The following is a 72,089-nucleotide window of genomic DNA, read 5'->3' as shown; positions in this document are numbered from 1 at the left end:
GCCTGGGCCTCCAGGATGGTATTTTTGAACAGCGTCCATGCCTGTTGTACAGTTTTACCCTCTCAGTTGCCCCCCTAAGTTTTTAACCGTTCTTCTCATTTTATCAGTCTCTTTTTTTAAAGTTAAACACTAACGTATTTGACTTCCTGTATATAGTTACTTCAAGGTTGATATAAAAACATCATATTATAATCACTTATCAAGCGGCCCCAGTACCATAACGTCCCTCAGCAGATCATGCGCTCCACTAAGGACCAAGTCTAGAATTTTTCCTTCTCTCGTCGGTTCCTGCACCAGCTGCTCCATAAAGCTGTCCTTGATTTCATCAAGGAATTGTACCTCTCTAGCGTGCCCCGATGTTACATTTACTCAGTCTATATTTGGATAATTGAAGTCACCCATTATTATCACATTGCCCATTTTGTTTGCGTCTCTGATTTCTTTTATCATTTCTGTGTCTACCTGCTCATCCTGGCGAGGTGGACGGTAGTACACTCCTATCATCGTCCTTTTCCCTTTTATACATGGAATTTCAACCCACGATTCAAAAGGTGTGATTTGTGTCCTGCTGAATTTGTAATCTATCTGAGTCAAGGCTCTCGTTAATATACAATGCTACCCCTCCACCGGTCGGGTCCACCCTATCACTATGATATACTTTGTACCCCGGTATGTCAGTGTCCTACTGGTTATCCTCCTTCCACCAGGTCTCAGTAATGCCTATTATATCCAATTTTTCAATCAGTGCAATATATTCCAACTCTCCCCTTAGACTCCTAGCATTTGCATATAGACATTTCAAACTATGTTTGTTGTTCCTATTTGCATGATGCTTAGTACTTATTGATTTGCCATCTTTTGTCTGATCTTTAGTTGCATTTAGGGGCACCTGGCCTACCACGGTCTGTTGTGCAAACTCACTATCCAGAAACCCTATCTTCCCTGTTTGTGAGGTATCCTTGCAAGATACCTTATCCCGAACCATGCGCTTTTGAGCGACTGTCGGCCTTCCCCCCATTTCTAGTTTAAAAGCTGCTCTATCTTCTTTTTAAATGCCGATGCCAGCAGCCTGGTCGCACCCTGGTTAAGATGGAGTCCATCCTTTCGGAATAGGCTCCCCCCTTCCCCAGAATGTTGCCCAGTTCCTAACAAATCTAAAACCCTCCTCCCTGCACCATTGTCTCATCCACGCATTGAGACTCCGGAGCTCTGCCTGTCTCTTTGGCCCTGCGCGTGGAACAGGTAGCATTTCAGAAAATGCTATCCTAGAGGATCTGGACTTGAACTTTCTACCTAAGAGCCTAAATTTGGCTTCCAGAACCTCTCTCCCACATTTTCCTATGTCATTGGTACCCACATGTACCAAGACAGCCGACTCCTCCCCAGCACTATCTAAAATCCTATCTGGGTGACGCGTGAGGTCCACCACCTTCGCACCAGGCAGGCAAGTCACCAGGCGATCCTCACGTCCACCAGTCACCCAGCTATCTATATGCCTAATGATCAAATCACCAACTACAACGACTGTCCTAACCTTTCCCTCCCGGGCAGCACTCGGAGACATATACTCGGTGCGAGAGGATAGTACATCCCCTGGTGGGCAGGTCCTGGCTACAGGACTACTTCCTACTTCACCAGGGTGATGCTCTCCTTCTAGAAAACCTCCCTCCTCAAAGGCAGCACAAGGGTTACCAGACTGGAGGTGGGACTTCTCTACAACATCCCTGTAGGTCTCCTCTATGTACCTGTCTCCCTCAGCTCCACCAAGTCTGCTACTCTAGCCTCAAGAGAATGGACATATTCTCTAAGAGCTAGGAGCTCTTTGCATCGGGCACACTCATATGACATCTCACCAACTGGAAGATAATCATACATGTGACACTCAAAGCAAAAGATTGGATAGCACCCCTCTCGCTGCTGGACTGCTGACTCCATCTTAGTGTTTTTGAGTTCTTCAATAATTTAAAACTTGCTACAGTATTAAGGATATTAGCCTAACATAAAAGTGTCTTTTAGTTTATATAGTATATTGTATGATTTATTTAGTGTTTCCTTCTTAGATGGTAATGAAATGTATTTAAAACTTTGTAAGAGCACTCCTTGCTTGTTACCCTAATTACAATAACTGACTATAAATGAAGAGTTGTCCTACGGGTGGGAAGACTAAACTAGATCCTGCAGTGCCTGTTAGATTCTGTTAATGCTGTGGTACAAGGCTTTTAAAACTAAGGCCCAGATGCGTCAACCAAACGTTAAAAAATAAGAATCGTAAAAGTGCTTAACGATTTTTAAAAAAACGAGGCATGCACTACAAAAACACTCCAGAAATGTTCGGATCGGTATTGCAAAGTAGGATGTATCACAGAATCGTTAAACCCGTCATTAATCAGCGCCTAAAGCATACGCAGAGCAGCCCAAGCGTTATGCTTGCTGCTCTGCGCATGCCACAAAGGCCCAGCTGTCAAAACAAAAAAAAAAACCCACAAACACGTGTGTTTCGGGAGGGGGCAAAGGCACTCGTCATGAGCGTCCTGTATGGACGCCTTGCCCCCCCCCCGCTGCTCCCCGCTTCCCCCCTGCACGAAAAATCTCCCAATTTTAGAAGCCCCGGGCTGGCCCTCCTCCCTTCCTGTATTCTCCCACACTAGCTCCGCCTCCTGCCATGCTCCGGTCCCGTGCCCCGCCCCCGCCGCCCCCCCCTTTGGTCGTGGCTGCCGCTCCCCCCGTCCAATGACCCCCCCCCTTTGCCTTACCGGCCCGTGCAGTGCCTCTCACCTCTGCTGCATGGGCAAGAACAGCTAATCGGCGAGTCAGAAGGCCTCCTCAGACGACCCTTCTTTCTTCCTGGGCTCGCCCTCCTCTGACATAGGTAAACTGATGCGTTTTGCCCCCCCCCCCCAGTTATTTTTTTTATTAGACTTTGTTAACTTCTAGCAGACAGACAGCCCTAACGAGAGGTACAGACTCTCGTTAGATTTCACGGTGTTCTCCTGCGTTAAACGAATCAGAAAAGGTTAGTGCATGTCATTTCAATGGGATTTGTAGAAGAATTGCTCATCTGCATTCAGTTTTCGTTAGCTGCTACTGTCGTCGGAAAATAGGCTTTAGTGCATGGAAAGGATAGGAAATTCTTCCTTGAGGGCTCAATTAACGATGAAAAACGTTTAGTGCATCTAGGCCTAAGTGGAAAAGACTAAGGAGGTTAGTTGTTAGTAACCTTAGCAACTATTCTACTTCCTCACACCTTAATTAACACCTAATTCAGGTCAACTACAGTGCTACCTCTCCAGCAGGCAAGAACAGAGAATAACATTCTTTTAGGACAGTTCAAGCCTTGCTTCTATCTTTTTTTTTTTTTTTAATTATCATCTCATCTTTTATTTATTTATTGCATTTATATCCCACATTTTCCCACCTATTTGCAGGCTCAATGTGGCTTACAATTTTCTGTCATGACTTATGCCATTTCAGAGTTCTCCTACATGTAGTACACTGCAGAATGTTTATGAACCCCCAACAAGCTGCTTCAGGTTGACAGAGTTCCACCTCCAAATAGCTCCAAGTTGGTGACAGATACCAACAGCAGTTGTTTTTTTTTTTCCTCCAGGTGCATTTTTGCAAATGAAAGATGAGCATTGATGTTATTCTGTGAAAAAAGCGTTTTCCACCTTGCTGTTCACCCATGAATCCCATTTTGGCCCAGTCTCTTCCCTTGTGGAATCATGAACAGCTAAAGACAGAAAGGCCTGCAGTTCTTTAGATGATTTTCTGGGATGTTTTATGACTTCCCAACTGTACCCTTAGAGTAATGTTGGTAGGCTGGCTATTTCTGGTAAGATTCACCACTGCTTGAAGTCTTCTCCATTTGGAGATAACTCTCAATGCGGTCCCAAAGCTTTAGAAATGGCTTTGTAGCCCTTTCCAGACTGATATATTTTAATAATTTTTTTTCCTCATCTCTTCTTCTCTTGATCACGACAGTGTTCTTGTAGATACTTTGTGGTGGCCACTGCACTCTGATGGCAGTTCAATAAATGTGACCCGATGAACGAAAAGGTACCTAAGTGGGGTATGCTATGGAATCAACACGAAATATTATGCAGCTCTAATAAAAGACCAGTTTTGCTGATCTCTTGTGGTACAATGAATTGTATATCTCAAACGTTATGTACATTCTACAGATACTACCTAGGACCTGCTGTTGAGAGGAAAACTATAGTGGTATTTACCTTCTGGGAAATTGTGTTCAAACTTGGGAAAAGGTAGAATTTGGAATAAATAGGCAATTTCAATGTCTTCTTATATTACTCGGCTTATTTAACAAAGGCAATTTACAGTATAATTTAGTATTTAAAGTCTCAGTTTAGTTTGAAATTAAAAGCAGAGCACAGCAGTTAAAAAATCTGCTTAGAGTTTGTTTACAAAAGTAGTTGGACATAAGGGAAAATTAGGTTCTTACCATGATAATTTTCTTTCCTTTAGTCATAGCAGATGAAGCCATTACGTATGGGTTGTGTCCATCAATCAGCAGGGGGAGATAGAGAGCACTCAACTTTTCTCAGTGCCTCATGGCCAGCTAGCTCCACTGCCTCTTCAGTATTTGAAGCTTCCAAAGCAGTATGGCAAACCGCAATGGGAATAACATGAACTTTCCTCACAGCGAACGATGGCCCCTTAACAATGGCATGAACTCAAAAAAGGAGGGAATGAACTCATCCTCCTGGAAGGAATAAACTCATCCTCCCAAAACATGAACTGGAAGGAATGAACTCATCCTCCTATAACTGTAACAAGAATCCTGAAGACTGTTTTCCGACTCCCCAAGGAAGGAATATAACTTCAGGAAACAAGAACAGCACCTAAAATCAGAATCACTGCAATACAGACAATCATACAGGGAGGGCTCATGGCTTCATCTGCTATGACTAAAGGAAAGAAAATTATCATGGTAAGAACCTAATTTTCCCTTCCTTGTCATCAAACAGATGAAGCCATTACGTATGGGATGTAACAAAGCAATCCCTAAATAGGGTGGGAACAAGCCACACCACATGATAGCACCTGAGCTCCAAAACGCGCATCCCTCCTGGCAGCCACATCCAGCCTGTAATGTCGGGCGAAAGAGTGCTTAGAAGCCCATGTTGCAGCACTGCAAATCTCATGAAGAGATAGTGCTCCAGTTTCCGCCCAGGAAGAGGAAATCGCTTTTGTGGAATGTGCCTTAAAGGCTTCAGGCGGAGACCGGCCAGACAGCAGATATGCTGAAAAGATAGCTTCTTTGAGCCAACGGGCAATAGTGGCTTTACACGCTGAAGACCCTCTGCGAGGACCTGCAAACAGCATAAAAAGATGATCAGAGGTCCTGAAAGAATTTGTAATTCGCAGATACTGCAACAGAGTCCTGCGCACATCCAAAAGGTGCAACTGCCCAAATGAACCTGGAAACTCCTCCTCAACAAAGGAGGGAAGAAAAACAGGCTGGTTTAGGTGAAATGCTGAAACCACCTTAGGCATGAAGGAAGGCACGGTCCGAACCCGTGACCCCTGACTCTGAGAATTGCAGAAAAGGGTCTCTACAGGACAGCGCCTGGAGCTCTGACACCCGTCTCGCCGAGGTAATGGCCACTAAAAAGACGGCCTGCAATGTCAAATCTTTCTCTGAAGCACGCCGAAGCGGTTCAAAGGGAGCACCCTGAAGGGCCTTCAATACTAACCCCAGGTTCCAAGCTGGACAAGGTGCCCGCATGGGAGGACAGAGCCGAAGCACCCCTCTAAGAAACCGTGCCACATCTGGATGAGCAGCTAAGGACACGCCTTCAACCTTGCCACGCAGGGAGGCCAATGCTGCCACTTGCACCCGCAGGGAATTATAGGCCAAGCCTTTGTGTACACCATCCTGCAAAAAAGTCCAGAATCAGCGAGACAGGAGCCCACAACGGAGAAAGCGCTCTTGAAACATACCAGACTTCAAACTGGCGCCAAATCCTGGCATAAGCCACGAAAGTGGAGCACTTAAGGGCCTGCAGGAGAATGGAAATTACCTTATTTGAGTAGCCTTTATCTCTCAATTGCGCCCTCTCAATCGCCATGCCATAAGACCAAAGCGGCAGGCGTCCTCCATGGCCACCGGACCCTTTGACAACAGGTGCAGAACCAGAGGTAATGGAAAGGGAGCCTCCAACAGCATCTGTCGGAGGTCCGCATACCAAGGCCTCCTGGGCCAATCCGAGGATGAGCACCACTTCTCCTGGATGCAGCCAAATCTGCAGGAGCACTCACCCTATCAAGGGCCACGGAGGGAAGACATACAGCAAGCCCAGGGGCCAGGGTTGAGCCAAGGCATCCAACCCGGCACAGCGAGGATCCCTCCGTCTGCTGAAGAAACACGGGACTTTGGCATTGGAACTGGTCGCCATAAGATCCATCACTGGCTTGCCCCATTTGGCATATATCTGCAGGAATACATCATCTGCTAGTTCCCACTCCGCTGGATCGATCTGATGCCTGCTTAGATAGTCGGCTGCACGTTGCTCTGACCTGCAATGTGAGCTGCTGACAGGGACTGTAGATGCAGCTCGGCCCAGTGGCAAATTTGTTTGGCCTGCGCGGCTAGAGCTCTGCACTGAGTGCCACCTTGTCGATTTATGTAGGCCACTGCTGTCGTGTTGTTCGACATCACTCGGACAGCCAATCCTTCCAGGGTCCCTTGAAAGGCCAGAAGAGCCAGAAACACCGCTTTCAACTCCAGGCGGTTGATAGACCACTCCGACTCGTCGGGCGTCCACAGACTCTGGGCATGCTTCCCCTGGCAATGTGTGCCCCAGCCCTTCAGGCTGGCATCTGTCACCACTAGACACCAATCGGGGAGCACCAGCGGCATTCCCCGCCGCAACATGCTGTCCGAGAGCCACCACTCCATACTGAGGCGGGCCACAGGGAGCCAAGAAAGTCTGCACTGATAATCCTGAGATACTGGAGACCATCGTTGAAGTAGAGAATACTGAAGAGGTCTCAGGTGCGCCCTCGCCCATGGCACCACTTCCAAGGTGGCCGTCATCGATCCCAACAGCTGGATAATGTCCCAAGCTCGCGGGCGGGGCATCCTCAGGAGCAGACGGACCTGATTCTGAAGCTTGCACCGCTTTTGCTCAGGAAGAAACACATAGCCCGAGGCTGTGTCGAACCTGGCCCCCAAATATTCTAGAGATTGCGAGGGGGTCAGGTAACTTTTGGCCATATTGACGACCCAGTCCAGAGATTAAAGGACTGAAACCACTCGGCTGTAGCTAGATGACTCTCTTTTTCTGAGTCTGCTCTGATGAGCCAGTCGTCTAGGTACGGGTGAACCCACTCGCCTGAGAAAGGCAGCTACTACCATTACCTTGGAGAAGGTTCGGGGAGCTGTGGCGAGGCCAAAAGGCAAGGCCCGAAACTGGAAATGTTTTCCCAACACTGCAAACCGCAGAAACGTCTGGTGCGGGGGCCAAATTGGTATGTGCAAGTAAGCTTCTTTCAGGTCCAGAGACGTGAGAAACTCTCCTGGCTGTACCGCCGCAATGACGAAGCGCAGGGTTTCCTTGTGAAAATGCCGCACTCTTAAGGACTTGTTTAGCTCTTTTAAGTCCAGGATCGGGCGAAAAGACCCGCCTTTTCGTGGCACCACAAAGTAAATGGAGTAGCGGCCTAGACCTTGTTTGGCGGGAGGCACTGGGGTCACAGTCCCTATCTGGCACAGACTGTGCAGAGTCTCCTCTACCGCCGCCCGTTTGGTGGCAGAACCGCATCGGGACTCCACAAACACGTCTCTCACCGGGGCATCGAATTCTATTCGGTATCCATCTCTGATCCAAGACCCACTGATCTGCGGAGATTTTGGCCCACTCCTCGAAAAAGAGGGAAAGTCTTCCTCCGATGACAGGAAACGAGGAGGGGGCTGGCGCACCATCATTGAGAGGGTCGCCCCTGAACTCCAGGCCTTGAACCGGCAGCTGCGGAACGTATGTCCGAGCGAAAGGAGTTTCTCTGCTGAAAGCGGGTACGTGAAGTGAACCCAGCAGCACGCCCCGGGCGGTACCTTCTAGCTTCACGGAAGCGAGGTCTGTAAGAGGAGCGGACCGCCTGACCCTTAGAGGAAGGCTTCGGCCTATCTTCGGGCAAGCGCTGAGGTTTGGAATCCCCCAGGCCTTTAACAATGTTTTCCAGCTCCTCACCAAACAGGAGAAGGCCTTGAAAGGGCAACTTCACCAACCTTTGCTTAGAGGCCATGTCCGCCGCCCAATGTTGTAGCCAAAGAGTGTGGCGAGCCGCCACTGCTACAGCCATTTGCTTAGCCGAAGCTCTGACCATATCATAAAGGGCGTCAGCCAAAAAGGACAAGGCCGACTCCATCCGCGGAGCCACTTCAGATAAGGTCTCCGCTACATCACCGGGCTGGTCCACTGCCTGCTGTAACCAAGCCAGGCAGGCTCTAGCAGCATAACAACTGCATCCAGATGCCCGAACAGTGAGACCTGCCAAATCAAAGGACCGCCTCAGAGCTGAATCAAGCCTGCGGTCTTGAATATCCTTCAGAGCAACACCTCCTTCAACAGGGAGGGTAGTTCTCTTTGTCACAGCCGTGACCAGGGCATCCACTTTGGGCATTGCAAAGCGAGCCAAATGTTCCTCACTCAGAGGGTACAATTGCCGCATAGCCCTGGCAACCTTCAAAGGTCCCTCGGGGTCAGCCCATTGAGACGAAATAAGCTCTTGGATGGAGTCATGCAAAGGAAAGGCTCGAGCAGGCTTTCTGGTACTAGCCATCCTTGGATTAACCGAGGAGGCTGTGCCACTCCCAGGATCTTCAATCAAGAGGGCTTGTAAGGCATCTGAAATAAGCGCTGGCAGCTCCTCACGGTGGAAAATCCTCACCGCAGACGGATCATCAAGCTCCTGTGGCAATTCTGCACCCGACTCTGGCTCCTCAGCCCAAGAAGTTCTGCCAGACCCCTCAGAATCCTCATAGCCCGACCACGGGGGGGGGGGGGGGGGGTGCGCCACAATCAGAAGGGGAATTAGCCCTTCTGCGTTTATCAGGAGGATAAGTAACAGGCAAAGCCAACTCCAAAAGGCCAGGATCCACCGGCGGGGGGGGGGGGGGGGGCAGTCAGAGGGTCCGAAGATCCCTGTGGAAGAGCTCTTTTAAGCATGTATGCCCTATGCAGCATTAAAACAAAATCAGGAGAGAAAACCGCTCCCTGACCGCCTGGATCCTGCCCAGGGCTATCAGCTCTATTATTAGCCTCACTCAGAGGACCCCCCCCCCCCCCGATTCAGGGCTCTCCGTCGCAACGGAGGCCGCGCCATGTGTAAAATCCAAAATGGCGTCCGCTGCCAGCTCAGAGCGCGAAAGATTACCACTCGGCCATGCTCGGGCCGGCTCTACCATCTGTACAGCATGAATTACAGAGCCCCGCTGCTGATTTGCGCTTGCCACATTTAGAACAGCGCTTTACAGTCTCCTCAGCCATCGCCAAAAACAGTGGTAAAATTCAAAAATGGCGGTTCGCGCCAATAACATCCCGATCGCGGGCCCACCCCGGAGGAGTCAGAAAACACTCTTACCTCACTAGACCGAGTATCACAGCTCCGGTCCTGCAGAAGAATCTCAAGGGAAAAAAAAACCTCTTTTCCAAGATCGCTGCACTAAAGCGCGACGCAACTTTAATTATTTATTTATTTTTAACGCTGTGAGGAAAGCAGAGGCAAAAGAGGTAAATAAAAATACTCCGGAGGCTCAGAAAAGTGGGAAAGGCAGGGAAAGGCGAACCAATGTGCCTGCATCCACTGAGTGGGAAAGGACAGGGAAAAGCAAGCTAATATGTCCACATCCACGGGGGCATGGGTAAGGCAGGGAAAGGGCTGACCTTTGTGCCTTCAAAGTGAAGCTGCTATAGCCTCTAACACCCCGGCTAACAACTGGCAAGCCAGGAGCCACCCCCAGGCAGATTTTTGATGGAGCTCGAAGAAGCTGCAGCCACCCTGCTTGGGGAGACAGAGAATACTGAAGAGGCAGTGGAGCTAGATGGCCATGAGGCACTGAGAAAAGTTGAGTGCTCTCTATCTCCCCCTGCTGGTTGATGGACACAACCCATACTACTACTAATACTTAGCATTTCTATAGCGCTGCCAGGGTTACGCAGCGCTGTACATACGGAATGGCTTCATCTGCTTGATGACAAGGAATAAATGACTGCTTCATGGAGTAGCTGGCTCAATGAACAAGCAAAAGGGCGAGCAATTCTAGATTGGGAGGCAGGGTTGGTGGTTGGGTGGTGGGGATAGTGCTGGGCAGACTTAAACGGTCTGTGCCAGAGCCGGTGGTGGGAGGCGGGGCGGGGATAGTGCTGGGCAGACTTATACGGTCTGTGCCAGAGCCGGTGGTGGGAGGCGGGGCAGACTTATACGGTCTGTGCCCTGAAAAAGACAGGTACAAATCAAGGTAAGGTATAAACAAAAAATGGCACATGTGAGTTTATCTTGTTGGGCAGACTGGATGGACCGTGCAGGTCTTTTTCTGCCGTCATCTACTATGTTACTATGTTAGATGTGGTCCTTAGTGAATATATGATTTAGTTCCAACAGTAACGGGGCCACTTGGCAATAGTGATCATAATCAAATTTAGTTTGATAACATACATAGAATCTGCTACCATAGCTACACAATGCAAGGCCCTACATTAGGCGTCACTACCCAGCAAATGAATTTAGGTGTCATTGATGATATGTTGAAATCCTATGCTTAGTGTGCAGCAGCAGCTAAGTAAATAAAATGTTAGGCATCATTAGAAAGGAATAGAGAATAAAACAGAGAACATAATGCCTTTGTTATCACTCCATGGTGCAACCACATCTCAAATATTGTGTCCAATTCTAATCATCACATCTCAAAAGATGTAACAGAATTAGAAAATGTACAGAAAGAGGCAACCAAAATGATAAAGAGAATGGATTTACTCCTATGAGGAAAGGCTAAAGAGGTTAGAGCTCTTCAATACAAGTATTACAAGCCAGCCAGGTTTTCAGGATATCCATGATGAATTTGCATGATACATTTGCATACAATGGAGACAGCACATATACATGCATATTCACTGTGGAAATCTTGAAAATCTAACTGTCTTGTGGGATTAGAGAGCAACTGTCAATACTAAAGGTTTAAAATTGCAATGAAATGTTAGGAATCTTTGCTGCTTTTAAAAGGGGTAAGAAGGAGGTCCTCCACACTGTGCAACAGTGACTGTCTGTTCAGGACTGGAGCAACAGAGGAAGGCTTTCATAATCAGCTCTGTCTAGCCTTCTGTGGAGGATGATATCAGCAAGCACAATGAGAAAAACCCCAACATGGCAGCCCTTTGATTATTATCACAGCTCTGAGAAATGGAAGCTGTGATAAGTATCTGCATTCAGCCTATTGTTGAAGAACAAGGAAAAACTTCATTTAACTGAACTGTAGTGGGCTCAATGACTCCAAAAAGATCAAAAGAGGTATATTTCTTTTATTACATTTGCTTTATTTATGTAAAAATTTTAGTTCTATAAAAATTTGATGCAATTCACAGATATACAGATAAAGTTGCAAACATGAGCAACTGTACATCAGTATTACATGCAGTTGCTTCCATAGCATAGCAGGTACTGGCTCCATAAAGAGGCATCTGAAGAATGTTTATATTAAAGCAGCTAAATAATCTTATTCAATTCCACTGTAGGAACAGTACCTCTATGTAGCTTTAAGTTCAGAAAGGCAAATATACAGTTTGCAGTTTCTGGATGCCACTAAGACAGTAACATACACAAAGCACAAAAGTAAAATTGCAAAACACTAAGGGACCCTTTTACTAAAGAAATGGTAAGCTTTTGCACTTGTCATGCTTTAATGGCAAAAATTAACACATAATGGAATAGATTACAAAAAAAAAAATTAGTGCCAAAACAAAATATGCCCAGGCATATTCTATAAAGTACACCTAAATTTAGGTATACTTTATAGAATAAGCCAAAACTTCCAAGTAGTTCAAAGAATACACCACACGCCCTTCTACACAGCTAAATTTAGTGGTGGGCAGTTACGCCAAGTAAAACTTGGTATAAATGCAGACACCTAAATTACGCACAGACCAGGTGTACTCTATAACCATGCACATAGATTTTTAGAAACGCTCACGACCCCATTCCATGCCCCCTTTTCAACTATGCGACTTAGAATTTACGCACATCACATTATAGAATACGTTAGTTCTGCACGTAAATTCTAATTAATGCCACTTAGTGTCAATAATTGCTTAACTTGCAATTATCAGTGCTGATTGGCTTGTTAACTAATTAAGTTGCGCACACAACTTATGTCACACTAAATAGATTTCCAAAACAATTATCAGTGCTAATTGGCATGTTAACTAATTAAGTTGTGCACGCAACTTAAGTCGTGCTATATAGATTTCCAAAAATAAGTGTAAAGGCTGTGCAGTAACTTTTGGGGGCATGTCCAGCAATTCTTATGCAGTTACTGCACAGAAAAGTTATTTATAGTGCATTAAGCTTATATACAATTAGCCCAAGTGCACTCACTGTCTCCTTCTGAGTAAGGCTTAAATCTGCGCAAGTGATGGTTAGTATGCGGTAAGTACTGTGCACTAACTGCAATATGCAATTCATGCTCATTCTCTGCCCAGTTCCTACCCCCTAACATGGCATGCAATTAACATGTGAATTAGTGTGAGCTGACATACCGGCACAATAACTTACTGCTCTCATGCATTAACAGTGCGCATTCATGTACTATTTAACGCACTCTAAAGAGCCCCTAAGTCTCACTTGAGGAGTTTCAGTATAACAAAATATTTAGCATACAACTTTTTCAAATCATGTAACTGAAGCTCTAAAGATTTTATTAATGATTTCAAAGTGAATCAGTAGGATTTAACTTTCCATACCTTCACAAATTTGGGCTAACCCTAAAGGTGGCAGATTTGGGTTTAAAGAAAGATATATATTTTTTTCTGCTTAATCATTTCTGTAACAATAGATACATGGGATGAATTCTATAAATTGCGCCAACCCCCCCCCCCCCCCCCCCCACACACACACTTAAGTCCTAGGATTGCTCGTCCATTTGCATCAATGAAAACATGGTGCAAATGCCTCCGCCTAAATTTATGTGCAGAACCCACTTATTCTATAACTGTGCATGTAACCCAAACGCCCACGATCCCCCCCAAACTGCCTAGGACCCTCCCATTTCTGCACCCCCCTTTTCAGGACGCGCATAAAAGTTAGGCCCAGATCATGCACCTAAATTTATGCGTGTACATCTTGATTCCAATTAGCGCCAATTGCTTGTTAAAAAGTGAGTTACTGCCACCAACTGGCTCATTATTCAATTCAATTTTGTGCACAATTTTTGGTGACTTACAGAATTAGGGGGATAATGCCTACATCCTGTAGCCTACAAATAGTCACAGATGCAGAGCGATTCTTTAATTGACTTGAGATGCACAGTTGTACTGGCAGCTCTGGGTTTGACATGGTTCCAACTGAGCTAATTCCAAATCTTTATCCAGTGTTATGCTCTTCAGCTATGTGAACAGGTACCCGTCTTATACCAGTAGCTCACCTTATTATATTTTGCTCACGAACACCAATTCAATGGAAATAAATGCCATTAATTGGTAGCACTGGCTATGCATTTTTACATTGAAATTATTATTATAAAACACAATAAGTGCATTCACATTTTATCCTTTTTGGATGTTCTCAGGTTATGCCCTTAATGAGCAGAACATTTCTGAGAGGAAGCTGCTCTCTTACCAGGACTTTAGAGTGGTCTTGGAAAAGAAACAAATACAAAGACACAATATTTTACAGTTCTATTCTTTTCCAAAAGATTTTCATTGAAAAAGCTTTATGGCACTACACACACAGTCAATTATTTTCATATCCCCAAAACTGAACTGTAATCAGTACTGCTTTAAATCCTAAGCAAGGTAAGATCTAAGTAACTCTACTCACTCAGAATAAGAGAACAAGTTTAGAATGGCTATCGAGTTACCTAGATTTGACTAAAAATTATATGCCTTAAAAAAACAAAAACCCCAAGATACAACTAGGAAAAATACTCCCCCTGCTTAAAACTGTTTGCTAAAAAATAAGTCACTGTACCTATTAAAGAAGACCAGTGACTGGCATTTATCAGATTCCATGCCGACATGAACATACAAGTGGCCAAGAGTTATTTTGCTCATATTAACTCCTACCCTTGTAAAGAAAAAAAAAATAATGCTAACACACATTTCACTTCAGAACATTTGTGATCACATTTTGAAAGAAGGAGGAAAAAAAAAAAAAACCTCCAAGTGAGCACACATCTCCCCCGTTTACTAAAGCTTAGCTCGAGTTATCTGCAGCAGGGCCCATTTTGGAACCTGCTGCAGATAACTCGAGCTAGCGTTAGTAAACAACCCCCATAATGTATACTGCTACATAATCCTATCATAAGTTTAGAAGTTGCATCTTAGTGCTTTTTGTGATGTTTGTGCTAATATAGTATATGGGAAGTCTTGACATTACTATATTTGTTTTAATATCATGTCAACAGTTTATCAAAAACAGAACACAATTCTGCTGTACAGATACTTTATTAATGAGTGACTGACTACGGGGCATGATTTGTTAAAATAAGAGCTTAAGTCATACAATGAAATTGACACAAAAACCTCTCGAAAAACTTAAGAACTGAGGTAAAGACTTAAAAAGAAAGGATACACCATGTACCACTTTGACTAAGATCAATGTTAAAAAAAAAAAAAAATACCACGGACAGTATAACCATTTGCAGAAATACCAGCTGCTGATAATGTTCATATTTATATAACTTATCACTGAATAAATTATACTGTTGGTGCTAGCCTGCTTATAAAGGCAATGCTGCTGAGACAGAGTCTTCTCACAAAGTCAGGGCATGCAGGCTTCATTATTAGATGTTCCACAATAATCCTCAGCTCTGTGAACAAAGTCCTAGAAGAAGAAAAAGAATACATTTAAAAGAAGTGTCCAAGCTTTCGTCACATGCCATTATGTAACCAAGATCAATTGCATGTACCTTTTTCAACTGTATTTGTAATTTTTCCTCGTTAGTAACCCTTACCACCCATCTATCCTCCTGTTAGTCTTAGGACTATATGTTCCACCTTTCTTTCTTTCTTTTGCTATTAAGACGTTTTAATGTGTATTGTATTGATGCTGTAAGTAGAATACTGTGCTATAATATGTATTGTTATTTGAATGTTTCTACAATTTATTGCCTATGTTGGGGTTATACTAGCTGTACACTGCTTTGAGTCCTTTTCAAAAACAGTAACATACTATGAAGCTCATTTTCAAAGCACTTAGACTTACAAAGTTCCATAGGTTACTATGGGGCTCATTTTTGAAAGAGAAATACATTTAAAAAGTGGCATAAAGTAGCATTTGGATGTTTTTCTCACCAAAATGGCCAAATCAGTATTTTGAAACCCATTTTCAGACGTTCTTCTATGCAGTTCGCCTGCAGTGTGTTCAAATCTCAAGGAGTCGTATAGGACATGTTAAGGGTGGGGTTTGGGTGTTCATAAGATTTGGACATTTTTCAGCCATAATGGAACAAAATGAGAACATCCAGAACTAAAACTAATGTCTAAGCCACAAAACAGTGCCCTAAATGACCAGATGACCACTGGAGGAATAAGGGAATGACCTTTCTTATTCCCCCAGTGGTCACTGACCCTCTTCCACCCTCCAAGATGTGAACGAAAAAGTACATACCAGCCTCTTTGACGGCCTCAGATGTTATAGCCAGTCCTATTAGAGCAGCAAGCAGATAGCCTTGTGGTCAGTGAGGCGCACCATGGAGAAGGGGACCCAAGCCAACAATCCACTCTGTTACACTTGTGGCAGAAAGTGTGAGCCCTGTACTGTACCCACATATAGGTGATACCTGCAGCCATAAGGGATATTGTAGTGTACAGTTCGGTACAGTAGGCTTTTGGTAGGTTCACTGTACAAAATAGCAAAGACCTGTAGCAGGTATTCTCCGAGGACAGATTGCTTTATAATCTCAAAAGTGGTGACGCCGATCTGTGTTGCCTGGTCCGGCATTTACCATAGCTAAAATGAGAGCTATTGTGGAGCGCGAGACGCACTCCACCATGAATGTGCGAGTGCCTTCCTGCCCACCGCAAGAACATGGTCTCCTCAGTTTAATACTATAGCAAAAAATAAAGTAAAAAGAACAAAGGAGACAACTCCAAGGGGAGGTGGGCGAGACTGTGAGAATATATAGCCTACTGTCATAGTTCATGAAATGACGGCAGATAAAGATCTGAATGGTCCATCCAGTCTGCCCAACAAGATAAACTCATTTTACATGGTATGTAATACTTTATATGTATACCTGAGTTTGATTTGCTCCTGCCTTTCTCAGGGCACAGACCGTAAAAGTCTGCCCAGCACTGTTCCTGTACTAAAAGTTCTGAAGCTAACGTCGAAGCCCCTTAAAATTTACACTCCAGCCCATCCATATCTATTCAGTCACGATCAGGGCACAGACCGTAAAAGTCCACCCTGCACCAGTTTTACTCTCCAAATACTGGTGTCGCCACCCAATCTCCACTAAGATTCCATAGATCCATTCCTTCTACGGAATCTTAGAGGAAAAACCTGCTACAGGTATATTCGCTTTCTCTGAGGACAAGCAGGCTTATAAAATTCTAACAAATGGGGAATTCCTAGCATCCAGGCTCACCAAAAATGGTCAACTGGGCCTCGCAATGGCGAAACTATAACACAGATTAACCTGAAACCATATACAATCTAAATGAGAGTGCAGCCTGGAACAGAATAAAATGGACCTAGGAGGGTGGAGTTGGATTCTAGACCCCAAATAGATTCTGCAACACTGTCGGCTCAAACTGACTGTCACATCAGGTATCCTACTCAAGGCAGTAGTATTATGTGAATGTGTGGACTGAAGACCACGTCGCAGCCTTGCAAATTTCTTCAATGGAGGCTGACCTCAAGTGGGCTACCAACACGGCCATGGCTCTGACATGAGCTGTGACATGACCCTCCAAGGCCCAGCCCAGCCTGGGCATAAGTGAAGGAAATGCAAACTGCCAGCCAAATAGAAATGGTATGTTTCCCCGATGGCAACCCCCATCCTGTTGGGATCAAAAGCTGGGCGGACTGTCTGTGGGGTCTTGTCCGCTCCATGTAATAGGCTAATGCTCTCTTGTAATCCAAGGTATGCAAGCTGCTTTTGCCAGGATGGGCATGAGGTCAGGGAAAGAACGTTAGCAAGATAATCGACTGGTTCAGATGGAACATCACTTTTGGAAGGAACTTAGGGTGCATGCGGAGCACTACTCTGTTGTGATGAAACTTAGTATATGGTGTATCTATCACTAAGGCCTGAAGCTCACTGACTCTATAAGTTGAAGTAACAGCCACCAAGAAAACACCTTCCAGGTCTTCAGATGACAGGTATTCAGTGGCTCAAAAGGAGCTTTTATCAGCAGGGTGAGAACAATGTTGAGATTACATGACACTGGTGGAGGTTTGACAGGGGGCTTTGACAAAAGCAAAACTCTCATGAAGCGAATAACTAGAGGCTGTCCAGAGATGGGTTGACCTTCTACATGTTGATGCAATTACTAATTGCACTAAGGTGAACCCTTACAGAGCTGGTTTTGAGACCATACTCTGATAAGTGGAGAAGGTATTCAAGCAGGGTCTGTGTAAGGCAAGTAAGGGGATCTATGGCCTTGCTCTCACACCAGATGGCAAACCTACTCCATTTAAAAGAGTAACACCTCTTAGTGGAATCTCTCCTGGCAGCCAGCAAGACCCAGGAGACACCCTACAAGAGACCCAAGGAAGCAAATTCTAGGCTCTCAACATCCAAGCTGTGACAGCCAGAGACTGGAGATTGGGATGTAGAAGTGACCCCTCGTTCTGAGTGATAAGGGTCGGAAAACACTCCAATCTACATGGTTCTTTGGAGGATAATTCCAGAAGAAGAGAGAACTATATCTGCTGCAGCCAGTACGGCGCGATCAGAATCATGGTTCCGCGGTCTTGCTCGAGTTTCAACCAAGTTTTTCTCACTAGAGGTATTGGAGGATACACATACAGAAGACCTGTCCCCCAATTGAAGAGGAAGGCATCTGACTCTAGTCTGTCGTGGGCCTGAACAAAACTGAGGGACCTTGTGATTGATCTGAGTGGCAAAAAGATCCACCGAGGGGGTGCCCCATGCTTGGAAGATCTTGTGGGCTATGCCCATATTGAGAGACCACTCGTGCAGTTGAAATAACCCACTCAGTCTGTTTGTGCCAGCCAGATAAGTGGCTTAAAGGAACATGCCATGTTGGCGAGCCCAAAGTCACATCCAGACGGCCTCCTGACAGAGAGGGCGTGATCTGGTGTCCCCCTGGCTTGTTGGTGTAATACAATGCAACCTAATTGTCTGTTTGGATGAGAACAATTTGGTGAGATAGCTGATCTCTGAAGGCGTTAGAGCTTCCAGATCGCCCGAAGCTCTAAGAGATTGATCTGAAGATTTGTTTCCTGGGAGGACCAAACTCCTTGAGTGTGAAGCCCATCTACATGAGTTCCCGATCCCAGGAGAGATGCATCCATATCCCAGGAGAGATGCATCCGTCGTCAGCACTTTTTGCAGCTGAAGAATTTGAAATGGAAGTCCCAGAGTCAAAATGGATCAAGTGGTGCACCACTGAAAGAGCGTACAAGCTCTGGAGACACTTGGATGACATCTTCTAGACTCCATGTGCCTTGATACCACTGAGAAGCTAGATTCCATTGAACTTATCTCACATGAACACATGTCATGGGTATAACGTACACTGTGGAAGCTATGTGGCTCAACAATCTCAACATCTGCCAAGCTACTATCTGCTGAGAGGCACGAACCTTGGATGCAAGTGAGACAAGATTGTCCGCTCTTGTCTCCGGGAGGTAGGCTCGAACCTTCTGTGTGTCGAGTTGGACTTAGATGTCATATCAAAAAATGCCCCTGTATGTAACTTTGCAAGTCTAAGTACTTTGAAAATATACCGCGATGTGTGCTGCACAGGTGAAGCAGTCATTAGGCTTTATATATGATAAATTCTCCAGAGGAGTAATGTCTCAAAATGGGTTAATTTTGTGTATATCATGAGGTTCATTATTCTTAATATTAAGCCAAGTATATGGAGTATGATCTCAATCTCTTGAATTTGCTGCTAAAGATCCCCTGTGGTGCCTAGCTCCATTGCCTGGGTCACACTCCAAGCAGCAGGTTTAAAAAACTCTCCACAATGAAGTGAAAACCTGTGCCGATTTGAGCATGGAAAAATTATTTCCACTTATCTCTATTATTAGTGGATCCCTTGGGCCTTACAAAGAAAACAGGGAGAGTATGACATGTACCAAGAAGGAGCAAGAGAAAGTTCTGTCCAGGTGTTTTGTTTTGTTTTTTAAACAAGCCACTGGAAAAGTTTGAGAGGTGTGAGCAAACATTTTTCACAAATGCACAAGGTCATTAGGTAAGTAGAGGGCTGATTTAGATTCACTACTTACCTGCAATATGGATTTCTACGGGAGGTGTAGCGCAGTGTCAGGAATCTATAATAAATAAAAGGCTGGAGCAAACTACCTTGTCCACTGTAGGAGGGGAAAAAAAGACAGTCAAAATATGCAAAGCATAAGCTGTTTAATTGGAGATAGGTTGAAAGAAAACAAGAAAATCACTGAAGCTAGAAATATTAACCACTGCAAAACTGAACAGCATGTGTGAAACAATCAATACCAAAACATTACAAGTTCTGTTGCTGAATGCATAAGCATGTCAAGGCCACAACTACCATGTCCATTTTTATTCTTTCCAACCCAACAAAATGTTTGGAGAAATTACACAAAAGGAGTTGAGAAACTGGCTGGAAGCAGCATAACTCTAAAAATTTAATGGAACGGGAACAATTTGGCATGGAGAAAGACTGGTGAAAGATATCAGACTGAGGGGTCCAGAGAAATTAAGCCTCCTCTAAGCCTATTTAAAGGCAATAATATGGAGGAAATGAAACAAATCTCAGCAAACCTGGAAGATTTAATAGGTCAAAATTGACAAGCTGAAAAACAGCAAATCACCAGGACCAGAAGATATGCACTCTAGAATACTGAAAGAATTAAAAAATGAAATCACAAATCTACCATTATTAAAACTGTCAATGGTACATGAAGCTTGGAAAGCAGCCAACACAGGTCTTCACAATTTTTTAAATTAAATCTAGGAACCAGCCCATAAACTAAGTCAAGACCTCTCTAGCTTCTTCTTCCTCAATCTTCCCAAACTGTCCACCGTAATTTTTTTTTTTTTTTTTTTGGGGGGGGGGGGGGGGGGGGGGGGGGGTGGGAATCCCCTCCCAGATCAGAAGCAGTTCTTTTTTTTTAAGGCTGTTTTCTTATTCTGTGTCTGTGGGCAAAGAAACTTTAGTAAATCAGTTCCTCAAGTTGCCTCTGCAAACCACTAGCAGAAGGCAGCAGTTTCCCTTCCCAAATCAAACACCACCTTGAAAGGTGAAGCAAAGAGGCAATTGCTTCTCTGGTTCACAAATCACCATAGCCTGGGCTCCCACTCGTCTCTCTCTCTCTCTCAAGTACCCCCCAGCCTTTATCCAATTTTTCTCAGAGACTGCCATCTATTCCCTCACCTGTAGAAAAAAAATCTCATATTTCCTGCTTCCCCGCTGTGACTCAGCTTGAGCCACACTGTTAACATAAGAATAGCCATATTGGGTCAGAGAAATGGTCCATCTGGCCTAGTATCCTGCTTCCAACAGTAGCCAATCCAGGTCACAAGTACCTGGCAGAAACCACAATAGTAGCAACATTCTATGCTACCAATCCCAGGGAAAGAAGTGGCTTCTCCCATGTCCATCTCAACAACAGACTACAGACTTTTCCTCCGGTAACTTGTCCAAACCTTTTTTTAAACCCAGATACGCTAACTGCTGTTCAGGAAGTTTGGGTTGGTCCCGTAAGACTTGAAAACAGAGCGAGGTCTCACACTTTCTGAAAAGCGCAACTCAAGCTTACAGAGAGCCAAGTTGCAACAGGAAAGCAGGAAATATTAGATCTGTTTTCTACAGCACCACAACCACAAAATCCCAGATGCCAAGAGTGCAATTTTTAAGCACCATGGCGACCTGGAACTTATTGAGCCCTGAGCCAACATCATTTTTTTTTTTTACAGCTTCCTGGGTGATCTGAGAAACTACACAACAGAGAGCCTGAGGTCAGTGCCTGGCAAAATGGTAGAGACTATTATGAAAAACAAAATTACTAAACACAAATATGGCTTACTAGGACAGTCAACGTGGATATAGCCAGGGGAAGTCTTGCCTCGCCAATCTGTTACATGTTTAGTCACAGAAGAAAGGGAAAACAGCATACAAATACAACCAGGCAAACAAAAAAAAGCAAACACTGGGCCTTCAGTATTGAGAAAAATGTAGTCCTTTAATATAACAAAGACCCGACACGGGCAGTGTTTCGGCGTACAACCGCCTGCATCAGGGGTCAATAAAATCCTATTGGTCAACTTGCGGACTATTGCGCAAGAGGTAAGTAAAACAATCGGAGTGGAACTCCCGTTGTGTTAACAGCTCGTCTGTATTCGAAAAGACGCCTCCAATAATGAAAACCGCGGTTCTCATTATTGGAGGCGTCTTTTCGAATACAGACGCGCTGTTAACACAACGGGAGTTCCACCCCGATTGTTTTACTTACCTCTTGCGCAATAGTCCGCAAGTTGACCAATAGGATTTTATTGACCTCTGATGCAGGCGGTTGTACGCCGAAACACGGCCCGTGTCGGGTCTTTGTTATATTAAAGGACTACATTTTTCTCAATCCTGAAGGCCCAGTGTTTGCTTTTTTTGTTTACATGCTTTTTGAAGGCAGAGATAAAGGTGAGCTGGTTGATAAATGTATCTGGATTTTCAGAAAGCTTTTGACAAGTCCCTCATGAGAAACTCCTGAGAAAATTAAAAATAGGCAACATTCTGTTGTGGATTGGGTTAAAAGACAGAAAATAATTAAATGAACAATTCTGGGGGGAAAAGTGAATAGTGATCTGTACTGGGACCAGTGCTTTTCAACATGTTTATAAATGATTTGGAAATGCGAACAAGTGAAGTGATCAAATTTTCAGTTGACACAAAATTAATTTGTAGTAATTCAATAGCATACAGACTGAGAAATTACAGAACCTCGAGAAATGGAAGACTGTCCATCCAAATGGCAGATGAAATTAGTTCTCAGTGTGCAGAGGTGGTCAAAACAGCAAAGTTAAGAAAGGAATAGACAATAAATCAAAGAATATCATAATGACTCTATTCTCCATGGTGTCGGCTCCCAGGGTCTTTAATAGACGAAGCGTTGCTAATCAGACTCCATGTGTTCCCCTATCTGGGCGATTGGCTGGTGAAGAGCACGTCGAAGGATGGTGCTTGGGACCCCATGCAGAAAACTATCTGGGTGTTAGAGCTACTAGGGTTCATTTTAAACTACCCCAAGTCCCATCTGCACCCTGTCCAGCAATTGGAGTTCATTGGAGCCGTGCTAGATACACAGCGGCTCAAGCTTTTCTCTCTGTGTTGAGGGAAGCTGAACCATCACAGCTGCTCTAGGAGGAGGTTCAAAGTCCAGGACCATGAACAATTTAGCCCTGGGCTTGTCCTCCACTTCCAAAGGAATAGGAATGGCAGCTGACATTTCCTTAACAAAAAATGGGAAGGAAAGGTTCTATAGTGGAGATTTTTTCTTTCCTGTGGAGAAGAGGGATCAGATAGGATACCATAGGACTCCTTTGATGAGAAGTACCCTGGATCTTCAGACTCCCATGCGCACTACTCATTGGTGTCAGCAAGAAACTCATCATGGAAAGGCTAAGACCGAGCCCAACTCAACAAGGAGGAACAAGGTCCCCGAAGCTTTCTCCGCCAACAACAAGGGAGAGCAGACATGGGTGACACTGGAGTCTGAGACCTCGCCGAAGGCAGAGGGCCATGCGGGGCAGCAGCAAGAGGCACAGCTGATGCAAGCTCCCCAGAAGCCAATGCACTCTGGTGTATTAGCCCCAGTAAAAGCTCAGGGAGCAAGGCCTGGAGGCGCTCATTGAGTGTCGACATCGGGAAAGGCTGGGGCATCAGTTCAGGCATAGGCTGCTGAACTGTCAGGGTTGGAGCGGGTGCCTGGTCCTGACTGCATGGCAACCCAAGCATCGGTGGCACCTATATAGAGGGGGATCGGCCCTCCCAGCACCAATGCTTCTTAGGTACCAGGTGTTTTCTCGGTGTCCCAGACCTCCTGGCTGCGTGCATAGAGGGCGATCGATGCTGACGCTTCTTGGGCTTCCCCCGATGCTTATCATCGACACTCCTCGGTGCCAACGAGGACAACGTTGAATCCTCACGTCAACTTGAGGTCAGGTTCTGTTCTGACCGGTCCCGGGGGGCCTGCACAACTGACGTTGAGGCAGGTGGAGACCCACTTAATGCACAGCCACTCTCAGTGTCTAAGGGTCTAGCAGCCATGCGGACCAATGCAACTCGATGCCAATACTGACTTCGAGGCTTTCGACCTGGCTCCAAAAAGTTTCTCGTTCAGCCTCTCTGGCCAATTGGGTTCTTTTCCTTATACGAAGACAAAGAACACAATTAGAAGGGGTATGTTCATGCTCCAAACACTGAAGACACCAAGAAAGAGTGTAGATGGTCCTACTGCACCGGCTGCAGTGCTTGAAGCCACTGGGAATTTTCAATGACATGGAAGGAAAAACAGTGTGGCTAAATCAAAAGACTTGATGGTACTGAAAAAAGGAGCAAAGCACCGAAATAAAATGAGGGAAGCCCAACTGAGGCTCAGGCCTAAGTGTGACCTACTGAGCATGGCAAAACGAAAGAAAACTTAAAAAGGGGACAAAATAACCTTAAACTGTAAGGGAATAAAAGTCCCACAAGAGAAAGCAAGACTAAAATGAAAAGAAAAAATATGGGCAGGCACAAACAGATGCTCTCAAAAATCTCTCTTGAACCGAGCTGTGGTTAGTGACAAATATGGCACCCTTTCTCTACCATGGGGGGGGGGGGGGGGGAAAAAAAAAAGAACTGGTGGTCCAGTGCTCTCGTGGCGGGAGGAAGGCACTTGCGCGTACACGGTGGGAGCTCCGCATACACTGTTAAAGCTATTCAAAGCCTTTTTCAATTTCTAAACCGGGTGACACAGGACACATCAACCACATGCGAGAATTACTGGCCTGCTTGTCCTCTGAGAACATATAATTATAGAACTACCAAGAGGAAGGACTGCAGGATAAAACTATTTAAAGAAACAAATTGCAGGAAAGGTATTAAATATTTAACACACTCTGATGTCGCTTTTATTTATTTATTTTCCCACTCATGGCAGGCTCAATGCAACTTATATGGGGCAATGGAGGGTTAAGTGACTTGCCCAGAGTCACAAGGAGCTGCCTGTGCCTGAAGTAGGAATCGAACTCAGTTCCTCAGGAACTCCTAACCCTAACCCTTACCCACTTGTTCAGCACCCATTTTATCATTTCCACCTTTGTAACTCCCTTACCCCTTATCTGTCCTGTTTGTCTGTCCCCTAGCAGGGACTGTCTCTTTATGTCCAGTGTACAGCACTGCGTACATCTAGTAGTGCTGTAGAAATGATAAGTAGTAGTAGTAGAAATAGTTTGACACCACTAAAAAATTGCCTGGATAAGTCCGTCCCTTTAAAGTCAGTAGTGTGCCTTAAAGAAACTACTGTGGAAGGTCACTGTGAAGACCAAGATTACTTTTAAAACAACTATGGAGGTGTCTGGGTAAGGAAGACCGGGGAAAAGGCTGACTGTTCAAAACTTTCAAGATTACTTCACAAACATGGCCTGTATGAGAGGGTGGCAAGAAGGAAGCCACTGCTGAAAAAAAAAAAAGCCATATTACATGTTCCATAACATCTTTAAAAAAACAAAACAAAAAAACCCAACCCACACTACCGCACTTAGGGGATACTACACACATTTGGAAGTAGGTTTTGTGGTCTGACAAGACTAAAGTGGGATTTTTGGGAGGTTTTAATGCTAAATGCTAACACCATTCCCACAGTAAGCATGGTGGTGGCAGCATCACATTATTGGCATATTTAGCAGCAGTGGGGAAATAGAGGTTCGAGAATATTGAGGGAAAGATTGTGCAAAATATAGATTTGGAGGAATATCTGTTCTACACTGTTATAGAACTGGGACTGGAGAAATGATTCACTTTGGCAAGAAAATGACCATAAACACAAAGCAAAAGCAACAATGAAGTGACTAGAGAATGACATGGGAGTGGGTAGCTGTGGTTATACCGTTGGTAAAACGAAAATGTTCCTGGTTACCTGCATTACGGGAGCAGACGTAATCCCTGTACCTGCGGTAAAACAGATGCCTACCTTTTACCTCTGTTTTACCGCTGGGCTGGGACATTCCTCCTCCTCTTGTTCTGTTCAGCTCTGCTTCTCCTCCCTGCCTGCACGTGCAGGCAGGCAGGCACGCATGCACACAGTCTTCCGAACGAACGCAGACTGGCACATCAGAGTTCCCTCCCCACCCACCATGTTGACATCACAAGAAGAGAAGACCCTGATTGGCCTCTTTCTTTTTGTCTCATCTCGTGCTGGCACCACAGCAGTCATTTTATGGGTTATTTTTCAGTATGTTGGTGATACAGTGCATCATCGTACAGTACAGGTTAAGGAGAAAGATCGGCTGTGGGCAGCAGGAAGCACAGCAGGATGGCTGACTGAGGACGGAGTCAAGACTCAGCCAGAGGGCTCATCCAGGCAGAAGAGCGTGAGCCCAGAGGAATACATGGTACACGATTGTGAAGACTACAGTAAGGTGCCCCCCCAGCCCTGCCCCCCCCCCCCCCCATTTCAGCTTGTTAGGCAGCATATGAATGCTATGTACACAGAGGAAGTATTATTGGTTTCATCTGTTAGAGTAGTAATTAGTTCATTTGGAGAGGCTGGTTATAAGGACTCCCTGCAGAGATGTTTTTCATCTAGTAAAGGGCTACCAAAAAACACAGATATGAACTTATGAGTTCAGATCAGGAGCTCAAGAATCATTACTATTTATAATGCAGTGGTATATTATAAAAATGCACTTGCCTTTTTATTATTACTATTTCACGGAGAAGTTCAGAGAGTCAGTCTAAATGTGGAGGTGACTAAGTGGGAGGCCAGCAAGAAGCAGATTGCAGTAGTCTAAACGAGAGGTGACAAGGGTGTGGATGAGGGTTTTGGTAGAGTGCTCGGAAAGAAAGGGGCGGATTTTACGGATGTTGTAAAGAAAGAAACGACAGGTCTTGGCGGTCTGCTGGATATGAGCAGAGAAGGAGAGAGAAGAGTCAAAGATGACCCCAAGGTTTCGAGCTGAGGAGACAGGGAGAATGAGAGAGCCATCAACAGAAATAGAAAACGGGGGGAGCGGGGAGGTGGGTTTGGGGGGGAAAATGAGAAGCTCGGTTTTGGTCATATTTAATTTCAGGTGGCGTTGAGACATCCAGGCAGCAATGTCAGACAAGCACGCTGAAACTTTGGTTTGGATGCAAGGTGAGATATCAGGGGTAGAAAGGTAGATTTGGGAGTCATCAGCATAGAGGTGGTAGGAAAAGCCATGGGATGAGATTAATGAACCAAGGGAAGAAGTGTAGATAGAAAAGAGGAGGGGACCAAGAACAGAACCCTGAGGTACACCGACAGGCAGAGGGATAGAAGTAGATAGATCCACCAGAGTGAACACTAAAGGTGCGGAGGGAGAGGTAGGAAGAGAACCAGGAAAGGACAGAGCCCTGGAATCCAAGTGAGGACAGGATATCAAGGAGTATGCTGTGATCGACAGTGTCAAAAGCAGCGGAAAGATCAAGAAGAATGAGGATGGAATAGAGACCTCTGGATTTAGCCAGTAATAGGTCATTGGAGACTTTAGTAAGAGCAGTTTCGGTTGAGTGGAGAGGGCGAAAACCAGATTGTAGTGGGTCAAGAATAGCATGTGAGGAGAGAAAATCAAGGCAGCGGCGGTGAACAGCACGCTCAAGTAATTTGGAGAGAAAAGGGAGGAGGGAGATGGGTCGGTAATTAGAGGGACAAGTAGGGTCGAGTGAAGGCTTCTTAAGGAGAGGTGTGACCACAGCATGTTTAAAGGCAGTAGGGACAGTTGCAGTGGAAAGTGAGAGGTTGAGAATGTGACAGATAAAAGGAATAAGAGCAGGTGAGATGGCATTAAGAAGGTGGGTGGGAATGGGATCAGAGGAACAGGTGGTACATTTTGAGGAAGAAAGGAGAAGTGTAGTTTCCTCTATAGTAACTTCAGGAAAGGAGGAAAAAGAATGAGGGGAAGGAGAGAGAGGGGAATGGACTAGTGGAGGGAGAGGTGGCGAGGTAGAGAAATCAAGGTTTATATTTTGAACCTTGTCGTGAAAGAATTCAGCAAGGGTCTGAGGAGATAATGAAGGGAGAGTTGGGGGAGGGGGCACCTTGAGGAGAGAGTTCAATGTGGTGAAGAGAAGTCGAGGGTTAGAGCCAAGAGAGTTGGTCAGTTGGATATAATAATCCTGTTTGGCGCGTAAAAGAGCAGATTGGAAGGAGGTCAGCATGAACTTAAAGTGTAAGAAATCAGCAAGGGCCCGAGATTTCCGCCAGAGGCGTTCGCGCGGAGCGGGTACAGGAACGTAGGTAGCGGATATTAGAAGTCAGCCAAGGTTGTCCTGCTTGTCTGTCCTAATTAGATTGTAAGCTCTGTTGAGCAGGGACTGTCTCTTCATGTTCAAGTGTACAGCGCTGCATACGTCTAGTAGCGCTATAGAAATGATAAGTAGTAGTAGTAGTTTGTAATGGTATATTAGATAGCAGAATGTAAAAATACAATGATTTTATTTTATTACAAGGCACTATATCAGCATACATATACTGTAACTTTCATACAGATAATACACCAGCAACACAGGCATGTTACCACAGCAGGATCTAATCATAATAATTCACATCTCATCTTTGATCCCACACTACAGCAGATGTTCCATAAATGCACTGCTCTTGTGCTAAGAGTGAAATGCCATAATTTTACCTCCACAGGTAGAAATAGCCTCAAGAACAGTGATACAGTACAAACAGTGCTATCCCAAGCTTATGTTGTCCTTGGTGATATACTTATTGACTGGTATGTTTCACGTGGCAATATTTCTCTAGTAATATGGGGCTTATGCTGTGTATTTGGATTGTTTAGCCTGTTTATTTATTGTGTTGATCATCAGCAGATGACATATTTTGTTTGATTCTTGAGGCAGGCACTTAGTGCCAAAATACAGGGCTGCGTCGAGTCCGCTTTAATAAACCTACTTGTTGGAAATACACTTTGTCTACCCCCTACTTTCTTCCTTTTTTTGCATTTTGTCTCAAGCCCCAACCTGTGAAACCTCCAGATCCACAGACTTTTAAATAAAAGCGAGATGGAATACAAAGATTTCACAATGAGTTTGGAAACAAGTGAAAACAATTGCCTGTGCAAAATGTTAGCATGTGTAAGGCCTCCATTCTACAAGTCTGGGGCACTCTCCATAACATTTAGGTCACTTTCATCAAATGAGTCTCCTTGCAGTTCTAGATCTGGGCTAGTTGGAGATACTCGGGTCATTACAAAAAAATCAGCTTTGTGTTCTATACTATGTATTTGAAAATATGAAATTTTTCTTGTAAAAACCTTAGATATAGGCAGTATATCAAACATGAAACTTCTCTATTAAAGGGGTTAATTAAAATTAAGAAACCACACAGCATACTGTAAAACAGATCTAATCCTATTTCCTTCTAGTACAGTGCTTCCTCCACTACATGCAAATCTTTCGCATGAATATTCATTGTGGATATCATAAAAACCTGACTGGCTGGGGTGCCTCTAGGGAACCACTGTTCTAGTTTGTGTTACCCTTTCTCAAAGAACAGCTCCATAGAACACCATTCTCCTCATGGATTCATTGCAGGTCAAGAAACACAAACATATTCACGTATTTTACATGTGAAACAGCAAACAAGAGAGGGAAAGCACTAGACAGCAAGCTGACAAAATTTTCATTTGATGATTAAAAAAATAATAAATTCAATTAAGTAATCAACATTCACAATTAAATTCTTACCTGAGAAGCATAAAAACTGTAGCTGGCATTAAAAATATTTCATTGCATGCAATGAATTTCAAAATATTCAGCTGATTGGCATTGAGTTTGTCCAAAATAGATCTCATGAAAATCATACTGTTGGAACCTTTGGCCTTAAATGAAAAAAAAAAAAAAATTTTTTTAAAAGGAGCCATTTAAAGTTATTCCTGAATTTATCCTCTTGATTTAAAACACTTTTCAAGTAGCAACAAGCCTAACTCAGTTGAGATAATACAAAAGCTTCATCTCACTAACATGCATATTTTGCATAGTACTGTCTGATAAAATTCATGGTGGGTGGGGTAGAGGTTTAATTCGGTGGACACAAGTGTATTATAATGTGAGAGGAAGAGACATTTTAAATCAAAATCAAAGCTTTCAGGTTTTACCTACAGAAAGAAACACCGAAAGATTCCATGTAATCATAAAAGCAAAGTACATAGATATAAACACACACATACGTTTATACTGCAGAAATGTACTCACATCAATAATCCTCTTCGTATATGTAGCTGCATGAAGCAAAGAAAACAAGAGTACTGGGAAAATGCTCACTGAAGTTAACTGTTAAGGAATATTAGGCCAAGAACAAAAATCTTATTACATTTACTTAGGATTCTACATCAATTAAAAATTGTAAATCATGATTAAAACTTTTAATTGCACAATTAATCACAAACCCCCTATAAAGCATGCCGAGAGATTCGCGCCAAAAATCAGGCGTATTCTATAAACGCGCGTAACTTAAATGGCTTAACAAGCTAATCAGCTTTGATAAAAGCACTTAAGTAATAAACACTAATTGGTAATAATTAGAATTTATACACAACTCGCTAAGGATATTCTATAACGAACTGTATCTAAATTCTAATGTGCGCAGTTCAAAAGGGGTGTGGCTATGGGCGTTCCAAAAATTTACACACAGAGGGGCATAATCAAACGTCGCCGTCAATCTATTTTGGCGGCGGCGCAACAGCTGGCTGGAACCGTATTATCAAAAAAGATAGCCGGCCGTCTTTTTTTTCGATAATACGGTTTAGCCCAGCCAAATGCCAGAGTCCGCCAGGTTTGAGATGGCCGGTTTTGTTTTTCAGCGATAATGGAAAAAAATGCCAGCGATCTGAAACCCGGCGAAATCCAAGGCATTTGGTCGTGGGAGGAGCCAGCATTTGTAGTGCACTGGTCTCCCTGACATGCCAGGACAGCAACCGGCCACCCTAGGGGGCACTTCTAAAAATTTTTAAAACTACACAAATACCTCCCAGGTGCATAGCTCCCTTACCTTGGGTGCTGAGCCCCCCAAAACCCACTCCCCATAATTTTTACACCACTACCAAAGTCCTTATGGGTGAAGGGGGGCACCTACATGTGGGTACAGTGGGTTTTGGAGGGCTCAACACTTACCACCACAAGTGTAACAGGTAGGGGGGAATGGGCCTGGGCCTGCCTGCCTGAAGTGCACTGCACCCATTAAAAACTGCTCCAGGGACTTGCATACTGCTGTCAGGGAGCTGGGTATGACATTTGAGGCTGGCATACAGACTGGCAAAAAAAGGTTTTTATTTTCTTTAGTGTGGGAGGGGGTTGGTGACCACTGGGGGAGTATGGGGAGGTCATTCCCCATTTCCTCCGGTGGTCATCTGTGAGTTGGGGCAGCTTTTTGAGGCTTGGTCGTGAAAATAAAAGGACCAAGTAAACCCGGCGAAATACTGCTTAATGCTGCTTTTTTCCCCCATTATCCACGAAAGCCAGCCATCTGATAGCCACGCCGACACACCCCCTTGAACTTTCGCTGGCTTGGCGACGGGAAAGCGGCGATGCTGTCAAAAAAGTAGCTTTCGATTATACGGATTTCACCGCTTTTGAGAGATTGCCGGAAATCTCCCAATTTATGTCGGAAGATGCCTAGCGATCACTTTCAAAAATAAGCCTGATCGTTATAGAATATGGCCCAGTGCACACATATCTGTGCACAGGGATTTACGCCGCATTTTTGTTGGTGTAAATGGAGGCACAAAGTTTTAGGCGCTGGGATATCAACTAAGCGTATTCTATATACCGCGCCTAAATCTAGGCGCCGCTTAAAGAATACACTTAGGCAGAAATGCTTACTGTGTGGATTTTTTAAATGCCTTATATAGGATCTGGCCCAGTGTCCCCCTCATATTTTCCTCTTGTACACTGCAAAATATGGCCACAGATTGAAATAGGTCAGTTTTGAAAATTTACATTACTAAACTAAAAAATCTTTTTTAAAATTTTCCTTTGTCCTCTGGTGATTTTATTTTTCTAATCATCTTGCTCCCTGGCTCTAATTTTGCTTTTCTCTCTCTGTGCTCTGAACCCTGTTTCCAAGGCCTCCTGGCCTTTCACTATTTCTTTTCTCTCCTCCTTTCTTCTTCATTTCATGTTCCATATCTTTCATGTTCAACTTTCTTCCATTTTTCTGCCTCCTTCTCAAATCTATCTAGTTTCCATCTCTCCCCTTCCTCTCTATCCATATGGGTAGCATCTCCTCCCTTCTCTCTTCCTTTCCCCTCCATCCATGGGCAGTAACTTCCTCTCTTCTTCTCCATTCATGGGCAACATCTCTTCTCTTCCCTGTGCATTTCACTTTCACCTCTCCTCCCTTCTGTTTGTGTCCAACATCTCCCTCTTTTCTCTTTCTTCCACCCCATATTACCAGTAACTGTCCCTCTCAAGCCCCCGTAGCTCTCTCTTCCTCCTCCTCTCACTGGTCCCAGCATCACTGCCTTCCTCTCCTTCAGCATCTCTCACTCTCCTCCCCACTCCCTGACCCTACAAACTTGCCTTTAAAGCCAGCGGTGCTAAAGACACACTGCTTCCATCCAGCCCAGAGCCCTCCCTCTGTAGTGTCCCACTCGCCAGAAACTGGAAGTTCCATCAGAGGAATCTAAAAAAACATCTAATGTTTTTTTTTCCATTATCTTTTATTATTTTTGTTGTTTTAGACGATACATTTACGATTAATTTACTATGACATTTTTTAATGATATTATACTGAACTGTAGCCTTCCCATGTTATTGTGTAAGCCACATTGAGCCTGCAACTAGTGAGAAAATGTGGGGTATAAATGTGTTAAATAAATAAATAAATAAAAGGAGGCAGGATGCTATAGAGGAAGGGTACTGGGCTGGATGGAAGTAGTGTACCTTTAGCACTGCTGGACTTAAAAGGCAAATTCAGAGGGCAATCGGGGGAGGGAGGAGAAAGAAATGAAGGGTGTAGCGAGGGGGGGCAGGAGACACAGAGAGAGAGAGATGGATGGATGTCAGGTCACATGGTCTAATGCATTAATCATGTTCATGCCTTTGAAAATTTTAATGCATTAATTGCGTAGTTCATTAAATGTGCAGTCCTACATTTTCTTCTGTCACCATGGCACATTCACCTTGCTGTGGCCCCCTTCCCACCCTGCCCATGGCACATTCAGCCGGCACCTGCTACTCTCCCCCACCCTACAGAGATTGTACAGCAGGAGGAAGTGAACCCCTAGCACACTGGGTCACTTCCTCCTCCTCTGCCAGCTTACACCTGACTGTGTATATGAATCGTGTAGTTCATATACACAATCGGGTCTAAGATGGCAGAGGAGGACCAAGTGACCCAGTGTGCAGGGGCTCCTCCTGACGCACGATCTCTGCAGGGGATGGGGACAGAGCAGCTGATGCCAGCAGTTTTGCAGAATTCTGTATGTTCTGCAGGGGTGGGGTATTCTGTGCTGTGCAATTGCACAGAATTCCCCCAGGAGTAAATGTTGGCATAGGCTGCACCAATGAGCACTGGTTTCCACTTAGTAGTTTTCTCAGTGCTCAACTTCAACTACTGCCTGAACCGACAACAATCAGACTTGCTGACTGTGGCCTCTGCTTCATGCAGACATTATGAGTCTAATAGGAACTAGCCCCTTTCTAGCCTTCTACAAGGCAGGATCCCAACTGCTCTCTTGCTTGTCTTTGCCACACCTCCTGGTCCTTCCCTCTGCTTGGCCAAGGGACTGGATCTTATCAGATTTCCTCATCTTGCTTCCAGGCAAGGATTTCAGTGAAGCCCCTCTCCCTGAAATTGCAGATGTTAATTTGCTTGAACAGAAAACTGCTAAGGTGTGTGTGTATGTGTAGGAACATGCTGGAATTCTTCCTTTGAGCCCACATACTAGATATTCATATAGGTAAGGATTATCCTCCTTGCAAGGAATGAGGAGCCTTCTCTTCTTTGGATTCATCCATGTGCCTTACATTTTCATTCTGGGCAGGGTTTACACTGAGTAGGGCAACCTGCCAGCATTTGCACAGCTTCAAGAGATTCACGAGAGCTATACGGCTCTCAAAAACTGTTGAGAATGTAAATAAGTAAAAAAAAAAAAAAAAAAAAAAGATTTCTTTGAATAAATCCCTATGATGTAATTCTTAACCAAAACTAAAACAGTACTGTGTTCTGGCTTAACATATCTCCCATTTATCAAGAGATAGTATATTGGACTTTTGCTACAGACTTAAAAACACATCCAAAATGTTAAATGGCTTCCATATTAAGAAATACACAGAAACTACTGTACATCTGGAAAGTTAGCTTAGTTTTGACAAAAATTTGGCTTTTTAGGGCAGTATAATCCTGAGGGCTCTGAATTGGGTAGAGCTAATTAAACACTTGCTTTCAATTTAGCGAACTGCCTTGCAAAAAAAAAAAAAATGCACTACCTTAGCTGTATGCAGGAAGGCGGAGAGGAAAGACTCAGCATCAGAAAAGGTAATACGCTCTTTTGTGCAGTCCACTAGGTGATAAGGGTCAGCTCATCCTAACCTAAATGTGGGATACAAATGCAGCAAATAAATAAATAAACCTGTGAGCTTTTCTTTGGCAAGGATCAACATATTTCCACTGCCTTTCCAGCAACGCCTAGTTTCCCTTCAGAAACTTTCCAGGCTTGATGGTGCAACTTAAGGCTCTAAAGCCTTCAGCCTTTCCAGGTCAGTGCTCCTTGACAGCTGAGACCGTACAATTAAAAATTCTTCTCTTTCCCTGGATTCCCACTTCTGTGACCTCTAGTGCCCTATCCAAGCTGTACTCACACTGAATTCTGTCCTAACGGTGTTGGGAGTTCCAATTTAAAATTTGATCATCAGAACAATGCTCTTATAAGAAGCTTCTGCAAGCTGCAACAATTACAGAATGTTAGAAAGTACATTTTTCCCCCAACACCCTTTAGGCTTCTGTTCCAGATGTTTGTTTTGCTACATTTAGAATATACTGCAATCTTTTATATGTAGGTACTTCTCAAATGATTCTGAAGGTATTATAGACCCTTCAAAATACAGCTGCCTGGTTTGTGATGACAGCAAAGTAGTATGACAATGTTTCTCCCATTCTGAGGGAGCTACACTGGCTCCCAGTCTACACCCAAGTTCATTTTATACTTTGTATGCCGAACCATAAAATTATTTTGGGATATGTCCCTCCACATGTGTTGTCAGTTGCTTTATATGCCTCATAAAGGGAGCTTAATACGACTGAAAAAGTCTAGACAACTGTCTTTTCCTTCAGTGGTGGGAGTAAAATTGAAAAGATTCTTTAATTCTTCTCTCTTACACCAAGCTGCATTGTGTTGAACTCCTTTCTTTACACATTAGGCTGAAACTTCATTAGAAGAATTTCAGAAGAAATTAAAAACTTTTCTTTTTCAGGAATGTAGAAGGTAACCATTATATTAATTTCTTTTCTACTGTACTTCCTAATTGGTCTAGCCTCTTATGCTCCACACTCCACTTATTTTAGAAGAGTAGTGGAATATAAATTGTTTTATTGTATTGTATAGACTCCAAGGACCTTTGTTGTAATCAGGGCTCCTTGTGCAAAGTCTTAGGCTGTAACTGCTGCACTAAGCCTGAATCCTCATCAAATTTAATTCTAGGGAAACTGCCCATCACAAGAAACAGCAGTGGAGGAGCTTCTCGTGTTCACGGCCCATCACTAGATAGCTCTGCATGTTGCTGAAGGGCTCAGCCATTTCACCAGGCACTGGTGCTCAGCTACAGCCTGTTATTTCTAAAAGCCTGCTACTGTATTTCCTCTTGGCAGGCAGCCACTGGTGCTAGCAAGTACTGCAGACAGAGCTCCAGAGTCCCTTGCTCTCTTGCAGAGGGGCTAACAGTGCTGCAGACGGAAACAGCCCTCACAACGTTGGTTTCCTGGGAGATCAACCACCATGACTATTGCATTTACTCTTCCCTTGGGCCCCAGCCTTTGGTTTCTGTGCAGAAGCATACCGCCAGAGCCTCTGCTATAGGAGTCATTCATTCTTCATTACTGCAGCAGCACATATATCCGTCCATCTGCTGGAGAACACCGATTAACTTCTTGACTGCACCAGGCTATATACAGAGGTTAAACAATTTAATCTGTGCCTCTCTGTTGAAAGGAAGGATATAACCATTGATCTGGTCTGCCCAGGGTTAAGAGGACTAATATTTTGAAGGAAGGACATCAACATTCACTTGTTATTACAAAGCTGTTTGAAAAAAAATAAGTGTTAAACAAGAAGTGTGGGGCTTAATTTCTATTTACTTGTTACTGATTAGCAGCCTACTCCCATTGGTCTGCCTTATTTTTGTTGATACTGAAATAAAGCTGTCATAAAATGAAGATGTCAAGGATACTTGTAACAGGGTAAGAGTTGACAAAGATGAGAGAATACAAGAGGTAGTGGCAGCTATCTTCTAACAAGGCCTGAGTCAGGAATGCTCTGCTTAACTGGAAATGAGGTAAACGCTGGTGGAGCCGAAGGGCGCTGGTGAGAGCGTTGGCCAACAAGGCACGCTGGTAAAAGGTTGCTGCTTCTTGCAATCTGTAAATTAACAAAGGACAGTTTATCATACAACAGCAACACAAAAACCAAGATATATTATTCACTAAGGGATTGCATCATTATTGTACAATTGCTTAAGCTCTTACCTAGCAATACTAATGATGGCTGTTTAAAAGCTGGGAACCATACTGTGACTGCTGATACTGTAAATGGTGATTAACAAGGAAAATAAGGCAGTGATCTCTATTTTTCACATGGTGGGCCATATTGTTAAAACGTCAGAACATCAGTACGAAAGCCAAGCAAGACAGCTACTGGACAGAGCAGGTGGTACTCTAAAGTGTGGGGGGTGGGGGGTGGGGAGGAAGGTATGGCTGGCCTATCCAATTATGTGAAAAAACGAACTCTGCAGAAAGCAAAGCTAGCAGCGGTCACCAAAAAGCTTTACTGAAGAGAGACCTGACTTGGCCAAGTTTCAGCTTACAGCCTGCATCAGGGATCTACAGAACATATATAAAAACATTGGAGACAGTATTGAAAAATACAAATGAATACAAAGGTAAAAAATAAAAAAAAGTTTAAAAAGATTTCTTACCATCCATCTAGCTCTCAATGTGATACTTCAAGTTCTATCGTTTCATATGCTGCCCTTTAAAGAATTCACATTGGGGCCCTTTTACTAAGCCGCAGTAAAATGTGGGCTGCAGTAATTTTGGCGTGTGAAATTGGCGTGCACTGGGCCATTTTATTTTACTGCGGTGGGAAAAAGGCCTTTTTAAAAATGGGGCAGTAAATGGCCATGTGCCAATATTAAAATTAGCGTGCAGCTATTTACTACCTGAGCCCTTACTGCCACCTATTTAGAATGTGGTAAGGGCTCATGTGCTACTTGTGCAGTAATCAAGCAGCATGCGGCAATGTAGCCGTGCTATTACTGCCAGGAATACCACCGTGATAGAAAATTATTTTCTATCACAGGAAACTGCGCCTGCCAACTCTGGAACTACTGCCGGGCACCTGCGCTACTCTAGCAGTAGGGTTGATTTGGCGCATGCTACCCATGTGGCTTATTAAAAGGGTCTCATTGTGCACTAAAAAAGTTATGTGCCCCTTTTTTGCAGTTTTATTGTTGTCATTCCAGGTGAGAGGCGCTGTCAGGTCAGTGCAGGGGGCCCGATAGGGAGGGGGGAGGTTGTTTTGCGCGATGTTCCTGTCCAGGCGGCGTCCAACAATTCGACTCCGTTTCCCTCTCTGTTCCGCCCTCTGACATCATGACGCGAGGGCGGGACAGAGACGAAAGTCTGTACTGCGCATTTGCGAGTACGGTCACTTGCCATTTATATGTTTGATAGATTACATACAGTGTTTTTGAGTTAGTATGTTTTTATAAAATGAATCAGTAGAAGTAGTTATTGATTTTGATTTGCCTTGTTTTGTTTTCTTAAATAAAAAATATATATTTTAGAATTGGAAATAACAATGTTAACTTATTAGATTATTTTATAAATTGCCAGTATTTTAGATATATGGGGCTAGATTCTATATGGCAGCTAAAAAATCTGTGCAGTAAAAAAAAAAAAAAATACGCCTAGGCGTATTCTCTAAAGTATGCCAAAATGTTATAGAATGGGCTTAAAGTTCCGTGTGGCATATTAATCAAATAAGCCAAGCGCCTCTCCACGCAACCAAATTTGGTTGCTTCCATTTAGGCCATGTTTTACTTGGCGTAAATCCTGATGCCTAAATTAGGTGCAGAACGGGTGTATTCTATCTCATTTGTCCTGTTTGTCTGTCCTAATTAGATTGTAAGCTCTGTCGAGCAGGTACTGTCTCTCTTCACGTTCAAGTGTACAGTGCTGCGTACATCTAGTAGCGCTATAGAAATGATTAGTATATTTTCAAAATGCCCACGATCCACCCATTCCACGCCCATAACCATGCCCTTTTTCAACTGTGTGACTTGGAATTTATGCGCACCATGTTACAGCATATGCTTAGCTAGTTCTGCATGTAAATTGCACTTAATGCCATTTAGCTAGTTAACCAATTAAATTATGTGCATTGCTACAGAATAAGCTTCGATTTCCACACGGAAATTAAGACACGATATGCAGAAGCCCCGGGTTGATGTTTTAATTTTTTGGAAGAAAACATTATTTGATGAATTTTTACCACGTTGATGTTGGGAGCCATCGACTAATAAGTAGCTGTACTGTCAAGATGTATTATATAGCACATGTATTCACATTGTCGTACATACATTTCATATTTTCTATTTTGTACCTAACTTCTTTATATATTTTTACTAATAGTGATTTATAGATATGAATGTTGATATTCATTTTTGTTTTTAGGAGCGACTACTCAATTGGTTACGTACATTTATCATTAAGAGCCGGATAGTAAAAATCTTATGCTGGGGTTTACTAAGCCGCTAGCATGGCTGGTTGTGCACTAGTATCGACACAACCAATTCACTGTCGGCAATACCACACGGCTTAGTAACTTTTAACCTGACCTTTTAATTTTTTGACATTTTGTATTCATTTATGTTTTTCAATACTCTTTCTTTTTTTTTCTTATATATGTTCTCTAGACTGCTGATGCAGGCTATAAGCCGCAACTTGGCAAATCAGGTCTCCTCTCAATAAAGCTTAAGGTCCGATTTTTTTGGTGACTCCTCCTTCCTTTGACCACCCCCACTGTCTTTACTGGCTGTCTAATGATGTGATCAGCACAGCATTCAGTTAAGCTCAGAGACAAAGTCTGTGAGCTTCCTACTCACTCCCCCCCCCCCCTCCAGTTTGTGAGATATTCTCCCCTATATGGCTGCTCCCATTCATATCCCACTAAGTCGCAAAACCCAACACCTCTATCGCATTCAGCCTTCATTGTTCTGTCTACACCCATACCCTATCTCAAATTATTTTCCCCCTCCACCTTAGTCAGCAGCTTGCTGTTCGTACTACCTCCAGAACAAACTGTTCTGGGTTTTTCCCCCTAACACTGCAGTTTCATGAGAAAAGCATAGAGGTTTGGCCACCACACAATTCAGTCAGTGAGGGCTACATGGTACAGGCAGAAAACAGACATTGTAAGACAACAAAGCCATAAGCCTCTAGAGAAGATGAAGGGATGAATGTGCATTAAGAAAGAGAGCGAAGGAGCTGTCACTGGCTCTTGCTTCTTTCAATTAAGAACACTGATAGAATGTAACTCTCTCTCTCCTTTCTTGTCAAAAGATTAATGAGAAACTGGAAGGCTAAATAGCTGTATCTTCATTCTCTCCAATCCCATGGATTTTTTTTGTTTTGTTTTGCTGCTTAAGTAAACAATTAAAATGCACGACATCCGATGTGAACCAGCCAAAAGGGACAAACCAAAACCGTAAACACTTACCCTAAAAGAGGAAGGATGAACAAAGCTGAGCAGTACACTGTGAACAACCGAGAAACCCACATTGCCGTATCCAATTTATTTGCCATCATAAATTGCTATTTAAAAAAAAAAAAAAAAAAGAAGCACATTACCAGAATGACAAGATGACTGCTCTGGCCTGTTAATAAGGCCATATAAAATGGGAAAAATTAAAAGTCTTTTCATACTTTCAACATTCTTTGCTGTAAACATTACTGACTGCCTAGACTAACAGGCTAAAAGGGAAAGAGTATAAAACAATAACCAAGCATGTTCTAGCTACTTACACCATTCCTTTTACTTGATACTCCTAAACCAGATATATTTCTACAATATAAGGTGCTACTCAGTATTTGCAAGCAAGCCTATCACAACTGACAAGTTCTTTATACTAGGATTTGATTGGTAGATCATAAATGAAATAAGGACGATACTGTCGAGGCAGAAACCAATTTCAGAGAAAAATAAGTTGTGGGCCCACTGAAGAAAGCATTCCTGTTCTGCTTTAGCACGAAAGTTCTTAAGAAACATGTTACCATTTCAGAGTGAAGAGACGTGAAGAAGAAAAAAAAAAAGGGTAGAACATGACACGCAGTGAGACCCCGTCTCTGGAAAACTTAAATTAAGGCTCTCTACTATAGGCTCTTCTTGGTAGCAATTGCCTCACCAAGAAAAAACTTCACTGCATTTCCCCCGTTCCATATGTGAGGCACCCAACATGGTCACAGCTTGCCCTGCTCCTGACACATGGCTCTGTCCTGGAAACTTTTTTTTAATTAAAAAAAAAACAAAACAAAAACACACAAATCTTTATCCAACATTATTTTGGGTAAGATACTTAGGGCTCCACCAAAGTCAGGGGAGTGGCCCAAATGGACAGGCTACTGCCTTCTGAAGTCCTCTGGGGCTCTAAGACCAAGCTTCCAGTAAGTATGGCTCCCTAACACATTTGTTTTCTTCCTCGTCACACAAGCCCCGTCTGTCCCTTCTGCTGAAGACTGAGCAAATACTGAAAGGGTTCTGAGAATCACCAGCCTATATGGAAAAAATTCCCAGTATTACTGTCTTCATCTGCTAGTAGGTTGACTTAACCTACTTATCTGAACTAGTCCGGCAACGAACACCACATGTTAATAAATGTAGCAGGTAAATAAAATACAGACCCTTCAAAATGCCAATTCTAAAAACTAAGAAAGTTCAGTAGATTACAATGCTGTTATAAAGCCTGTAGTTTTACAGGATAATCTATTAAACTAAAATAACTGTAATCATATCCAAGATGTTTAATACAATATTATGTTAATAGCCAATAAACAATAATTAGGGCTTTGGTGACCTGTATAGAGATACTACAGTTAGAATCCAAATTTCAATTAACATCCTAGATATTTTAAGAGCTCCCTTCTTAACCTTGGTGGCTATGGAAATTATTACAAAATCGAATAATAAGGTATAGGAGGCAGCTTGGGTATTGGAAATAAAATGGAAAGGCCTAAAATGGCTTACTAGTTAAAGTGGTGAAGGCCTTTTCTATAATAGATTTAAGGCATGCTTAGCTGAAGTTTTGCTATTCCACTGTTTTTTTTTCTGTTTTGAAGTTTCCTTTTTTAAAAAAAGATTAACTCATCTCGGAGACATCATCTGATCAGATGATGTCTCCGAGATGAGTTAATCTTTTTAAAAAAAAAGGAAACTTCAAAGCTTCAAAAACAGAAAAAAAACACAGTGCAAAACTTCAGCTAAGCTAAGTGCAAGTTTGTTTATAGTATATTGAAAAATCAAATTAATGGATGGAAGTTTAAAGATTGAGAATATTAAAATTGATGGATCAATGACAAATACATGCCCACCATAGAAAAGTGCCTCGCTCATAATATAGCCTGAATGGTGGTGACATGGTTATCTGATGGATCCAATGTCTAATACCCATTAAAGAATATATATGAGATAGGTTAAGAAATGCTTGGAGCTGGGTAGTAATTGGGAATTGTCTACGAGAAACCCCCTCCTATAAAATATAATATTGATACCGTTTAAATTGGATTGTTCATATATTCCTAAGGGCATCTCCAGCGTTTAGCAAGCACTAATCATTAGCATGCACTAAAAATGCTAGTACGCCTTTGTAAAAGGACCCCTTAATATACTACATCAGCCTGTTTTTAATCTTTTGTGCTTTTGAATATGTTTACTACATGAAAAAAAGTATAAAATAAAAGTGGAAATAAAAAGGTCTGCATTAAAAATCTAACAGCTTTTTCAAGTAGTTGACAGCCTGATTGTTACCAAATTATCAAACTATGGCACAAAATGACAGCTCAAAGTCAAAATAAAATGTGTAGTATTGTTTTATTTATTTGAAACATTTGTAAACCACACTATCAACAGTAAAATGAATATGAGCTTTTGGTTACCAAAAGTAATGTTGATCAGAAACTGAAAACTCTAAAACATCAGAGTAGTTGTCTACCTAAGAAGCCAAGCCATTTCATTTCAGGACATCATACTTCTAGGTAGATCTCCTTACTTTTGATTTTGACTACTCAGCTCAAATATGGATTGCAAAATACATACATTCTTCCAACTTTTTGAAAGTAATAAACTAAATCAAGCTTTTTTAATCTCACTGAAACCCCCTGGGAGCAAACACCAAAATTATAAACCCTAAGTAAAATAAGTTTGTCATAAACACTCAGACGTGCATACATGCTTGGCTGCATCTAACCATGTTTTGGCTGATATTCAGTGCTATTTAACCAGCCTGAAACGGCTCCTGGCTGGAAGTGCTAAGGGGCCCTTTTCAATGGCGCAGGAGGGCTAAAACGTGAACAGCATGCGCCCAAATTGCACTGCCGCCGGGGTAGCACGTGCACATGACGGTAATTCCGATTTTGGCACACACTGAATCTCGCAATAGAAAATTTACCGCAGGAGCGTTCCTGGTGGTAACCGGCAGTGTGCCCACGTTGGCACGCTATATGGTTACCATGTGGGCCTTTACCACTAGGTCAATAGGTGTCAGTAAGGGCTCAGGTCATAAATAGGTGAATGCTAGTTTTAATATTAGCATAGGCCCATTTCCCGGATGATTAAATAGCCTTTTCCCCAGCCACAGTAAAAAATGGCCCAGTGCGTGTCAAAAAGATGTGCCCACACTACCGCAGACCACTTTTTACTGCAGCTTAGTAAAAGGACCCCTAAGTGCTAATATTCAGTGTGAGATAGCCAGTTACCTATGCAGAATATTACCATTTAGTGCACAGCAGCTAACCGGCTATACTGTGTGATATAACCAGCTAGCCATGAAAAGTTAACATATCGCTAGCCAAGTTTGGTGGCCAAATTGGGCCACCCAAATAGCAGGCCTGTCTTTGGCCACTATAAACTTAACCAGCCAGCGCTGAATATTGACTTGGCCGGTTATGTTTAAACCGGCCAAACAAAAACCGGATATGCAAAGTTGGTCACCAGAAACAGCCCGACATTGAATATCCAGGCTCAGTGCCAATTGTGGGATTTAACCAGCCTGCCTCCCGGGGCTCAATATCAGCCAGGGTGTATTTTACAAGTCTTTATACCTGTGTACATTTTTCAGATTCTATGTCCCAAAACAACAACAGAAAAAAAAGCAGAAACCATTCAAGCAGCACTTCATTTCACCATTCTACACAACATATTGTAAAATTGCAGCAAAGACCAATTAAAGAATATAGAAATAAAAAAAAAAAAAAGCTGTAACTGCATTAACACCTTTTTGTCACTGCAAAAAAAAAAAAAAAAAAAAGTAGCTAAACTTCCAAAAACTGAAATAACAAGGTCCATACTAAGTTAAACACAGCCCATCTGTGTCCAAGTTCAGTAAGAAAGCCAATTCAAATATCTTGGATTAAAAAAAAAAAAAAAAAAAATCAAGCTGTTTCTGTTGTATGAAGTGAATTTGAAACAAAGGTCTAAATATACCAAATCCAGGCATGCTGAACAAACTCAGGGATAAATTACTCAGAAGGTACAGATTAGGGGGAGGCTATAAGTTTCAAATAGGGTACTGTTTCACCACCGTGAAATGTGGCACCACCAAGACAGGGCCTTGATCAGGTCCATCCGTACAAAGTCAGTAGTCATGGGTTAAGGAAAACCTCGAGTAAGTCACTGAGAGGACCAAGACTGTGGTTCTCTTAAAAAAGAAATCTCTAGCTGAGACTGGAGAAAAATCTGTTCAATAATAATGCCAATAAAATTTTACAGATATGAACTAAAAATATCAGTAGGGAACTGGTTCAATCTAATAAATCATAAATCCATATAACTACAGAACCTAGTTATTGCGTATAAGGTTACTCTATTCTAAAGAGGAGGAAAAACGCCTCAAGAAAAAGCTTTTCCCATAATTATAAATGGGATAAAAGCTATCGTTTCATCATCATGTCGCCCATGATGATGAAACGATAGCTTTTATCCCATTTATAATTATGGGAAAAGCTTTTTCTTGAGGCGTTTTTCCTCCTCTTTAGAATAGAGTAACCTTATACGCAATAACTAGGTTCTGTAGTTATATGGAAATAAAATTTTACAAACATATTGTATATGCAAAGGTGGAAAGAAAAGCCAAATGCCTCAATTCTATATATTATGCCGAAATTTCCATGTGAAAATTGAAGTGCATTCCATAACAATGCACATAACCTGATTGGTTAACTAATTAGAGCTGATAATTGTCAGCAAGCAATTGACACTAATTGGCATTAATTGGAATTTACATGTAGAATTGTTTAAGCGTATTCTATAATGTGCTGTGTGTAAATTCTAAGTAGGCCATGGCAGTGGAATGGGCAGGTCGTGGACATTCTAAAATTTATGCGCCACACGCAAGGGTGGAAAGAAAAGCCATATGCCCCGATCCTATATATTGTGCTGAAATTTCCATGTGAAAATTGACGTGCATTCCATAACAATGCACATAACCTGATTGGTTAACTAATTAGAGCTGATAATTGTCAGCAAGCAATTGACACTAATTGGCATTAATTGGAATTTACATGTAGAATTGTTTAAGCGTATTCTATAACGTGCTGTGTGTAAATTCTAAGTTGGACATGGCAGTGAAATGGGCAGGTCGTGGGCGTTAAAAAATCTATGCGCCACACACAATTTAGCCATCACCATCTACACCAGGTTTGGCGTAACTGCCCATGACTACATTTAGTCGTGCGGACCGCTGCTCAGTGTATTCTATAAACCATGCGGAAAATTAGACTTATTCTATAAAGTACACCTAATTAAGGCATACTTTATAGAATACGCTTAGGTGAATTTCATTTCGGTGCTGAATTTTTAGACGTGATATACAGAACCTTGTCCATTGTGCATTGTGTTTATAACCTTTGAAAGAAGGTTTTGTAGTCCGATGAGACCACAGTAGAATTTTTTGGTCTTCAATGCTAAGTGATGTGTGGAAACATAGAACATCACCCTGCTACCACCACCACTACAGCTTAGCATGGTGGTTGCAATGTTATATTGTGGGGATGCTTTGCAGCAGTAGAACAGAGAATAAGATAGAACTGCACTAACTTTTTGTGCTTAGCATGCCTCAACAGCAAAACCTTAAAGCATGCTAAATGCAAAGGCTATGTGGTAATTGCTAGAAGCATGCCCAGCACATTCTCTGCTATTACAGCACTAAAAACTGTACTGGTGCATGTAAAATTTGTTGCAATTAGCACGGATGCACTTCGCCTCCTGAGCTAATTAGTGTACATTGCGTACAGCACACTAACATTCTTCTTCTGTGACCTGTCTGGCTCCCACCTCCTAACAACATGGATTACTGCATGAATCACTGCATGCTAATCACCATGCTATCGCAGTAACAGCATGGGATAAGCAGTATAAAATGTTTTGTACATTTTTGGGATCTTGCCAGGTATCTGTGACCTGGATTGGCCACTGTTGGAAACAGGATGCTGGGCTCGATGGCAATACTTATGTACTTATATTAATGCTTCCACACAAGTATGCCAATTTGCATGTTAACTGTTCAGCAAACTTTAGTAAAAGATCCCTCCAAAAGAGTTATCATGATGCCTCTGTATTGCTCCATTGAGTAATATATGAAATTCTGGTTGCTGTATCCCAAAAAAATATATAATGGAATTAGAAAAAGTACAGACACTAGGGGACACACCATGAAGTTACAAAGTAGTACAGCACATTTAAAACAAATGAGTAATACTCAATATATAGTGGAGCTCTAAAACTTGCTGCTGGAGAATGTGGTAAAAGAAGTTAATCATGTTTAAAAAGGATCTGAACAAATTTCCGAAAGTGAAGTCGATAAATTGTTAAAGCAGACTGGTAAAAGCCATTGCTTATCCCTGGGATCAGTACCAACTTGCAACTTTTTGGTATTCTGCCAGGTATTTGTGACCTGGACTCACCACAGTTGGACACAGGACACTGGAATGGATGGACATTTGGTCCAATCCAGTATGCAATTCTTATGGTCTCACAACTGAAAGATGTGGATGGTGCAAATTACAGGCAGAGCCTATACTTTGTGCTATCCATTTCCTGAGGAAATCTGTTCCAAGGGAACTAGACAAAAGATGTCACCTTTCAGAAGGAAAATAGTCCTAAACACAAAGCAGAAGCAACAATGAAGTAACTCAGGGCGGGGGGGGGGGGGGGGGGGATAAATGTCCCCAAGTCCAATTAGAAAAAAAAAAATCTATAGCAAGACTTGAAGACTGCCACCCATATACTATCCCTGGGCCTCGCAACAGCAAGGACATGACTCAGATCAACCTGAAACTATATACAAACTGAGTAAGACTGCAGCCTGGAACAGAATAAAATGGGCCCGGGGGGGGGGGGGGGGGGGGGGTTGATTCTACACACCAAACAGATTCTGCAATACTGTCTGCCCGAACCAACTGTTGAATTGGGTATCCTGCTCAAAGCAGTAATGAGATGTGAATGTGTAGACTGAAGACCACGTCACAACCTCGCTGACTGCAAGTGGGCTATCGACGCAGTCACGGTTCTGACATTATGAGTCTTGACATGACCCTCCAGTGTCAACCCAGCCTGGGCATAAGTGAAAGAAACACAATCTGCCAGCCAATTAGAGATTGTGCATTTCCTGATGGCAAATCCCATCCTGTTGGGATCAAAAGAAACAAAAAACTGGGTGGACTGTCTGTGGAGCCTAGTCTGCTCCATGTAGTAGGCCAATGCTCACTTGCAGTCCAAGGTGTGCAAGGTGCTCTAGCCAGGATGAGCATGAGGTCAGGGGAAAAATGTTGGCAAGACAATCGACTGGTTCAGAAGGAACTCCGACACAACCTTTGGTAGGAACATAGGGTGCGCGCAGAGGACTACCCTGTTGTGATGAAACTTGGTATAAGGTGCATCCGCTACTAGAGACTGAAGCTCACTAACCCTACGAGCTGAAATAACAGCCACCAAGAAAACAAATTTCTAGGTCAAGTACTTCAGATGGCAGGAATTCAGTGGCTCAAAAGGAGCTTTCATTAGCTGGGTGAGAATGAAGTTCAGGTCCCATGCCACAGGTGGAAGTCTTTCATGAAGCAAACAATTAGAGGCTGTCCAGAGATAGGTTTACCCTCCACACGCTGATAAAAAGCACTGATTACACTGAGGTGAACCCTTACGGAGTTGGTCTTGAGACCAGACTCGGAAAGGTGAAGGTATTCAAGCAGGGACTGTGTAGGACAGTAAACAGGATCTAGGGACTTGCCCTCACACCAGATGCCAAACCTCCTCCATTTGAAAGAATATAACACCTCTTAGTGGAATCTTTCCTGGAAGCCAGCAAGACTCAGGAAACACCCTCTGACAGACGAAAAGAAGCAAATTCTGGGCTCTCACCATACAGGCCGTCATGGCCAGTCACTGAAGGTTGGGATGTAGAAGAGATCTATCGTTCTGCATGATAAGGGTCAGAAAACACTCCAACCTCCATGGTTCTTTGGAGGATAACTTCAGAAGAGGAGGGAACTAGAGCTGCCAAGGCCAGTAAGGCATGATTAATATCATGGTCCCGTGGTCTTGCTTGAGTTTCAGCAGTGTCTACCCCACAAGAGGAATGGCAGGATATGCACACAGCAAACCTGTCCCCCAATGCAGGACGAAGGCATCTGACGCTAGTCTGTTGTGGACCTGAAGCAGAACTGAGGAACTTTATGATTCATTTGAGTGGCATAGAGATGCACCGAAGGGGTGCCCCACTCTCTGAAGATCTCACGGGCAATGCCCATATTGAGACCCCACTTATGAGGTTGCATAACCCTGCTCAGTCTGTCAGCCAGGCTGTTTGTGCCAGCCAGATAAGTGGTCCGAAGGAACATGCTGTGTTAGCGAGCCCAGCGCCACATCCGGATGGCCTCCTGACACAGAGGGTGTGATCCGGTACCCCCCCCCCCCCCACACACACACACTTGTTGGTGTAATACATTGCAACCTGGTTGTCTACTTGAATGAGCATAATCTGGTTTAACAGCCAATCTCTGAAAGACTTTAGAGCATTCCAGATCGCCCGGAGCTCCAGAAGATTGATCTGAAGACCTCTTTCCTGGAGGGACCATGCTCCCCGAGTATGACACGCATTTACATGAGCTCCACAACCTAGGAGAGATGCATCAGTCATCATCAATTTTTGTGGCTGAGGAATTTGGAATGGAAGTCTGTCTTAGGGTCAAATTGGATTGAACAGTCCACCAGAGCAGAGAGTGAACAAGGTCTGGAGACACTCGGATGACATCTTCCGGGTCTCCTGCAGACTGGAACCACTGGGAGGCTAGGGTCCATTGGGCTGATCTCATGTGAAGGCATGTCATAGGTGTCACAAACTGTGGAAGCCATGTGGCCTAACAACTTCAACATCTGCCGAGCCGTGACCTACTGAGAGGCTCGAACCTGAGAGGCCAATGCAACTACAGTGTCCGTCCTTGGAACTGGGAGGAAGGCTCAAACCTTGTGTATCAAGCAGGGCTCCAATGAATTCCAATTGTTGTGCAGGGTGAAGATGGGACTTGGGGTAGTTTATAACAAACCCTAGTAGTTCTAGCACCCGAATAGTTCTCCGCATGGACTCCCCCGCACCATCCTCCAACGTGCTCTTTACCTGCCAATCATTGAGGTAAGAGAACATGTGGACTTCCAGTCTGCAAAGCGCCACTGCGACTACTGCTAGACATTTGGCAAATAGCATGGGAGATGACGCTAGGCCAAAAGGCAACACACGGTACTAGTAGTGATATGTTCCCTGCCAAAACCGAAGATACTTCCAGTGGGCTGGAAAAATTGGAATGTGAGTATATGCATCTTTTAAGTCCAGAGAGTACAGCCAATCATTTTCCAGAATCACGGGGAGAAGGGTGCCCAGGGAAACTATCCTGAACTTTTCTTTGACCAGGAATTTGTTCAGGGACCTTAGATCTAGGATGGAACGCATCCCCCCCCCCCCCCCCCCCCTGCACGAAGTACCTGGAATAGAATCCCCGCCCTTCCTCCCCTGGTGGAATGGGTTCGACCGCATGGGCCAGTAGAAGGGCACAGAGTTACTCTGCAAGCACTTGAGAGCTGAAGTAATGAGCCCACAGTGGGCAATTTGAAGGTTTTCAAAGTCAATTTAGTGAGTATCCAAGATGGATTATTTGTAGAACTCACCGGTCAGAGGTTATAGTGGGCCATCTTTCGTGGAAAAACTTGAGCCTCCCCGAACTTGCAGGTTGTTCAGTACACACTGACAGTGGTTATGCTCTGCTGGAGTCAGTCAAAAGCACACCCCCTGCTTAGACTGGGGAGCAGCAGGGGCTTTAGGCACATGCTGTTGATGAGAACGAGCGCGATAGGGTTCAGCCTGAGCAGGCTGGCAAGAGGCATGACAGGAACAGATAGAGGGGACTCCCAGTTCCTATCGATGATTTCCTTGTGTACCTTGTGGAGAGGGACAGTCACAGCCTCCCAAGGAGGAGACGTATAGTCTAGGACCTCGAGCATCTTAGCCCTGGGCTCATCCTCCACTTCCAAATGAAATGGAATAGCCTCAGCCACTTCCTTTACAAAAGAAGGGAACAAAATGCTCTCAGGAGGAAACTTTCTCCTTTGAAACAGAGGGGAGGGTTCAGATGAGATGCCATAGCGCTCAATCTCCGAAAAGTACCGTGGATCCTCCTCTGACTCCCAGGCGCATTCCTCATTGGTGTCAGTCAAAAACTCTTTGTGGGAGGGCTGAGAGCGAGCCTGTCCCTATGTTCCCAAGAGGGGTGTCGAGGAGTCAGCTCCCACCTCAACTCTGGCGAACCTCTACCAACGTTAAAGAGGTACTGGCTTGGGTGGCAGTCGACGAGGCCACACGCAGCACCGGAGGCCGCACTGCAGGCTGAGGGCCAAGTGGGGCCACAGCAGGCTAGACAGTATGCGCAAGCACCCCTGACACCAATGCAAGATGCCATCCAACAGCTCAGGGAGCAAGGCCCGCATACGATCACTAAGGCTTGACACCAGTAAAGACTGGGGCAATCGGCTCCAAGACAGGCTATAAAACTGATGGGGCCAAGATGGGAGTCGGGTCCTGGCTGCCTGGAGCAGGCACACCGGCATCTCCTGAACAGAGAGGGAGCGATCCTCCCAGAACCACTGCTTCTTGGGTACCGATCCGGGGGCCCTGTGCAGCAGTCAGCATCGAGACAGGTGGAGACCCACTCAACACACTATTGCTCCCAGCACCTCTGGACAGCAAGGCAGGCACAGAGACTGATGTTAATGCTGTCTTTGATGTCGAGGACCTGGACTTGGCTCCAAAAATCTCTCATTGAGCCTCTCTGGAAAGTTGAGTCCTTTTCTTCATATGAAGACAAAGGACACAATTAGCAAGGCTATGGTCGAGCCCTAGACACTGAAGACACCAAGAATGGGTGTCAGTACCAGAGATTGTCCGATTGCACCGGGTACAGCGCTTAAAGTCACTGGGAGCTTTAGAGGACATGGACAGAAAACCTTCCGACGGTAAAATCAAAAGACGCGATGGTGCCTGAAGAAAAGGGGCAAGGCATCAGGAAAAAAAAAAAAAAAAAAAGAACGGGAAAAACCCGACCGGAGACGATGCCTAAACGCGGCCTAGTGGGCGGAAAATAAAGGAAACTTAAAAATTGAACAAATTAAGCTAAAAAGATATAGGAAGAAAAGGGAAAACAAACACTTGAAAAAGCACAGTGAAAAAAAATGCTGAAAACACGCCAAAAGGCACAAAAAAAGAAGCTCTTCAGACTGGGCATAAAGAGAAGTCACAAACAGTCTTCTCACCGCGGTAAAAAAAAAAGAATAGCAGTAACTGCGCCCGAAAGGCGCTCGGGAAGGCACCTGCGCATGTGCGGTTGAGTATGTCTCGCATTCCACAAAAGCTCTTCTGGCTTGTCATAAAGCCCAGACCGGGCACCGTGGAACGTTATCCACTTGTGAGAATTAATGCCCTGCTTGTCCTCAGAGAAAGAAATCACCACGGATACGGGAACAAAATTTTTTACCACTACATGGGAACAATAAAAAGCCTTGTTCCCACAGTAAAATATAAATAAATAAATAAATAAATCCATTCTCTTCTCCCCTGTGGGTGGCCCTCAAAAGAGGTGGAGTCACTTACACTTTCCTGCGGCCAGCTAGCAGCGATTCACACAGACCAGCTCCATAGCCTTCCTCCTGCCAAGTCCCGCCCTCTCTACTGCAACTTCCTGTTTAGCGTCAAACAGGAAGCTGCAGTAGAGAGGGCAGGACTTGGCAGAAGGAAGACCACAGAGCCAGCCTGTTTGAATCGCTGCCAGCAAGTGTGACACCAAAACCTCCTAGAGTGACACCCGTGGGGGGGAAGAGGGGAAGGGACTGGACCAATGGGAAGAGAGGGGCTGGAGGGAAAGGAAAGAGATGCCGGACCAAGGGGAACATAGAACATAAGTACCTGGCAAAATCCCAGAACAGTAAGAGATTTTATGCTGCTTATCTTTGAAATAAGCAGTGGATTTTCCCCAAGTCTATCTTAATAAGGTCTTATAGACTTTTCTTTAAGGAAGTTATTCAAACCATTTTTAAACACTGCTAAGCTAACTGCTTTTACCACATTATCTGGCAACGAATTCCAGAGTTTAATTACAAGATGAGTGAAGAAATATCTTCTCCAATTTGTTTTAAAATTTACTACTTAACATCTTCATTGCATGTCCCCCTAGTCCTAGTATTTTTGGAAAAAGTAAACAAATGATTCACGTCCACCCGTTCCATTCCACTCATTATTTTATAGACCTCTATCGTATCTCCCCTCAGCCATCTCTTTTCTAAGCTGAAGAGTCCTAGCCACGTTAGACTTTCCTCATAAGGAAGTTGTCCCATCCCATTTATCATTTTCTTCGCCCTTCTCTGTACCTTTTCTAATTCCACTATATCTTTTTTGAGATGCGGTGACCAGAATTGCACACAGTAGTCAAGGTGCAGTCGCACCACAGAGTGAAACAAAGGTATTCTAACACTCATTTTTGATTTCCATTCCATTCCTAATAATACCTAAGGGTGACAAATTCTGAGCCCACAGCAAGAAGGAGAAAGTGAAAGGGGGCAGGCAGGTGAACCAGATGCTGGTGGGGAAAGAGGAGAGAATCTGGGTTGAGCTGGAGAGGAGAGAAATATATTGGTGTGGAAGAGGGAGAGAGAGAATAAGCTGGACACAGGGAGGAAACAGAAAGAGAAGGAATGATGTGCATGGTGGGGAGGGGGGGAAACAGGGACACAAAGGGGAGATGCAGTGTGGGGATGGTATATGGACACAGAGGGGCAATGCCAGACACAGAAGTGAGAAGATAGGGAGATAGAGGTGATGATGGATGTGGGGATATGAGCACAAGGGAAATGCTGAACATGGGGGATGATAGGGACATAGAAGTGGAAGATGGATGATGGAGATGATGGATGGAGAGAGAAGTCAAATGGACAAGAGAACCTGGGGAATGGGTTAAGAGAAGAGAAGCAGAAACCAGAGCCTGAGACCAACATGATTTTGAAAATACAATGGCCAGACAACAAATGGTAGAAAAATAATTTTATTTTGCATTTTGTGATTAGAGTATGTCAGATTTGAAATGTACATTTTACCAGAACTCGTGCTAGACATGGCTGGGGCCCAGGCATAAATCTGGGAGAGGACCCCAAAGCCCACTACCAGGCTGCACTTTCTTCAGCTTTCATCATCAGGCTTGGAGCTCTCTCTGATCAGGGGCTAAGTGTAGTTGCCCTAGTCACACTCCCCTAACACCATCCCTGGCACGTGCCATCTTTATATTTTGTACAATATAGGAGTACAATACAGACAGAGAGGGCACTACAGTATACAAGCAAACAAGTCCAAAGAAAAAAGCAACACTGGGCCTTCAGAACTAGGACAACAGGAGTATTTTATTGATCAATGACCCGACACGGGGCCGTGTTTCGGCGCTAACAAAGGCGCCTGCCTCAGGGGTCGATATGTTGCCGCAATAGCGTGCAGATAACAAGGCGCGATTGCCTTGAACCACTGGGTTTGTGATGGCGAAAAAAGCGCTGATAGCGCTCGCAATATCTCCTGTGTTCTGATCCGGAAAGCGCTAAAGGGCGCTAACTCTGATTGAAGATAAGTCCTCTATGGAAAAAAGGTTAAAAACCTTTTCGGTTTTTTAACCTTTTTTCCATAGAGGACTTATCTTCAATCAGAGTTAGCGCCCTTTAGCGCTTTCCGGATCAGAACACAGGAGATATTGCGAGCGCTATCAGCGCTTTTTTCGCCATCACAAACCCAGTGGTTCAAGGCAATCGCGCCTTGTTATCTGCACGCTATTGCGGCAACATATCGACCCCTGAGGCAGGCGCCTTTGTTAGCGCCGAAACACGGCCCCGTGTCGGGTCATTGATCAATAAAATACTCCTGTTGTCCTAGTTCTGAAGGCCCAGTGTTGCTTTTTTCTTTGTACAATATAGGAGTAAATGCATCTCTTTCTATATCTCTAGCATTGTACTAAACTGTTTGAGGCCTGTGCAGATGAAGGTCAGAGCTTGTGGGGATAGGGACAGGGCAGGGACAAACTTTGTCCCCGTGTCATTCTCTAACTGAAACACATTATGATGTTCTCAGTTTTATTTTTCATTCCTTTCTTAACGCCTAGCATTCTATTTGCTCTTTTAACCTTCAGAGCACACCAAGCCAAGATTTCAACATATTGCCAACAATAATGCCAAGATCCTAATATGGAATGCATCATTGTGAAAAAGTATTTTGGACTGTTCTCTCCCTGCAGGGCAGGCATAACAATATATTGGACACTAGGCAAACATGTGTGAGCCCCCTACCATGGACCCCTCCTTCTTTTCTCAAACCCTTTCTTCCCCCCACCTCCACCACATTTCACCCCTCAAAAGATAGCAGGAAAAAGGACAGTGCCTAGCTGTGGGTGCAGCAGCAGTACTAATAGTTTGAGTGTGTGCAAAGGGACTAGACAAGCAAATGCTTTGAATGGAGTTACTTAATGGTTAGAGCCAGAAAGTAGCAAGCTACTGAATTCCAGGAGGGAAATTCTGGGCCAGTCCTAGATTTCTAACAATCCTATCCTAATACATTATGGGACCTGAAGTGCTGATTTCAATTGGCAATATCGAGGACTACAAATAGCACACTGAACTGGGATGTATGTTAATAATAAGCACATTAGCCTTTGTCAAGCCTAATTTGCATAATTGGGTTTGACAGGTGCCACACCTACTTCTAGTTTGTCAGCCAATCAGAATTGAGGAACCGCCTTAGCCCAATCTGTCTCCCTCACCCCACCCCATCTGATGACATCACTGAAAGTGACAAAATTCCTCCCTAAGCCCCACCCCTTTTGGTCGTGTCACAGGAAGACATCATAACACCACCCTGGCTGTGCCCCCTTTTCCAAGATGGCAGCAACTATGGGTCTCACAATTCCAAGATGGCGTCAAGTAGTATAATAACAAACCAAAAAGTGGGAAATGAAAGAGGGCTAGGCAAACCACAGGTTCAACAAGTCACATTTATTCCGTTAAACATAAAATATCAAGATACGGCACAGTGTTTCGGCATATAAAATGCCTGCCTCAGGAGTCTTATGCTCATTGCAAGCAGACATACTATCAAGAATTAACTGGCGCACATTTTTCTACTTCATCTGAGGACACATCCAAAGCAAAGTAGTCCAGGAATAGTCACTGTGCTGTAAGTTTCATTAAACTTGATAGACCACTTTGATAATTCTAATGCACCGTCCCCTCAGATGCAACGCCCTGCTGCCGGCAAAGCGGGATGTATCTGAGGGAAAGATGTTGCATCTGAGGGGACAGTGCACTAGAGAAGGAAAAGTTGACCAATGGTGGGTGACCTCAGGTGGACTATCAAAGTGGTCTATCGTTTAATAAAACTTACAGCACAGTCTGTATTCTTCCAAACTCCAAAGAAAAGCCAATATAATTTAATATTGCATCGATTCATCTGCAAAATAATACTAGAATTAAATCATTTTAGATTTATACCCTGTACCGCCTGAAAAACCTCACTCTTTGGCATCTCTGCATCAAGCAAAGTTCTTGCATTTGTTGACAGTTCTTTTCCTCCGCCTGTGCAGACCCTTCACATTTCCACACATTTTTCTTAAATTGCTACTCCTTTTCAACAGTCCCCCTGCTCCTCCCTGGACACTCACTGGTTCCACAGCTCTCTCCCCAAAGCCCCATGCAGAACTTAGCCTTCACCTCTTCCCGTACTCCAGCATTTGCAGCTCAGTCCCTCCTCTCTGTAACAAAGCAGCCTTCTCACTGGCTGGATCCTATCAGTGTCTCTGCACTGGAAGGGGAGGACTGAAGAGCTACAGAGGGCTAAAATCTGAAAAATATCCACTTTAGCCGTCCTTCTGACTTTGACATAGATAGTAACATAGCAGATGATGGCAGATAAAGACCTGTACGGTCCATCCAGTCTGCCCAACAAGGTAAACTCATTACATATGGTATGATGTGATACATCATGATTCTATATATGAAGCCTAAAAATTCCACGCAGAAAACACTTTTGCCTAAGCATATTCTATAAGCTGCACCTAGATTTAGGTGCGGTATATAGAATACGCTTAATTGATATCCCAGCGCCTAAAACTACACACATCCATTTACACCAACAAAACCATGGCATAAATCCCAGTGAGTAGATTTAGGTGCAGAGGGCCATATTCTATAACTAAACACGTAAATTTCAGAATGCCCACGAAACGTCAATTTCCCTGCCCATAACCATGCCCCTTTTTGTATGCTTGCATTAGAAGTTAGGCACAGTGTGCGTTACAGAATACACTTAGTGAGTTGTGCACACATAATTGTTAAGTGCTATTATCAATGCTAGCTTTTTAAGCCAATTAAGTTACAGGCGTTGTTATAGAATCCACCTGGATTTCGGCACGGATCTCTAGACATGCTATATAGAATCCAGCGGCATATGTATATCTGATCTTGATTTATTATCGCCATTTTCAGGGCATAGACTGTAGAAGTCTGCCTGGAACTGGCCTGAAGTTGTTAATGCCCCTGATAATTTAGATTTGTAGGATCCTTAAAAAAATCCAGACAGTTGGCGATTCTAGGCTCCCGAGTCCTCAGCACATCTGACAAGGTCCCCCCTCCCCCCCCCCCCCCAATTTTTGGGCCCTAGGCACTTGCCTAGTTTGCCTACACCTTAAATCCTGCTCTGCTCCCTGCTGTGTACCACTTTGCACTTGTCCACGTTAAAAGTTTAATCTCCCATTTGGATGCACAAAGAACTTTTGCAACTGCGAACTGGCAAGTCCTCACAAGCCAACACTAGAGATGTATTATATTCTTCACTGTTTGATTTTAATTAATAAAGGAATGCAAAAAATCCAAATGCACAACAACTTTAAATACATTTTATGTTTATCTGCAAAAGGGTTCACCTTATTTTCTTTTCCAGATCCTTTATTAAACATTACAAAGCATCACTCCCAATTTGCCTTTCTTCCTTGAGAAAATTGACAGTTTACTACTGTTTCCTATTTACAGTGGGACATTACCTATCCCATAACTATTTCGGTTTCTTAGGAGTCTCTCATGAAGGACTGAACCACCGAAAACCGAAATACATAGTGTCAACCGGTCCCTTTCCCCACATACAATGTAGGCTACGTTTCTAAACAAAAAAGAAAAGGAGAAAGCTGTCTGGGGATCTTACCACGGCTCCTGCAGGCTGCGGCACGTTCTGGCTAGAATCCGCCATGACTCCTACTAGTCGGAGGGCTCTGCGTAGGGAGAGAGATAAGGTATTAATGGCTAGTAGGCCTCAGGCAGACCGCGCTTCCGAGCACAGTGCAGGCCTTTCTCAGCGAACAAGCACCGGGTGAATATTCCTGCAACACAAGACTCCAGGGCGTGGGCGACGGTAAAAAAAGAAAGCCCCAGGAACGTTACCTGCAGCGGCGACAGCGCCCTGAATGCGAGCTCAGCGGCGCAACAGCAGCAGCAAAATGGTGACAGTGGGCGTAGATGCTAGGACCCAGGAGACGCTCGGTGCAGGTCCCCGGCCTGTGACGTCACCTACCCCGGACACTTCCTGCCGGTCTGCAGTTACCTGGGTAACACCCCACCCGCTAGAATTAGTATCACGTGGTGCGACGCCACCAGGAAACTAGTAGTTAATGTGTTCTGAAAAGTAATTGTGTAAAGCAGGTGGAGAAGGCAGGAAGGGGTAAAAGGGTTGCAGGGTTAGTGTCAAGACGGTCAGCAAGGAGGTTGAATAGACAAGAGACCAAGTGACGTCAACACGTTGAAAACCAATTAGGTTAATCTCTATTTCCACTCCTCCGCTCCGCGCAGCGAGCCGTCATCCAGTACACTCAAAACAAAGCAAAGCAATGCAAACCTGTGCGTTGCTGCATGTATGTTGTCGTTCTTTATTGTTAGCAGTGCATTGTTTCTAGCGAAAAAAGTGCCGGTACTCAAATGACAGGTCACCATTCAGGGAGTGAGATGTTCATTGAGGGATCCACCCCACAATAACCAGACCCCTTACAACCAGTCACAGAATCTATGACATGGCAGAATTTGTGTGTAGAGCCTGAGCTCCTTCATTAAAACTTGAGGACCATGGGTCAATTTTAGCAGACTATGGAAAAGGTGCCGGTACTCAGTACCCCCTCAAAAAAAAAACCTTGATTGTTGGTATCATTTTTATTTTATCTCACTTAAATTTTCAAACATGCCAGCTTGTGTAGCGTACGGATGTACACAGAGGAAGCATAATCACCGAGAAACAGGTAGAGTAGTAATTTGGAGGGACTGGTTATAGGGACACCCTGTATTCATGAAGAGATATTTTCAGTGGTGTGCTGGAGCCGGCTCGCAAGAGCCGGTTGTTACATTTTGTATCGACTTGCGAGCCGGTTGTTTCCTACTGCGAGCCGGCTCTCCTCCCTCCCACCCGCCCGATCGATCAATCGCCTGCCCGATCCCTCACTGTAACCGACCGTCACCTGACTCTTTTAATTCTTCGGCGGGGCAGGCAGTCTTGCCTGCCCGCTACCAGCGCTGACGCTCCCCTGCCGGTTTGCGCTTTAAAAATGACTGCCGAGACTTCCAGAGGCGGCCTCGCGAGACTTCTACTGAAGTCTCGGCAGCCATTTTGAAGCGCGAACCGGCAGGGGAGAGTCAGCGCTGGTAGAGGGCAGGCAAGACTGCCTGCCCCGCCGAAGAATTAGAAGAGTCAGGTTGGCGAGGGACGGGATGGACCCGGAGGGAGAAGTCGCCTGTGAACATTTCGGGAGGGGTGGCAGGGGAGAGAAGGGAGTCCCTGGGCATGAGTGGATGGAGGGGAGAGAACTAAGGGTTGCGCTGGACATGGGTGGATGGAGGGCAGGGGAGAGGAGGGTCACTGGGTATGGGTGCATGCAGGGCAGGGGAGAGGAGGGTCACTGCTGGACATGGGTGGATGGAGGACAGGGGAGAGGAGGGTCACTGCTGGACATGGGTGGATGGAGGACAGGGGAAAGGAGGGTCACTGCTGGACATGGGTGGATGGAGGACAGGGGAGAGGAGGGTCACTGCTGGACATGGGTGCATCAAGCAGGGCAGGGGAGAGGAGGGTCACTGCTGGACATGGGTGCATGCAGGGCAGGGGAAAGGAGGGTCACTGCTGGACATGGGTGCATGCAGGGCAGAGGAGAGGAGGGGAGAGAGAAGAAATGCTGGACATGGATGGAGGTGAAGGGGTGGAACGCCGGATACTACTCGAATACTATGAATACTACTGACCACCAGAACAACCTCATGTTTTGTGCCTACTGATGGACTTATACTTATGGACTCTAACTCTGCTTTTGGTCTTTTTAGCCATACTTTACTGATGCTCTGGACCTTTTGTGCCTTACATATAATAAGCCTAGACTAAGACTAGAACCTGTGCAGTTTAGACTTTTACTAGTAGCATGTATTTGTTAACCAGCAGCTAGATAACAAATTGTAGTAGTCAGCAATTTAGGGCAGCTGGCTCTGCCAGCACAGTCTCGTGATCCCTGCATAGAGGCTGTATTGTGTAAATGTGCTGGAACACTGAAATAAGTTACTGTTTTGCTGCAGTTTATACTAGAAGTTAGATTTTGCAGAAACCAGCTGGAACTTGTGCTACTTATCAGTATATTGCCTTATATGGTATATGCAATGCCAAATAACTGTGAATAGACTAGAGACCAGTGTTGGAAATAGAGGGGTGTGAGCAAAGCCAAAGATAAGTTTCGTTTCCTGGGTTCTGTGTAAGATCCTCTGTCTGTAACTGCGCATGACTACTGATAAGAGTGTATAAGAACGAGTGTCAGGTGACGCTCAGGGAGCAGTATCCTGAGATTACTTAGTACTGTTCAATTGCTAGCAATAAAGCTGTCATGCCTTTGGAACCAAATTGGCCTTTCGTCTCCTGATTTCCGAGCCTGTTTCATTGGCGAGCCCAGCCAGGAGTACAAAAGGGAAATGGATTATATTCTTTCCCCTCCCCCACTGCACGGTTGTGCCAGGGAGGTCAGCTCCCCCGAACCGGCTGGTAAGTGGCCACCACTGAGTTCAGTGTCCAACCGGACGGAGGACTGACCGACACTGGCTGGCTGGCAGTGGGGCTGTGAGGTTCCGGCAAGACACCTTTTTCTTTTTTCCTCTCTGGAGAGGCGCGTACGACGGCGCGGCCTGCAACGACGACGACAGACAGGCGAGTATACTCAGCGTAGTGACCGGCCCAGTAAGGACCGAAGAAGAGGCGTGATCACCCTCTTTTAGCCAGTGACTAATACGGACTATTGGTATAAGACTAGGTCCCGAAACTCACTAGGCTCCGACGACGAAACCGAGCGGCGAACGGGAAGGTTTCTTGTGGCGTATGAAAATGTAGACTCTCAGGCTTCTCTGAACTGCAGATTCCATGACCTTGTGTACACGAGCTGCATGAGCCGTAGAATGGAATGTGTTTAGATAACGTGCTTGAGAACCAGATGAACTGTTCAGCAGCTGAGGAGTGCAGGTTTTTTTGTCTCAGGCTGCTATAGCGTAAAAGCAGTCCAGGGTTTGGGACCCACTCATAAGACCACAGCCGGTGGTGGGGGTGGGCTCGAGGAAATAATTACTCCGGGTGCATGTTAACAGAGTGATATGAGCCTTTGAACTTAACTGTTGCATCATGTTAGAAGTTATTATAAGATACTAGGAAAGAATGCCCGTTTCTGAGTGCAATGAAACGGACGCTAGCAAGGGGCCCCCTCCCTCCGTCCCTCGGAGCTACTTGCGTTACTTGTTCGGGGCTCGCGTTTGCCTCGTATTTCGGCCCTCGAGTGTTATAGCTCCGCCCTCGACGTCATGACGTCTTGACGTGTTGTTTTTTTACATAGAGAAATAAGATTTTGTTTCTCTGAAACAGGAGAACTATGTATTCTACAGCAGACGGTGCAAGCTTTGTATATGCAGCACCAGGATTTCGTTGCTGGGGATAATGTTGTTTATCTTTCTTGAATCTGGTTGTTAAAAAGGGTATGACAATTCATGCTTTTCTTTAAGTCTAATGGGTATAGTATTACGGAGGTTAAATATAAAGCCTCCCTTCAGGAATGCAGCCTTGATGTTCCTCCAGCTGTTTTTGTCACGCTATGTTAACTTTCAACTTTGTGATTTACTGAAAGGTGCATGATGGCATTTTCAGCTCCATGCTGCACTTGGGTTCAAAGCACGGTGCATCTGTTGTAATTTACTGTGAGATTTATGGTATTGTGTTCATTTACTGACCATAGTCCCTAAAGAATGTAAAGAAAACCACAGAAGGTATCCCACACCCCAAAAGCTAAAACATTGGATTTTAAAACTCAGATTTGTAGCTTATGTCAAAGTTACCGAGAGAGCTTGTGGCAGCTTGTTTACATTCAGTTTAAACAAACCCTGCATTTGGAAAAAAAAAAAAAAGGGGTCCAGTTTGTGCTTTTCTTCAGGGACATATCAGCTGCCTGTAGCCATGAGCAGTTGCCTTTTATGCAAACCTTATGAGTCTCGTAGGCAGTGCAAATCACAGCTGCTTAATTGTATTGCACTAAGTTTGTTTTCCTCCACTGCAGAGGAGGGATGCAAATTCCTAAGTTATTCATGAGACTTGCAGACTATTTCTTGCCTATGCTCTGTACATACCTCAGTAGGATTTGTACAATAAATGTTTGTCTGGTGAAATATCCCACGTGTATGTTCTGTACCCCAGGTAATTGAGATTTCAGAGATAAGTTTTAGGTTTCATGTGGATTTTCAGTGTTCGTTGTTTCAGTGTTCAGTTGTTTGCTTATGACGTCACTCTTCTTTCTTTTATTGATGACTTGCTCCCTCTGCTGATCTTTGTGTGTATTACATGCACAAGTTGCTTTGGGAAAGAAAGAAAGGAAAAAAAAAAAAAAAAAAGAAGACAGTCCCTGCCCAGAGGAGCTTGCGGTCTAGACTAGGGCAGATAGATAAGACTCACAATTACAGACTTTTGTTTTAATAATGTGATTTATGCAAAGAACCGTTTGTCTATTAAACTACTTAATGTGTTTAATTCATCATGCTTGTGATAAATATATCTGTGTTACTTTACCTTGGGCAATTGTGACTCCAGAGATATTGCCCCCTCTAGGGTAAAGGAATTTAGCTGAATGTTCAGATTAAGAAGTTGTTAATGTACCTTGAATGAGAATGCTTTGTGCTGCTATAGAACATTTCTAGGCACCTGCCTACGTGCTGACATCATCCTTGTTCTAACTTTTCTCCATAAATCATATGTCTCATGATTTTAGCTGGACGCTTAAACCAGGTTGTCCAGAGAGGTGAGGTGTACCATGATAAAGATCTAAATGTAAGTTTTAAATCATAGGGAATCACATTGTGAAGAAGATGGAAGCAAGTTCCCAGTCATTGAAAGGTTACTGAGATGTTTGAAGCTTGTAAAAGATATACTGCCAATGTGCAAGTTGTGTGAATAGTGTGAATAACCACATGGCAGGAGTACATGATTATGTGCTATGAAAGTACACTTGTAAGTTAGATAGAAGGGTTGTGGAAGTGGATATATGTGGGAGTGTTTCAACAGGACTATACTGTTTGGGGATAGGCCAGAATAGGAATTCATTTTATTCTGTATTACCTATCAAAAGAAGCATGAAATTTGAGTATAGAAGTAAGCTAATGGCATTTTGTTAAGGGTTTGACCAGATATTGAGTGAATTATTATCATTTATGCCCTGAGGCCTACATAGAGGCCCTGTATCGTTTGGAGTCCTCTTTCTTGTTTTTCAGGTTCATCAAATTGTCCTCTCACCTTAGTTGGCAGGCAGGACGTGACATCATTTGACTGTGATCACTGATGGCACCGGTCTGTGTTAAGGCCTGCTGTCCACCATTCCTGAAACAGACCTGGCCACCGCATTCTCCTCTGTTCTCAGGGTTGTTGCCTATTACTGCAATGAACTTTCTAGAATTGTAACCTTTATATCCCAAAACAACTCTGTTAAGGTTGCACCAATGCTGGAAGGGGATTTTGGTTGAACTCATTTTGTTAGATAGACTGCTAAACTCTAGGCCAGCATTTGAACTGGTGGTCCATATAGGAATATTGCTATACATTCTCAATTGTAATGATTTCTTTTTGCTTACTTGGTATAGGCATCATCACTAACGCCTCTGAAGCCACTGATTGTTTCCTGTATGATATTGTTTCAAGATCGCATGTATTGTCTCATGTTGCAAACACAAGATCCTAAAGTTCATCCAGTGCCACACACACAGTATACCCTATGTAGCTCGACATAGCAACCCGCCAGAGATCTGATGATGTGCCAGATCAAATATGAACCGGTTGTCCAGTACGTGGGTGACCTGTTGATTGTGTAGTGTTCGCCTGAAGGTTCTTGACAGCGGGCTGCAAATGCCCCTGAAATCTGCCCCTGAAATCTGTCACCTGCTTGAAGCTGTGTGGAAGCCAAGAAAAGTCGCTGTGATGCACTGTAGGGCCCACACAGGGAAGACAGATTCCATAGCCCGGGGCAACCGACGTGCGGACGAGGCAGCCAAGAAAGCCTGTCAAGAACCCTACCCTCCTGAACCTACTCCTCATCCATCTCCCTGAAGAAACCCCCGCATTTACAGAAACTCCCCCAACAGGGAGTCTTGAAATTTACCAGATGTCAGGAACCCCCGAGTACAGGCCCGTCCAAGACTTAAGGAAGGTCAACAACCAGGTGGCCGACATAGTTGCTCTCGTACCGAACCCTTACTCCATTTTAGCCCAAGTGCCAGCCCAGACCAAGTGGTACAGTGTCATTGATTTGAAGGACGCCTTCTTCTCCATCCCCCTCGCCGCCGACAGCCAGAAATTGTTTGCCTTCACGTGGGAAGACTTACAGACTGGTAATAAGCAGCAGTTTACCTGGACACGACTCCCCCAGGGATTCAAGAACTCCCCCACCCTCTTCGGCGACCAACTCGCTCAGGACCTGAAGACGTATCAGGACGAGTATGGGCCGGTCGTTCAATACGTGGACGACCTGTTGGTGGCCCGTGAAACGTTCACCGAATGTGCTGAAGCTACCTTCTACCTCTTGAAGACCCTGGAAGCCCAGGGGTACCGAGCCAGCCAAAAAAAGGCCCAGATATGCGAGATCGAAGTCGAGTATCTGGGGTTTCGCCTCCGAGAAGGAACCCGGAGTCTCGGTACCCCCTCGAACCCAAGCTATCCGCAACCAACCCACTCCTGCAAATAAGAAGGAACTGCGGGCACTCCTCGGAGCCGCTGGATATTGCCGCATTTGGATCATCAATTTTGCTATCCTGACCCACAGTTTGTATGCCAAACTGAAGGGGCCTGAACTAGAGGGCCAAGATCTCCGGTGGGAGAAAAGCGAACTGAAAGCCCTTCAGGACCTTAAGGATGCCCTTGCGGCCCCACCAGCGCTCGGACTACCAGATGTGACTAAGCCGTTCCACTTGTTCATCGACGAAAAGAAGGGATTGGCACTTGGAGTCCTCACCCAACTGGTCGGTACCTGGCAACGCCCTGTAGCATACCTCTCCAAGAGCATGGACAACGTGGCACGAGGATGGCCGGGCTGTCTCCGAAGCGTTGCGGCGGCCTGTCTGCTGATACACGAGGCCAATAAACTCACGTTTGGCCAAACACTTTTTGTGACTAAACCCCACACCATCCGCGGCCTACTCGAGAGCCACGGACCCAGATGGATGACCAACTCCCGATTGGTCAAATACCAAGCCCTCCTGTGCGAAAATCCGGAGGTGCGGATCCTGAACACGACCAACCTCAATCCTGCCACCCTCCTCCCGGCCCCTGAACCACCACTCCACGACTGTGAAGAGGTAATGGCCACTGTGCATTCCAGTATGGAAACCGAAGAAGGTAGCTGTAATGCACTGCAGGGCCCACACAGGCCGGATGGACCCTATCGCCTTACATTGTGCATGGAGACCCCAGAGCAGTGGAACAGTGGAGAGAGCTAACCGATCCCTCTTTAACCAACTGGCTACCGACCTCTGAGAGCCTCAAGAGTATCTTCGTCATGGGTGGCCTGTTCTTGTTGTCCTGCTTATTAATACCCTTGTCTCTCCCCTTAGTTTTCAGGTGTCTCCGCTCCACCATGGAAAGCATCGCTGACCGCCGTGCTGCTGCCCAACTTATGGCTCTCCAGATGTACTCCCCCATTCCCCAGTCTGATGAAGCTGACGATGAAGCACCTTGTGGCTGACGTGCACCTTTCACCTCCTGAGTCACTTAATGGGCCAGTACCCTTGTGTCAGCATAAGACCGGATACAAAGGGGGGGGGATTCCACTAGGGGCCCTCCGTCTCAACCCCGGCGAAGCAACCAACGGCTGCGCAAGGGCTTAGGGCTCGCTTGTTGCCTCCCTCTCTAACTATCCTTGTCCTTTCTTTCCTTTTTCAGGGTTCATGGAAGTGATACTTTCCACCAGATGGATGTTCAAGTATCAAAAGGGGGGAATGAAGGGGTGGAACGCCGGATACTACTCGAATACTATGAATACTACTGACCACCAGAACAACCTCATGTTTTGTGCCTACTGATGGACTTATACTTATGGACTCTAACTCTGCTTTTGGTCTTTTTAGCCATACTTTACTGATGCTCTGGACCTTTTGTGCCTTACATATAATAAGCCTAGACTAAGACTAGAACCTGTGCAGTTTAGACTTTTACTAGTAGCATGTATTTGTTAACCAGCAGCTAGATAACAAATTGTAGTAGTCAGCAATTTAGGGCAGCTGGCTCTGCCAGCACAGTCTCGTGATCCCTGCATAGAGGCTGTATTGTGTAAATGTGCTGGAACACTGAAATAAGTTACTGTTTTGCTGCAGTTTATACTAGAAGTTAGATTTTGCAGAAACCAGCTGGAACTTGTGCTACTTATCAGTATATTGCCTTATATGGTATATGCAATGCCAAATAACTGTGAATAGACTAGAGACCAGTGTTGGAAATAGAGGGGTGTGAGCAAAGCCAAAGATAAGTTTCGTTTCCTGGGTTCTGTGTAAGATCCTCTGTCTGTAACTGCGCATGACTACTGATAAGAGTGTATAAGAACGAGTGTCAGGTGACGCTCAGGGAGCAGTATCCTGAGATTACTTAGTACTGTTCAATTGCTAGCAATAAAGCTGTCATGCCTTTGGAACCAAATTGGCCTTTCGTCTCCTGATTTCCGAGCCTGTTTCAGAGGGGAGAGAAGAGTGAGGAAGGAGATGAGATGAGGGAAAAGGAAGAGAGGAGAAAAACTGCACATGGATGAAGAAAATAGGCAGAAGCTGAGGACCAGAAATCAAGAAGAAAGGAGGAAAGGAAAGAAATAAATGGAAAGGAAGCCCTGGAAACGGAGTTAAGAGGACAGATAGCAGCAGAATCGGATACTGGGCCAGCATGATCAGAAAAACAGTCACCAGACAACAAAGGTAGAAAAAAAATCATTTTATTTTCATTATAGTGTTTGGAATATGTTCACTTTGAGAATCAGGTGCTCAACATTAAAAGTTTATATTTATTTACGGCATTTTATCGCACATTAAACATGAATTAGATTGGAACCTGGGATCATTTAATTTTTTTTCCTGGAGGAATGCATTGCCACCCCCCACCCCAGGCTCTCTCCCCGGCCATAGCCAGCTCTGCAATTTGGGGGGGGGGGCGCAGAGGGGGACCGGGGGGGGGGGGGGCGAAGGGGGGGACCGGGGGGGGGGGGGCGCAGAGGGGGACCAGGGAGAGAGCCTGTTGTTAAACATTTACCAGCACACCACTGGATTTTTTTCTCCTGGTAAAAGGCCACTAAAACAGACATCAAGTTATGAGAATCAGGTGCTCCACATTCAGAGTTTCTATCTATCTATTTATATACTTATTTATGACATTTATATCCCACATTTAACATGAATTAGGCTGAAACCTGGGAGTGTTTAAAATCTTTTTTCCCTGTGCCTAGATCAAAAGAGAAAGATGGTTTGTGGGAACTTGCTCCTTTTATTTTGTGGAATGCTGTGGTATATTATAAAAATGCACTTAATATTGTTTATTACTATTATTTACTACTGGTAAATACAGCAGAAGTTAACCAAGTCAACTTTATGCTTTGTAATATAATTTTCAATACCATTTTCTCAGTTAATACGAATACAGGTACTATACAGGTGTATGTGTTGTGTCCTTAACCTTTGAAGGAGCTGCTTCAAACTTTGCAATGGCAAAATGCCTAGGAGCTTGTTTAGATGTAGTGAGTCCTGATTATAAGCCATATTTTAAGCACACTGTAACAAATGAGAATGTTTTTATGTTTTTGGATCCCTGTTATATTTGCAAGCTTGTTAGGAATACACTAGGAGAGAATAAGTCATTGGTTGATGGGGAGGGGGGATTAGTACAGTGGGGATAAATTGAAAAGCTTCACAAACTGCAAGAACATGAGGGATTACACTTAGGTAATAAATTGAGAGCTCAGTATGTGTTGTGGTCAAAAAATAAAATGAATGTTGAGATTAGCAGCACAACTTCTCAGTGAATCTGTTGTTTCTTCTCTTCAGTTTTGCAATAACGAGAAGCTATTGGATTTTGTTGGCTGTGAAGCAACTGTTAACTTTATTTGTATGTTTAATTGCCTTTTTGATGTGGTGACATCTCAAAATATGAACTGTCGAGATTCCAAGGCCCGACTGGAATCAGCAAACATAGATGATAGTAAGTCCATTTTACACACTGCACGGGTATATATAACGTCTTTGAAGGAGTCCAGACATGGTAAGTCTATGTTAGGTTCAGTTTGGAAAACTGGATTTCAGGGGTTTAAAAATAAGTTTTAAATCTTAATTAATCCTATTATTCTGTCTCACTGTATTTCCAGTTTTTGCACAATATAAATCATCACTAAAATAAAATATAAGAAAACCAATGTTCTGGACTCGTTTGTTCAGGGATATGACATTACGTAATTGGCCCTTAGTTCTGCTAACTAGCTGTACCAATGAAAGGACAATGCCACAAATGAAATAAATAATTATTTATTATAAATATAAAAAATTATATGTGGGAAATTGCAAAGCAAGTTACAAAAATAAACTTGTACTACCAAAAATATAGATTATCACCAAGCTAGATATATATAAAGAAATCTGATCAGCTAAATAACTCTGTATGAGAGATTATAACAAATGTATATTGTGCAAAATAGACACTTAGCAGCTTATAATGCACTACAGACCACAAATCCAAAGACGAACCAGTCTTTTACAGATAAAAGCCTAGACTAACTAAACCCATACTGTACGTAGTAAATCCTGTTATCTCACCCTGCAGTCCATATTGCAGACTTTCAGTGAATGAAGAATCAGATTCCACCTTTGAGACTCTAGCAGAATTTCGCTGCAAGTATTATCTCAGTCCAGGAATAAAGTCCAAGGTCTTGACTCTGTATACTGATTACATAGTCTTTTGGGTAAGGCCTCAGTGTTGCTGTGGAACTGACCTTGTTAGCTGACAAGGAATTCAGTTCACTGGTGTGTTTAGAATATCAGTTTCTCTCTCAGAGCAATCGATTCTCCCAAAGGGCTTCTGTTCTTCTCCTCTCTCTCCTCTCTCTTCAGTCCAACATTGGCATCTTTCTGAGTCAGATGATACCTATGGACCAATCACAAATGGTGTAATTCTGTCCAGCAGAATTCATGGTCATGAGGACAGGCCTTGTTATTAGCAAAGAAACTCTTATCAGACGAGTCAGACCTCCCTCTTGATTCTCATTAAAAACTTGGAGCCATGGTCTGTGAAGTTAGCTCCTCTGCTCTTTCCAGGAGATAGCTGGAGGCTAGTTTGCAGTAAACAACATGTCCTTGAAGTCATCATGGTATGCCAAGCAGTCATTACCTTTGTAGAAAAGCTGGTTTCTGATGGTTTCAGATGAATTCAGGCCACGGGCTGTACATACTGGTATGTTTCTTTTTCAGCCCTGCATTTATGTTTTACATTTTTATTGTAAGGGCCTTTTTAAATTTCTTTTATAAATTGTTTTAGTTTCCATTCCTTCCCGTCTTGCGGTATGGGTTCGTCTTATGTTTTGCATATTGCCCTTTGGGACATACTATCCTGCTTATAATCGAACGAGAAAAACGCCCAAGTTCCGACCTAAATCGGGAGATGGGCGTTTTTCTCACAAAAACAAATAAAGCGGTATAATCGAAAGCCGAACTTTGGACGCTTTCAACTGCACTCCGTCGCGGATGCGGACAAAGTTGACGGGGGCGTGTCGGAGGCGTGGTGAAGGCGGAACTGGGGCGTGGTTATCACCCGAACAGAGATGGGCGCCTTTCGCCGATAATGGATACGTTTGTAGCTAGAATTTAGGGCACTTTTCCTGGACCCTGTTTTTTCACGAATAAGGCCCCAAAAAGTGCCCTAAATGACCAGATGACCCCCAGAGGGAGTCGGGGATGACCTCCCCTGACTCCCCCAGTGGTCACTAACCCCCTCCCACCACAAAAAAATGATGTTTCACAACTTTTTACTTTCACCCTTAAATGTCATACCCTCCTCCCAAGCAGCAGTATGCAGGTCCCTGGAGCAGTTGTTAGGGGGTGCAGTGGACGTCAGGCAGGTGGACCCAGGCCCATCCCCCCCTACCTGTTACAATTGTGCTGCTTAATGCTTAGTCGTCCAACCCCCCCAAACTCACTGTACCCACATGTAGGTGCCCCCCTTCACCTCTTAGGGCTATAGTAATGGTGTAGACTTGTGGGCAGTAGGTTTTGAGGGGGATTTGGGGGGCTCAACACCCAAGGGAAGGGTGCTATGCACCTGGGAGCTCTTTTACCTTTTTTTTTGTTTTTGTAAAAGTGCCCCCTAGGGTGCCCGGTTGGTGTCCTGGCATGTGAGGGGGACCAGTGCACTATGAATCCTGGCCCCTCCCACGAACAAATGCCTTGGATTTATTCGTTTTTGAGCTGGGTGATTTCATTTTCCATTATCGCTGAAAAGCAAAAACGCCCAGCTCACACCTTGGCGAATAACACATGGGCGTCTATTTTTTTTTAAAATACGGTTCACTCCGCCCCTTCACGGACCCGTTCTCGGAGATAAACGCCCATGGAGATAGGCGTTTCTGGTCGATTATGCCCCTCCATATGTCTTCCTCCGGCCGACGCGTTTTTCTCTGCTATTTAGAATTTGTGCTGTTTACATCCTTCCTTTCTTTACCCCACGATTAGCCGTCTAATACAACTAATGTTTAATTATGGTTTCGTTTTTAAAACTAATTTAGTGCAGATTCAATTGCCCCTAGGTTTTTGATCTCAAAATGGTTTCGGTTTTAATATTATTATCACACAGGTTTTAAATTTGGAGGGATATATATACACACAGAGAGTAAACATATAGTAATTTCTTTTGGTGACGTTACTACATTAGTGGTATATACACTCACTAGCCGGGTTTTCCTTCCCCCCCCCCCCCCCGGAGTCGCCGCCGCCACCCCTCCACCCGGCCCGGGCCCTCTCTTCACTTCTGAACTTACACATCCATTTGCCGAACGCAGCAACGCACATCAACTGAGGTGCCGTGGGCCCTTCCTTCTCTGCCTGTGGCCCCGCCCTCCTGTGATGTAACGTCAGCGGGGGCGGGACACAGGCAGAGAAGGAAGGGGCAGCTCAGCTGATGTGCGTTGCTGCATTCGGCGAATGGATGTGTAAGTTCAGAAGGGAAGAGAGGGCCCGGGCCGGGTGGAGGGGTGGCGGCGGCGACTCCGAGTGGGGGGGCGGGGAGCGGTAGCAACCTCGGCGGCGCAGTTTCCCTCTCTGTCCCGCCCCCCCCCCCGTCATCACGTATTGACGCGGGGGTGGGACAGAGAGGGAAGTCTCTACTGCGCATTTGCGAGTGAGTCGGTCACTCGCCGTTTATATGTTTGATACTATCTGTGTACTGTACCTCCCTATATATTTCTCTCTATATATATACATATGCACTCATATACTGATGAGGACGTTACTTGCTATTGGTCCATCCTAGAGACATTTACATAATGTTTATTTGCCATTATCTTTAGGATTTTAGCCATATCTGGTTCAACATCATCATATAGCTGACAATTGATTATATACACTATCCACAGTTTTTCATAAGGTTAGTAGGTCCATTTATATGTATTTTATTTAGATATTTTATCTTATATTCAAAGTTTTTAAAAAAATGTCCATATATATTTGTTTTTGCAACTATATATATATAAAACATTTTCTTTGCTTTCTGCGATATATTAATATAAGTTTATTAATGTGATTATACATATTTCAAACTGCATACAACATCGTTCTGTGCATCATTGTTCAGAATTTCTTTAAAAATATATATATATATATATATATACACACACACATATAATCTTGTAACAAAATTAATATGTTTATTTTAATAGTGACATCTTTTTGTATTTTAGATATATTTTTAGAAATATATGTTTTTTTTATATGTGAAATTTTGTACATTTGTGGATTCTTATATGTGTATTCTTTTGTATACATGTGTTTTACATAATTTTTATATAGTATATTTCATTTTATAGACTCCTGATGAAGGCGTGCTTTGGCGCTGAAACACAGCTGTGTCGAGTCAGAGAGTCAGAGTCAAGTTTGTCAGTGCTCAATTTGGAATAAAGATTTGATTTTTTATATACGTCTCCTCCGGTTCTTTGGAAGAGCCTAACTTTCCTACTCCTTGCTTTGTACATAAGTATTGCCACAATGGGACCATCAAGCCCAGCATCCTGTTTCCAACGGGTCACAAATAAGTTCAGTACATTTTATGCTGCTTATCCCAGATCCCTGGGGAACCCCACTGTAGAATCCATATTAGTTATAAAAGAATGGTTCAGACTTGTATAGGCCCCAGACCAGCAAAAGCGAGACAACAGGAAAATACTCCTACATAGCCCATTTAGTTCTGTTAATAGAACAGTGTAGGAAAATGAGCACAAAATATAGAGTTTATAAGTATTGTTTCTACCAGCTTCAATAATTTTTGAAGCTGTTTTAGTCATATTCAATTGTTATTTCATGATATTTATATCTGGATATGGGAAGCTTTCAAATAAATTAAAAAGCTGTCAAATAAGTTAAAAAAAATCTTTTGTCCTCCATCTTTTGAGGCACTGCCTATCCAGCTGAAACAGCTTTAGACTTGTTATAGATGGACCAGGCATAGGCAGTCCCTTATTTCTAATAATCTTTTGCTATTGTTTTCAATAGCGTTTGCTATTGTTTTGGGTGTACTAAAACCACAGTAAGCTCCACTTACTGGCTTCAGCTCTTACAGTGGACTAGATAGGCTTACTTCGTCTCCTGTCTATTAAACCTCCTT

General features: G+C 44.0%; 1 protein-coding gene and 1 long non-coding RNA gene across 2 annotated transcripts; one reads left to right on the top strand and one right to left on the bottom strand.

The window, feature by feature from the left end:
* Window positions 1-14,433: 14,433 nt before the first annotated feature.
* Window positions 14,434-57,246, bottom strand: TMEM33 (transmembrane protein 33). Its single transcript, XM_030191339.1, has 8 exons — window positions 57,110-57,246; window positions 56,874-56,940; window positions 39,566-39,660; window positions 36,018-36,205; window positions 29,826-29,893; window positions 29,319-29,452; window positions 19,654-19,737; window positions 14,434-15,054 (listed from the first exon to the last, which is right to left on the bottom strand). Exons 2-8 carry the CDS (start codon window positions 56,916-56,918, stop codon window positions 14,928-14,930), a joined length of 741 nt encoding a protein of 246 aa, XP_030047199.1. The 5' UTR covers window positions 56,919-56,940; window positions 57,110-57,246; the 3' UTR covers window positions 14,434-14,927.
* A 9,536-nt stretch (window positions 57,247-66,782) lies between these two features.
* On the top strand, window positions 66,783-71,447 carry LOC115462630. The gene is made up of 3 exons (XR_003940909.1): window positions 66,783-67,430; window positions 70,780-70,856; window positions 71,296-71,447. It is a non-coding gene; the product is annotated as an uncharacterized LOC115462630 (long non-coding RNA).
* The last annotated feature ends 642 nt before the right edge of the window (window positions 71,448-72,089 follow it).

Source organism: Microcaecilia unicolor, chromosome 2, assembly GCF_901765095.1.
Source record: "Microcaecilia unicolor chromosome 2, aMicUni1.1, whole genome shotgun sequence".
NCBI lineage: Eukaryota > Metazoa > Chordata > Amphibia > Gymnophiona > Siphonopidae > Microcaecilia > Microcaecilia unicolor.
Note: the sequence above shows the minus strand (reverse complement) of the source record. Positions and strands in the feature narration are given on the sequence as shown.

Bases quoted from the DNA above. Each gene is read 5' to 3' on its own strand.
- TMEM33 (XM_030191339.1), bottom strand. From the start codon at position 56,918: ATGGCGGATTCTAGCCAGAACGTGCCGCAGCCTGCAGGAGCCGTG. The intron at 36,206-39,565 runs GTAAGTGTTTAC...GTTAATTTACAG, and splicing joins TTCATCCTTCCTCTTTTAGG to ATTGCAAGAAGCAGCAACCT. The intron at 29,453-29,825 runs GTGAGTACATTT...TTTTCATTTAAG, and splicing joins ATACGAAGAGGATTATTGAT to GCCAAAGGTTCCAACAGTAT.